General features: G+C 40.4%; 2 protein-coding genes across 5 annotated transcripts in view; one reads left to right on the top strand and one right to left on the bottom strand.

The window, feature by feature from the left end:
- Positions 1 to 5,747: 5,747 nt before the first annotated feature.
- LOC137884435 (vasoactive intestinal polypeptide receptor 2-like) lies at positions 5,748 to 36,865 on the bottom strand. The gene is made up of 13 exons (XM_068726237.1): positions 36,650 to 36,865; positions 25,055 to 25,184; positions 21,686 to 21,799; positions 19,453 to 19,544; positions 14,884 to 14,981; positions 13,061 to 13,193; positions 11,425 to 11,575; positions 11,002 to 11,062; positions 9,204 to 9,273; positions 7,910 to 8,001; positions 6,888 to 7,017; positions 6,518 to 6,559; positions 5,748 to 6,033 (listed from the first exon to the last, which is right to left on the bottom strand). The coding sequence occupies exons 1-13, from the start codon at positions 36,698 to 36,700 to the stop codon at positions 5,860 to 5,862; spliced, it is 1,338 nt and encodes a 445-aa protein (XP_068582338.1). The 5' UTR covers positions 36,701 to 36,865; the 3' UTR covers positions 5,748 to 5,859.
- Positions 36,866 to 41,943: 5,078 nt separating this feature from the next.
- LOC137884320 (extended synaptotagmin-2-like) overlaps positions 41,944 to 60,948 on the top strand; it is a 37,137-nt gene continuing 18,132 nt past the window's right edge. For all 4 annotated transcript variants that reach the window (XM_068726068.1, XM_068726067.1, XM_068726065.1 and 1 more), the window contains exons 1-7: positions 41,944 to 42,121; positions 43,199 to 43,556; positions 52,042 to 52,083; positions 54,809 to 54,943; positions 55,188 to 55,264; positions 55,725 to 55,797; positions 57,954 to 58,043. In XM_068726068.1, coding sequence (XP_068582169.1) covers positions 43,206 to 43,556; positions 52,042 to 52,083; positions 54,809 to 54,943; positions 55,188 to 55,264; positions 55,725 to 55,797; positions 57,954 to 58,043 — 768 coding nt within the window. In that variant the 5' untranslated portion in view covers positions 41,944 to 42,121; positions 43,199 to 43,205. The remainder of the gene's footprint in view (positions 42,122 to 43,198; positions 43,557 to 52,041; positions 52,084 to 54,808; positions 54,944 to 55,187; positions 55,265 to 55,724; positions 55,798 to 57,953; positions 58,044 to 60,948) is intronic.

Genomic DNA, 60,948 nt, shown 5'->3' with positions numbered 1-60,948 from the left:
TTTGCAAGAACCATTTCAAGTGTTGATTGTAAAAAAAAAGATAGTTATTTCTGAGTCAAACATTTTGAATTTGGCATCTTTTTCTTACTTTACCTTCTTTTTTACTTGTTGCTCGTGTTAAATAACTACAATGTTCTTCTGTTCACTTCAAACCAATTAGAAAAACTTTTTTAGTGACCAAAAAGTGAGAATGAAAAGATGAGAGGAATGTGTAGTCAGTAGTGGGTGTGTGAAAATGTGATGCATGAATGAAGGAAACTAAACGACAGAGACACGGTAGGAGCAGAGGTCTGTCTGCTGCTCAGCCCTTCATGCATGTGGCCCACCGGGCCCAGGTGTGTCCAAAGCTGCCGATTGAAACTCAATCAAGTCTGCAGAGATAGAGAGCACAGAAGCAACGAGTGTTCTGCAGCCGTAATGGTGCACTGCCTGGCTCAAGGGCCTAGCTCATTCCGAAAGCCATCTTTATTAATAAGTAACCCATCATGTGCAGAACATCGTTCAAGAGCAGCAGGATGTAAACTGGGAAGAGAAGCAGCTGGCTGACCGGGAGTCCATCTGACCTTGTTTTTTTTTTGTTTTATCAACTCTAGCAAACATTAGACCCACAAGACACACAAACTCATTGCTTGTCTCCCCTTTGCCTATTGACAGAGATTACATGAGGAGAAACAGTCTCCATACCTACACAGGTGTTTTCACTTACGTCTGATTAGACCTCACCTAAACGTGAACAGGTGCAACGGAAGAGTCTGGCAGTCCTGAAAACTGAGGAGGTCCAAAGTGTGTTGCGTGTTCGTTGCTGTATTCACATCATTTGGGAGTAATGGGAGCCTTAATAACCAGTTTCTGACTGTTCCCCGAAATATTGTTCACATCAACATCCAGTTTGTAGTTAAGATTGAGAAACTTCAAAAATTTTAAAAGCTCCAATATGTCCGACGTGGCCCTAAATAATAGACCCTTTTGTGGTTTGTAAACAATGATGACGTACGTAAGTGTGCGCACGCAGTTTGGCAAAAGAAAAATAACTAAGAGTGTAATGACTGAAAAAGGATTTTACTATAATCAGTTAAAAATGTACCAAAATTATCGAAGAGTCCACGGATTGCTTGGGGCTTTCTTGGTCTGTTACAATGATTAAAATGCATGACTAACAAAATCTTTGTCGGCTTTGGTTGATACAAATTAAAATGAGTATTCTTAGAAGCCAACCCAAAGATAAAGAAAACATGCCCTCCTATTTAAAGATGTGCAAACAAGATTTAATTTGAATTGTGAGGGACTTTGTAACGCAGAAATCATTTCCTATAATTAAGTACGATTCTCCCGAAAGCACTAACGGTATCAAAATGCGAAGTTTTAAAGAGTAACGTTCACACCGTGCAATGCTTACAAAGATAGCCTTTATCAATCATCTTTTGCATGACATTCATGGTGTCTCTATACAAATACATGTGTTGAATAACAACATGATGCTCAGCATCATGGCCGTCAACATTAAATATGAAATCACTCGACAAACCAACACTGTTTGTGTTGTACATGGTCTACAGCGTTTGTATACTCTCAACCACTCACAGTCACATGACATCTTATGATACACCGAGTAGCATGGTGACTTCCTGTTTGATATATATTTGGTAACACTTTTCTTAAGGCATACATCTGTATTGGACTATAATGTTTGATTGATTGTGTGCACAGTAGCTACCAGAACCTTTTTTATTTCTCATAGATTAAAGTATTTCTTTGTTTGCCTTGACAGGGTCTTTTAAAATGTATAGCTGAAACAAACAAATTAGAATTATTAAAAAAATACCACAGATATAACTGCAATCAAAACTGTCAAGGAAAACAAATGACTGAAAGAGAATATCTTAGACTAGATGAAGCTTTTCCAATGTAGTTTTTTTATGCCTTAGCTTTACTTCCTCCTGAATAACTTATATTATGTAAAAAAAAAACGGTATTGGGAAACCGTTTTCTCAGCTCATTGTGCTGCTTTTTTGTAACACCTCTTATCCACAAACATGCATTGAACATGAAACTTAAGGGTGTATTTAAAACGCATTCTCTTAGAGATTCTGCTGCAGTTTCTCTGGGAAGTGGTGTTCCACAAGGTTCAATCCTAGGCCCTCTATTATTCTCAATCTACATGCATGGAAACATCATACCTGAGACTAATGAAAAGATATGCAGATGATACTCAGGTGTTTTTATAAAACTAGGAGATTCCAGGACCCTAAACATGCGCCCTAAAATTACCTAATTTTGCAAAAAACATGTAGGATTTCCTTATTTTGCTTCCAAGATTTATCATTTACCAGATTATGGACAACAACTAAGAATGCATCTTATTGTGTATTTGGTCCAGACCTGAGTTAAATAATATGTTTAAGGCACAGTGGGGTCTGGCTCTTAATTAATGCGTGTAAGAGTACAAGTTTGATTTGGACTGCTGTTCAATGAAAATGTATCTCAATGAAATTTAAAGTTAATTTAAGAAGTAACCACATTTTGCCACTAATCGAGGACAGTAAGTGGTTTTAGTATTTTGTTCACCAAAGATCTGAACAGGACAGAGAACTGTTTAACAGATAGTGAATAAGAACATTTGATTACTCAGAAGAAACCCTTACTCTGTATGCCTTAATCCAAGTGTCACCTGATTTTTTTGACTTTTGGCAACAATTAAATACAACATGTAGACAAATATAACACGCTACACAAAGCAAGCGTTTTCTTTTTTTTCTTGTCATCTCTTGACAAAAAGTTACATTAGATTCAAAAAGAATTTGTCACATTGACAGCTTTGACTTACAGCAATGAAAAAAGGCAAACACTGAAAATATTATGCAACTGCTGCGTAACGTAAAAGCAACAATATTCCCACTCATAAGCAAATAATGATTATTTTCTTTTAGGTTCCTGTATCCACCTGGCACTTCTGCTTTAACTGGTGACTGTTGGGAGATGATCCTGATTCTGCTGAAGAAAATTAAAATAAGTTTGAAGCAGATTGTTGCCTATTAACTTGTTTTAAATGTGCTCCGTTGCATCTGTAACCACACCCATCATTGATGTCACTGTGTACTGACACACCCTGGGGTACACATGTGCATCACTACAGGAAGGTAAGAAGTTAAACCACTGGAGGTCGGCAGAAACAAGATTTTCATTGATGTTAAACTGATCTTTAGATTTAAATCAGTGATATAAGTTCTATAATCACATTGTACTTGTTAACCATTAAACTAAGCTGTTTAGCTGACCACATAGTGGCTGTATTTGCACCAAAAATAAATCATTTCTTGAAGTTCATAGCCATTAATTGGGCAGTTTTTATATATTATATATATATATATATTTTGCAGACAAACAAACTGACAATCAAGGCTGAAAATATTGAACCTCCTTGGTGATGGAAAAAAAGTTTCAGTTTGTTGCAACATACTGACTCACTTTATTTTCATTTGCAACCTGTTGGCTATTTAAATTTAAATTTAATTTTAAACATTTTTAACATTGTGACATTCCCAAATGTAACTAAACCAAATCTTGAGTATTTGAATTTCTTCAGATTAAATAATATTCCTCTAAGGCTATATTGGTCTTATTTTTCCGGTGGGATGGGGCAAAGGTTTTAGGTTTTTTCAAGAGAAAACAGTGTTGTGACTTGTCACTTGAATTGGTGTAAAATTACAGCGTAGATCAACACACGTCATTCTGGGACGAGATCCCTCACTAGCTTCCCCTGAAACCTCAGTCCTGCTAAAATTGTACATTACAAATCTGTGAAATACATCCTAAGCCTAAGACTCCCAGGATGGGCAAACTATTGTTTGAATACAACAAATTGTGGCGGTTGTATTGAGGTCGTCAACAAATCAAGTGACTAGTGGTTACTCCCCCAATCTCAACAGAAGTTCCCAGTGGACACACAAGTTCCCCTTTTAATTACATGGCATCTTCAGTCTGAGCACCAGCATTGCTTCATTACAGCAGATTAGCACAGAATCAAAACCATCATAGCACAGATAAAGAGTATGGAGCATGCACAGCACTTCTCAATAACAGCGTATCATTAAATGTACATAACCCTGTTTACCGGTGTTTTTACCAGTAGCCCAGACAAACCAGGGCTCATTTGTGCATTTGTGAATAGTTTTTAGCAGCGATTTTAACAAGCTTAAAGTATCAGATGGGTGGGTGTGGCCATTATGAACCCCAAATACATCACTAAAGTGACAAGTTGTCACCTTTTCCTGCATACTCGTGGGATAAAAATTGCTGCTGTCTTTCAACTGGAATGAAAACTTTGACCTGCACATAACGTGCTCTGAAAATCATTAATTAAATTTGCTAAACATGTAGGTTGACTATAGAAACTTCTTGGGTAGTAGACCTGCTTTTCTGATGCTCGGTTGAGTGAAGCCTTGAAAGACAAACTCTTAAAAGTATAAGATATGTTATCTGATCATATTGCCCCAACAATTCCTTCAAATTATACAACAAAATACGTTGCTTGTCCATTAAGCATTTTGTTACCATCAGCAAGACATTATTTGTCAGTGTCTTCCAGAACTGCCGCAACTCAACGTTTAAAAAATAAAATCATAATGTTTCTGATCCGACAACTCGATAGTTATGGTTTGGTCAAGTACAGGCCCAAAAACGACTTGGCTAGGGTTACTGTGGTCATGGTTAAAATAAACCACCATTGATTCACGGTAGAAAATGGGACATTTTGTTGGCGACAACGTCACACTGTTTCCTCTTTTGCTCCCGATGGACAACAGTCATTATTCCCTACTACCACTAGAAGTCTGGTTGTATAGAAGTCTAGTCTAAAATGACTCTACTTCTCTCTTGATTTATTCCCTCAGTAAACATTGTAAACATGAGTTTATGGTCTCAGTCTCTAGTTTACAGTCTTCTTCAATACAGCATGATGTTCATTTAGTACATTATGGTCCATTGAGAGTCAAACAGACCATAAAGCAGGGGACGCTTTAGGGGAGGGGCTTACTGTGATTGACAGGTGAATACCAGAGACGTATACGGCGTCTCTCCGTCACTGCTCCGCATTCCGAATATGGTCACTTCCGTTGATCGGTTGCGAAATCACTGAACTCGAGGCTTCATAACGTCAGTCCACAAACCAATGGGTGACGTCACAATGACCACGTCCACTTCTTATATACAGTCTATAATTCCATGTAAGTTATAGTGACTCACGAACACAACCGTATTTCAAGATTTCCCTTCGTCGCTAATGTGCTAGGCTTCACAGAAATACTTATTTTCACTCACAAATGTTTTACGTACATCGACCACATGCATTGTCACAATATGATGTCCCCTACACGGCAGTGCAACGACTGCAACGCGGTTGCAACTCGATCCTTCAATCTAAAGTCTTCAGCTCTGCTCCCCATGACGAGAAGAAAGGAACTGTTTCTCTTACAGATATTTCTTCATAGATATTTAACCGATGCCTTTAACACAGATTAAAGTACGTACATTTCTTACCTCACAGGTAAAGGAAAAACTGACAAAGTATGAGGTTGCTGGAGATCCGTTCTTTCTTGGCTTGCACATTTAACACAGCGTAAAAAAAACTCTTGACACCAAACACAAGCACGCCCTCAAAGGATGAATCGGAACGGCTTCAGGTCCACTTAAGGTACATTTTGAAGGCTCGCAGAGATTTGTAAAGCTAAAACCAAAATCTGCTCTGGGACGATGTGCAGGTCCCGCCCATGTGGTACTTCACCTCAACTTTGTGTTAAAATCATTTTGTAAAAACTATTTGACCTGGAGACTGTTTGTTTGAAAGGGTATCCCCTCAGGTCCTCACAGCACCATGGTCTCTGACTGCAGGATGGACTGGGTGCGGGAGTTGCGGTGAAACTGCACCATGTGATCTGAACCGTTCCTGGAGGCTAGGGTGCTGTTGAAGTGGTGGTCTCTGCTCAGACGGCAGTTCAGACATATACTCCGCCACTTTCTCTTTAGCTCGCCCTGAACCTGCAAAAAATAGATAAACAAATGTCTTTTTTTTAACTAAATAAATGTAAGTGTTACTGACAGAAAAGTGATTAAACCTCCACCAGCTTTCCAAACCACTCGTTTACCCCCATGCTCTTGATGAATAATATAATTAAAAATGATTTTAAAAGGACAAAATGCTGGAATTTCGACACGCTAAAAAATGTTGCTCCGACCAAACAAAAATAGAATTTACTGCTTATCATATGTTTCCACTGCAGACCACATTAAAATTAAGCTGTGTATTTTTAAGTAATGTTATCAGCTGAATGCAGACACTTTAATGGGAATCTTTTAAAAGGAAATCATTTTTTCCCTCAGTTAAAAATCAAATGCTGAAAAGGAAATTATGATGTATGCAAATTGGTGTTGGCTCAAAGTGCCACGCTCAGTGTTTGCTTCTCGTTAATATTACTAAACACTACTGCGCTGCAAAATTTCATAATTTCAAAGTAAAGCTTACCTCACTGTTTAGGAAACAGTACAGAATGGCCACCACCAGACCCTGAAGAAACAACACCGCAATGTTAAATTGCGGCCGTCACTCTGATGAACAATTAATCAGACATACTGCACTACTACCTCTGTTTGCACTATTACCACCATTTGCACTATCACCTCAATTCCATTGCCATTGTTGTTTATAGGTTTATGTTCATATATATATATATATTTTTTTTTTTTTTGGATATATATTTATACTTATATTGTACATAGTTGTTAAATGTTTATACCTATATCACAAGTGATTCAACATTTAAATATTCAATTTATAACATTAAGACATTTTAATGACAATAACATTGTGGGTGAAGGGACAAATAAAACAGCACCTGAAAGGATCCGAGGGCCAGGTCAAAGAATATTTTATAAGCTTCTGCGATGGATTCACTGAGAAAAACGAAGACCACGTAGTGGATCCCGAACAGAGGGATCAGCAGGAGAGTAGATTTGGCTAACCTCCTGAGAGAAAAACAGCAATGAATCGTTATTTGTAGCACCATTAAGCTGTAAAAGATTTTTACTTTTGTTCCTACTCAAGCCAATCTCCTGGGAATGCGTATAAATAGCACAACATTTCCAATATTGCCATGTGTCATATTTTACGCATTTAGGGCTTTTTCGCGCATCGACATTTTACATCACGTCGGCAGACAACAAAGCCACCAAGTTAAGGTTTAGGGAAAACATCATGGTTGGGCATGAAACAAGTAAGTAAACTAAGTAAAATACATACGGAAGCAACAGGAAAACACGCCACAAAAACGTCCCTTTAAAAGAAAAACCTACTTTGGGACACCGGTCTACTGGTTGAAAGTCCTGGTTTGACCCATCCACCTCCTCTCCTGTCCACCACAGGTGGTCTGAATCCTATACACTGAGCTACACTGCACTGACACTGAATCATCACCTGCAGTAACAGGAGATTCTGCAGTGGCTTATACAGGCTTTTCATCACGTCTCGACCTCCCGACTCGACCCGAGAATACCTTGAAAGCTCAGCACGGATCTGATTTCCCTGCAGGGTAAAATCGCCTGAAGATTAAACACATCGCCTCTGACTCAAAGAGACATTGAATCTTGCAAGAATGTGTCGTTCCATAGATGCATAGAGGGTTTCACCCCCAACTCCCCACTTCACGAAGGCTGCATCATCAAACGCTGTCTTGTGGAATGAGCGTTAGCGTCACTCTTATCTCTGCAGACCGCGAACACAGAACGGATGAAAATGTTCTGGGTGTCTCAGATTATCTGCTGTTGTTGTTTGGGTTTTTTTAGGGGCATTTTGCTGACTATTACCTACACAAGCTTACACCGACAAGCAGGTTTAGCATCTGTGCCCCTTGTGAGATACCTGTATTGTGATTGGTCGTTGCCGCCCACGTCAGGACACCTCAGCTTCTGAACCAAGATCCGAATGATGCTGATGAACAGGATAAAGTTCACCTTGGAGACAGGGAGGAAAAACAACAGAGTTATCAGATTGACTGAAGAGAGTCAGAAAAACACACGAGGGAGGATTTTATTTTTCCTGTGTTGCACAGTTTTCCACCCACAGAAAGCAATGAATGAAAAGTTTAGACAGAAAGACAGCAAAACAGCAAATGGGAGACGAATGAGGGACTTTAAATATTTTTCTCTGGCGCATTTTTGGGGCATTTGCTCGTGAATTTGTTAGCTAAAAGAGTGTTACCTAAAAAACTCTTAGCTTAAAGACTATTAGTTTAAAGACTATTAGCTTAAAGACTATTAGTTTAAAGACTATTAGTTTAAAGACTATTAGCTTAAAGACTATTAGTTTAAAGACTATTAGCTTAAAGACTATTAGCTTAAAGACTATTAGCTTAAAGACTATTAGTTTAAAGACTATTAGCTTAAAGACTATTAGCTTAAAGACTATTAGTTTAAAGACTATTAGCTTAAAGACTATTAGTTTAAAGACTATTAGCTTAAAGACTATTAGTTTAAAGACTAATAGCTTAAAGACTATTAGTTTAAAGACTATTAGCTTAAAAACTATTAGCTTACAAACTATTAGTTTAAAGACTATTAGTTTAAAGACTATTAGCTTAAAAACTATTAGCTTAAAGACTATTAGTTTAAAGACTATTAGTTTAAAGACTATTAGCTTAAAGACTATTAGAAGACTTTGCCAATCACCTCAGTTTGTCCTCATCTTTCAAGAGTTTATTTATCAACTTAAAAGTAGAGCATATTATTTAAAAGATGAAGAAGTTAGCTAAGAACGAAGCAAAAGAATCGCACAACAATTACTTGTTCATGTAAGTTGTCATTTATTACAAAATGTAACCACTAAAACAGCACATTACTTTGCTTCTATCTCTTCTACAAGAATTATCAACTTCATTTCAATGGTTTCAAATTGTTTACGTCGGTCTGAAATCCAGTAGTAATTGTTTCAGAAATTTGCTCAGATTTTGGGTGGTTACACTGCCACCGTTATTGATCGAACGCACTGCTTTTTTGGAAAGCTTGACAGGCGTAGGAACAGTTATCCAAGGAGGGGAGGGGTTAGCATATCTATCCTTTACATCATCATCCATTTCTTTCCATGTGGAAGTGCTTTTATAACTGACAAGCATGTGAAACACCTGCAAACAAACAGCAGGTAATGAACCTCAACCTACCATGATGCAGAATCCGATTGGTCCGTTGATCACCCAGTTGGGTATGGGGTTGTCATTTCTCTCCCAGCACCTGAAGGCATCATAAATAACCATAATGTAACTTTCATAGCATATATATATATATAATAATATATATGTGTGGATGGTTGCTAGCAGAAGGAGAACCAGGCTGCTGAAAAACTAGTTTGCAAGGTTGAGTCATTCAGGTCTTAAAGTAAGTCCCATATCTTTTGGGGCAAATCTAAGTCACTAATCTATCCCCTGGCCACTTATAAAGGTCCAAGCAAGGCATCCTTCTCCTCATCCGTGTCCTCCAGCTCTTCCCTGAGGATCCCAAGATATATCCAAGTCAGGTGGAGTATCTAATCCCTCCTGCTGGTTCTCCTCCCAGTTGGACATGCCCAGAAAACTGGAGGCATTGTTATCAGTGGGCCGATACCATTTTTAATTGGCTTCTTTTAACCATGAAGGAGCAGCGTTTCTACTCCGTTCTCTGAGGATGAGCCCCAGACACCCTGTTACGGAAACTAATTTCCGCCGCTTGTATCCACAACCACAACCCGATACAGCAGATAATGACTGATGCACCAATCGGCCTGTCTTCAGATCCATTTTTACCCACGGTGCTTGGGATCTTTTACTTGGGACAGCAACTCCCCGACCTGGTTGAGAACAAGCTCTTTATCCTTGCAAGAATGCTGAATGGACACAGGTCTTAATAGGAAAATTGCATATCAAGATGCTTTCAGGTCTCTGAATGCTGACCAGTAACATTACATAATTTATAGGCCTAAAGGTCTTTACACACTAGGGGGAAATGCAAAACTATTCATACCTGCAGCGATGCAAATTTGAGACAGTGTCAACACCATTTCAATTTAAATAGATTAACACAGGCAGAGGACAAACTACTAGGATCCTATTGACCAAGAGCACCGTCTGTCTGTCTGTCTGTCTGTCTGTCTGTCTGTCTGTCTGTCTGTCTGTCTGTCTGAGGTAAACTGTTGTATAGTCTACTGTTAGATATTTTATTGACTTTCCTTTCAGCAAAATGCTCTGAGACAAGTTGAGTTCCCTCTGGTAACCAGTGACAAAGTGAATATGTCTCGGGCTTTCATTGTGAAAGGTAAGAAGGGAAGGAGTGAATCTGGTCTGCGCTGCATTTGTCAAGGTTGAAAGGAGTAATAAAGTTGGCGGTCTTGCTTCGGTACTACAGAGCCTCCGTGTTGTCGTTGCCGGATCTTTCAACTGCATCTCACCCCCTTTATCGAGTGCTTGAAAGCTGTTTTCAAACTGATTTTGTCATTCGCTTCTATTCCCAAGGTAAAGGGTGAACTTCATCATTCTCCACAAAGTCTCCTCACGCTATGGAGCTGCAGCCTTGCTGTGCTTTCCTGTCAGACCGCTGCTCTGTAATTGTTGTAACAGAGTTGTTTCACAAAGTCTTTTTTTAAGAATACACCCACTCAGTGTTGAGCTGCAATAATGTGCAGCAGAAGCCGGGCAGATCCGTGGCACCAAAGCTCATAATATTAACAACTGAGTGCAAATCCATCCAAATTAATTATCCAATAAAGTGCTCTTTGATTGGGAATATCTGTCTTAATATTTCCGTAAACCGAAATGGCTTAATCTAACCGATGAAATGCTAATCAACAGTTAATCAGACAACACATGACATGCACATTCCTGTGATACAATTTTTTTTTATCTATGTGGAAGGATATTCAGATGTGCACATGAGACCAAATCTGAATCACATTTCCATGCTGATGAGTGATTGGTTGGGGACACTCACCCCGTGTCCTCCAGGTAAATCCTCGTCATCACCCACGCAAAGACGAAGACCGTGGGGATTCCTGCAAAACGCCACGAGGAAAACAATGATATAATGTAGCTAAAACGTTACCTATCTGTGTGTTTGATTGTTTAAATGTCATACTTAGATATGAAAGAATAACATTTATTCACATCACATCCTTATTTTATATCATAAATAATAATAACAATGTGTTTATTCGTAGATGATGTGAATGCTATATAAAGATATAAAGATTTGAAGTTATTGACACAAATATACGCAAATACTGTATATTAGTTAGCACACTTTGAAACCTCATAACATGACTTGAACATAAATCATGTTTAATGATGCTCTAAACATCCAAGTTAATTCCTCTTAATCCAATAATGCTGAACCTCAAATGAAATACAAGCTCACCCCAGCCGATGAACATGTAGACGATGAAGTGTCTGTTCTCGGAGAAGATGACGACAAGCAGCGTGTGGAGGTACAGACCCTCCACCAGCAGCCAGAAGAAGTTGGCCATGATGAAGTACTGGAAGAACACCAGGCTGGCTTTACATCCCACCTGAAAAACACACAGGTCAAACACCTTAACTATTTATAACTTTGGCTCTCACCGACAAATGGAAAATGTCGTATTACTGCCGACACGAAATGAACCTTCAAGTCCTTCTGTCACATCAACACGTAGTGCGCATCCTACTGGTTCTCTTTGACGGGCTGAATGTGACCCCAGTGTTGGTACTTCCACAGAGACATTGTGGGCTTATCAGGCAATAACGCTAATTATTCTGATATGTGGGTTGTACGTTCTCCGTTTCCACTGGGCCAATAAGTGAGTTCACCGGCAGGATGAGCTTTAGTCTGGTAGATCACGGCGGTACAAGCAGCGAGTAGATGAGAGTATAAAGGTCAGAGCGCCCTGACAGTATTCCTTCAATTATCAAAAGCAAATGAAGGCGAGTAGAGGAGGGACGTTGAGGGGGAAGAGTCGGCTTAAGGATCAAACCTCCATGCTTTACAGCAGGGGTGTCAAACTCATTTTCACCCCGGGCCACATCAGCATCATGGCTGCTCTTAAAGGGCCGGTTGTAACTGTAAGACTGTATAACTGTAACATATCGTTAAATAACGGTCTCTGCATTTGATTATTGTTCATTCAAGTGTAACAATATTGTACATGCAGTTATTTAAATGTAACAATATATTTAAGCACATTTCTGTTATTATAACATAAATACTTTTTTTTCCACATTACTCTATCAAAGATGCAACTTTTAAAGAATATAACAAAGACAAATATCATCAAACACAAGTTGCTACATTCACTTTGTTCAAAGCTATTTTTGTCCTCTCTCTGCATCACTACTATCCTCCCCGCCGTCGTCCCGTTCATGCAGCTACATCCAAGAGCTTCTCACTGACGGTCAGGTCAGCCTTCAGCCTCTTATAAACACTGATAGATGATGTATGATGTATGTTGTATGATGTATGATGTATGATGTGTCCGTGTTGTCTGTGCTTTCATCAACAGCTGATGAAGAAGACGAGTACCTGCTCGTCTCTTCAGCTATAGCTGTGTTGTCAGATTGTCTGCTAGTTCCTGAACTCGGTCTGCGATGGTGTTTCTTCACAAACTGACATTTTTAAAAGTCTGTATCTAGTCCAAACGAGGAAGTTGCGGTTGATTGTCGGCATGTTAACCCCTAAACCACAGGGACGCTCCATGTTGAGTGTATTTCCTGATTTAAATAATCATTTGGTTACTTTTATACAGTTATTTTATTTAGGTAAAAAAAGACAACGTTCAGTATAAAGTCATGCCAACTAAATTAAACCCTGGTATCAGTAAATTCACTGTCACATTTTATAATGTTATAAAGATATGAGCTGTAAAATATTTCCATTTATTAGGAAAATATGAAGTCTCATTTCTGTAAAAACCTTTTTTACATTCACGTTTCATTTCACAAAGTGACGCTGGAGGCAACGCGCCGAGGCCGTTTCCCTTTAGGACACGACTCGCGCCTCGGTTGGCGGCGGACCTCACCAGTGACGGCTGGTTGGAGCACTGCGAGGTTCGGTTGAAGAGGATGTCGTCTTTCACCAGCACAGCCACGGCTCTCAGGACGAAGGAGAAGAAGAGGTTGAGGTGGATGTAGTTCCTGGTGCAGTGGAGCTTCCTGTAGAGACACGCATACAACAACGTACAGATTATAGACATAGGCTGTGTTACATTATGACGCATGAACGTTTGATGATCTCCTTCTTTATCATTCAGCTGCTTTAAAGCATGAATTGCTCTCTAAATAAGTATTTGGTATTATTAGTGCGAAAACCAAAAACTGTAAAACAACCATGACAGGTTTGGTTTCTTCCATCATGGAGAGGGTTTAGAGCAGTAAAACATGTTCTGTTGATAACGACTGAATATGTAGAATGTTGATACCAATGGTGCAGAGCAGCTTTAGCCTAAATATAAGAAATACATTCTTATTTCTAAAGTGTAAAACTCATTTCCATATGTTTTTATTGTACTATATTTTCACAGATATGTGGCTTAAATACTCCGTTTAGTTCAAAAGGTTTTATTGCTCATTTGAAACCATCAGCCGCTTTGTAAAACCAATCCAAGCAGCAGAGTAAAAGAAGAAGCTCCAATTAACATAATTTAAATGAACAAACTGAATAAAGCTAAATCCAATTAAGCCGTAAACTGAGAGGCTGTCACACACACACACACACACACACACACACACACACACACACACACACACAAAACAAACACACACACACACAACTGTTGACAATTAAATATAAATCAGTGAAATGAAAATGTGGCTAATTGCCAATTCCTCTTCATTTAAAAACAAATTAAACGGACAGCTTTTCCTCAGACTCAGCTAAAATGTCAATCAGTACATGAAGAAACAAAACACGATAAACAACGAGCTAAAAGATGAGCTTGAAATCAACACCGGCCGGTCTCTTCAGTAATTAATCAAGTTGTTTTTTTCATGCTGGTATTCTTTTCATCTTGTTGAGTGGGAGCACAGTGGGAGCATGTTTTTTTTTTTGTTGCACAAAAGAGAGACATTTTCTTCCGGAAAAAGGTTGATTTTTTTGGAGCTCTCGCACCGCGAATAAACCAATCACATTGTGCGGAACCAAATGTTATTCAAAATGTACACTATAATGTACAACACGGAGACTCTGTAGTCTCAACCAACATGGCAAACTTTATTACTCCTTTCAATCTTGACAAAAGCAGCTCAGACCAGATCCACTCCTTCTATTCTCTCTAGTGTCCACTAGGGGGCGACTCCTCTGGTTGTATAGAAGTCTAGTCTAAAATGACTCTACTTCTCTCTTGATTTATTCCCTCAGTAAACATTGTAAACATGAGTTTATGGTCTCAATCTCTAGTTTACAGTCTTCTTCAATACAGCATGATGTTCATTTAGTACATTATGCTCCATTTAGAGTCAAACACACCATAAAGCAGGGGATGCTTTAGGGGCGGGGCTACACAGTGATTGACAGGTCTCTACCAGAGACGTATACGGCGTCTCTACGTCACTCCTCCTCAGTCCAGATGTGGTCACTTCAGTTCATTGGTTGAGAAAAGAAACAACATAGGGACGGTCATATTCCAAGATGGCGACGCCGAAATCGCCTAACTCAAGGCTTCAAAGCAACAGTTCATAAACCAACGGGTGACGTCACGATGACCACGTCCACTTCTTACATACAGTCTTCGGTGTGATCCCATCCTAAGATGGTCTCTAGTTGTTTTACAGTTTTGTATTTTGAAGACCCAGCTTTCACATTATTCACATTATCATGTGGTAATATTGTAACATTTGGTCTTACCGGAACAGACAGAGGATGGCGCTCCCTGTGGTGAGGGCGATCAAAGACAGACTGTGACCCAGAGTGTACAATGTCTTCACCACCACGTAGAAGACCAGCTGCAGAGACGGAGAGAGTGGAGGAACAGGGTCAGGCATTATGGTTCAGAAACGTGTGCTCAGTCCTGAGCTCCGTATAAACTACTGGTCTCATATGATGAACAATAATAATTTTGGTGAACCCTTTTCTATTCATATTGCGCCACTATTGGTCAAATGTTCCTCGTCCACATGAGGACAAACAACATCTAAAGGTAAATTGAGCACATTCTTGCTCCCCAGAGGATGAACCCTTTACATTTTATTGTGCTTTATGAGGTCAGGTGAGCATGTTTCATTAAACTCCTTCAAATTTAATTTTAAACCTTTGCAGCTTCAATATAGTTGTTGTTCAGACAATATTAACGACAGCACTTGAAAACAAACTAAACAGACGGACACACAGACAGACAGAGGGACAGATCAAAAGTAAGGAAGCTAGTGTTATGAAAATATAAGATCTTAAAGGATTGTTGGATCAAAATTTCCAGCAATGTATCATGATTAAAATGATGCTGGTCTGGCAATATTTACAGAATACACTGCCAGTGAAGCTCAGTGATTTGGGCTGAGCTGAATTGAGAGGGGGAGGTAGTAACACAGGGAGGGAGAGAGAGAGAGAGAGAGAGAGAGAGAGAGAGAGAGAGAGAGAGAGAGAGAGAGAGAGAGAGAGAGAGAGAGAGAGAGAGAGAGAGAGAGAGAGAGAGAGAGGGAGGGAGGGAGGGAGAGAGAGCGAGCGAGAGAGAGAGAGAGAGAGAGAGAGAGAGAGAGAGAGAGAGAGAGAGAGAGGACAGCACAATGGGCAATTCAGCGAAGCCATTCGTGACACAAAACGAGCCAAACAAGCGGAGTGAACAGGAGGAAGCTGCTGACAGGAAGTTTAATTTCACAACTGAGATGTCTTCCATGTGAAGACAAAGACACAACAATGCTGAAGCACTCTTTCCAGAGCAACAGACGAATCGGGACACGAAGACACAAACATATTTGATCATTTTCAGAACACAAATCATGTTTTTTTCCCCCCCTATCATACTTTCTTCTACAAGAGTAATCATTTTAAAAATATCTGCAAAATTGGTTGATGCTGCTCACAAAGCAAAGAGGGATCATTTTGAAGGGAAAGCCAAAGAGATATCAGCAATAAATGCACATATTCAGAGTTCTGTTGTCACTCCACCCTTGCGTGTCACTTCTGGTTCCCTAAAAAAATAATCAAGATGGCGAAAACTACAAATCTGTTGTCTTCACTCTCTGCAACCTGCTCTCCTGCTTACAAGTCTTACAAAGTCTTACAAAATTTGACAAAAAGAACAAATTCCGACCAGAAAATAAGTCGGCAAAATACAGTTCAAAACGTAAAGATGCACCAAGAAAAACTACAAAAATAGAAGGACAGAAAACTTAAAGTTTGGCATTCTGCAAAATGTCTTTTTAGTGACATTTCTGATCAGATGAATGTACAGATAAACGACCTTAATGAGCAGACGAATTGTTTTGTGTTTAACAGGAAAAAAATACAAAAGATTTATAAGAAGAAATATTAGCTAAATTCCTAAAATATTTCACCCAAAAGACACAATCTTATTTCATATAATTAACCAGAAAGCAACGTGTTTCCATCCTGATTTCCTTCATCATTCTGATGCAAATGTTCCAAACTCTGGCAGTCAACGTGTCACCGACTGATTCGTTTTACTCGTTTCATTTGGAGTCTTCGGAGGTTTGGAACTGAAGCAGGGTTCAGATCTTGTTCTTGTTTTTGGAACGTTCCTTTTAGACTTCGCCGGGACATGAAATATGTATCGCTTAGTGTTTCAACATAGTTGTGATGCAATATCGCTTTGCAGCAGATCAGAACACGCTCATGATTCAGAGGATGAAGAGAGAAAACGTGTTTTGCTATTGAGAAAAATTCCTGGCATGAAAAACTGAAGAACGTATAATTTCCTGTTTGAAACGGAAAGGGAGATTGAAATCTGCCAACAAATGCCCTCTGTGTGTGTCTGTCTGTGTGTGTGTGTGTGTGTGTGTGTGTGTGTGTGTGTGTGTGTGTGTGTGTGTGTGTGTGTGTGTGTGTGTGTGTGTGTGTGTGTCTGTGTGTGTGTCCTGTTATCTTGCTTCCTCAGAAGGTGTTTTGTGTTTGAGTTCCTCTTTTTCATGAGAAAATCAAAGCGTGTTGGTTTGATGAGAAGCAAAAACAAGTCTGACATCAAATACACAAATAGTTTAGTTAGACAGATCCAATATTGTGTGTGTGTGTGTGTGTGTGTGTGTGTGTGTGTGTGTGTGTGTGTGTGTGTGAGAGAGATAGGGGGAAATGCCCCATCCTATTATTCACCATCCCTCCTGAGCTGACACACTTCACTTTGTCTGAGCACATCAAAATGTGTATTTATTGGACATGTATTGGAAATATGGCATGTTGCTCTCGCGTCTGAATAAGTTCACTCTTGTATCAAAGTCGTGACAGCGATCTGACTACAGCGAGTCGCACCTGTAACGTTTCTGTAACACAAGATGGAGCACGAGGTTAGTTAGTAGGCAGAGAGAAAGAGACATCAAATGCACATCATGTCCATGCCTTCTAAGCCCACTGTGATAAGTGGATCACTGAACAGAAAGGTGCACTCAGTAGAGTCCAGATCTCCGCCAGGTGTGTCTGCAACAATCACCGCTGTATTGTGTGATTGAATGATTACAACCCGCAACTGCTTAACCCCCCATCTAGACACTAATGGGTTGCAAGTCATCGTATAAACTTAAGTCAAACTCAAAAACAAGTCGTGACGTGTGCGTCGGCTCAAAGTCTTTGTATAAACTTAAGTCAAACTCAAAAACAAGCCGTGACGTGTGCGTCGGCTCAAAGTCTTCGTATAAGACATGTTCGTACAATCTTGCCAACATTTTTTTGTGCGTTTCAGCAACACGTGTCAACCTCTCCGCTAGTTAATAAATGCATACGGCTGTTTCAAAATAAACCTCTGTTTTTTGCAGGAAAACAAAGCAGCGATGCACTCAGCTGTGTGATCACTATAGCCGGGGGGGGGGGGGGGGGTTAGGAGTAGTGAGTGAAGAGTCAGCAGGCAGTCAATGGCAGCATCAAACAGCCAAGGAAAAAGGATATTTTGAGAAAGTGTGAGTCACCGCAGCCGCGAGAGGTCCTTGAGCATGCAGCCAGTATTGTTATTGTTGTTATTATATATCACATCTTGTTAAAATCTTATGTATATTGATTGTGTGTTCTCTATAATATTGTGCCATATACTGTAGGTGGAGGCTTCAAACTTCACACTTTGATCTGACGGACGTGGATTACTGTTCAGGATTTTGTGGGTGAATTGCATAGAGAGCCTAGAGAGCATAGGGAGCAGGTGAGGATGTGAAAGAGTGAGAAATGAGGAGACATGAGGAGACAGTCAGTTTAACAAGCACAATGGGGGATTCAGAATAAGAGCAGTCGTGACCCAAACTGACCCTGGGCAATGAAAGAGGAGCGGAGCGGCAATTATCACCGTCCAGGACAAACGAGGCCAAACATTCTCCTGACCGAAATACTTTCTCCTGCTTCTCCCCGAAACTGGAGGAGGAATCACAGCACACCCGACAAACTGGACAAAAGTTCTCGTTTCATACTTTTCCTGAGCACGGTGACGTTTTTTTGGTTAGCGTTGATGTGATGTTCTCTAGAAGAACTGTTGTTTAAAAGCTGCCGTTGGTAACTTCACTATATCTTGACAGAAGTAGGGGAGAGCGCGGTCGGTTGTCTTTTGTGTCTTTTTAGCAAGTTAGAAAGCAACGGTGCCATTCACCATGCTCACCCTCAGCCACACCACAGTTTAATCACAGTTTTTAAAAACATATCTATTGCGTGTAAGTCAATGTGAGTCAAAACATCAGTCCACAAACCAATGGGTGACGTCACGACGACTACGTCCACTTCTTACATACGGTCTATGAATAAAACACACTGTGAAGTCACTGAACCAAGCTGCAGCCGGTCAGAAACCATTTGTCAAATTTCATATCTCAGTAATTTAGGAAAAATATAGCAATTATATAAATGATCTCAATTAAATCTATGATTAAGTGACATTGTAAATATAAGGTGTTCAAATTTAGACTGCAGACTTTATTCAATTTAAACTATCATTTTCAAATCTAAATGCGTGCTATTATGAACACATCCTGGGACTCACAAAAGTACACTTTTGTAAAACCAAATTGCTCCCAATGACGACAAAACCCAGTCGGGGGGATCTGCTCACATTTAAACATGCATCACACTGCTGTTGACCTTTTAAAGATCCCCGTGTTAATTAACACCTGCAGGATTCATCAATTACAGGCCACTAATGGGCCACGTTATCTTGCAGCTGTTCCCGCTGCGCAATCGCTCGCAGACTGTTAGTGTTCAAGTGACATTTACAGCAAAGGACAGACGGAGAAGAATAAGAAGAAGAAGAAGACAACGTGAAGACGGTGACGGCACCTTGTCCTGGATGGTGTCCGAGCCGCAAGCGCTGGTGATGTTCGGGAAAACGTCCGACCATCCCGCCGACGTGCAGTTCCTGCTGATGTTACCTGCGAGAGACGAAGCGAGACGGTGGCAAATTATCTTCACACAAACGAGTGTTTTCAACCTTTTTATTTTTCACATTTGGTAATGTGAAAAATAAATGTTATAGATCTACTGTGTATCCTGAAGTGGACATAGTCATCGTGAGTCATTGAGTTTGCCGATTTCACCGTCGCCTTATGGGCGTCGGAGGTTACCATATTTAGAATGCGGAGGAGTGACGTAGAGACGCCGTATACGTCTCTGGTAGAGACCTGTCAATCAGCGTGTAGCCCCGCCCCTAAAGCATCCCCTGCTTTATGGTCTGTTTGACTCTAAATGGACCATAATGTACTAAATGAACATCATGCTGTATTGAAGAAGACTGTAAACTAGAGATTGAGACCATAAACTCATGTTTACAATGTTTACTGAGGGAATAAATCAAGAGAGAAGTAGAGTCATTTTAGACTAGACTTCCATACAACCAGAGGAGTCGCCCCCTGGTGGACACTAGAGAGAATGCAAGTGTTATTTCTGCATCGGCTTCACTCGGCAGAACCGGAGGTTGCCGCATGATTCTGTTAACAAAGCAGCGTGATGTGTAACTGAAAACACTTCATGGTGAAGTGAAGTGAAGCGTCACTCTGTGTGTGTTTCAAATGAGCTCAACGTCCAGTCTGCATTGAGCTCCTGAGGGACGTCCTCCGGGTGTCCCGATGCCAAAAATCGGTGCACTGGAAGTTCATCTCTCTTGGAAATTTCCAGAATGCACTGTAACAAAAAAAACAAAAAACAGAGCATCCTCTTGCTCACTGACCTGAAATAACGTCACCACACTTCTGCCTCGCTACACACTTAACAAACCCTCCTCACAGCAGGGTGAACGCAGACGAAGCTACGAGAGTTTTTTAATGGATTGACTTTGTTTATGAATCTACGTGTTGTTGCAGCTTCATTTTGTACTTCAGTGGTTTGTGTAATACTTTTATTCTACAGCACAAAGAGGGGAAACTGTGCCAGATGTGGATTCTGGAAGCATTACAAGACTGTAAATTCATATTTTTCTTTTAATGATGAAAGGACATAAATGAGAATTACCGCCAACCAGTCAAGTTGCAGTTTTACATCCATGTCATTGCTTCATCATTTTATCTGATAAGACATGGGTGTGAAATTGTCATAACTAGAATATGAATTTGACAAAAAAGTGTTTTGTGCGGTCACAGTGACCTTTTACCACAGAAATCTAATAATAATAATAATAATCTAGATATCGTGACGGACAGACAGACGACCCAAGAACGTAATTCCTCCGGTCACAGCTGAAGGTATAATAACATACGAAAAACTTTTAAAATACAACACACTGTTTAATAATAAACCACGGTTGATGCCTCTGGACTATAACTGGATAAAATGACTAAGACAATATATCAACCACAGGGTCCGGTTCCACAGTGATAGGTATTAATAGAACAGGATCAGGAGTGTGTGCGGCTCCATGAATCAGTTAACGAGAATGTGTTCCTGTCTTTTTTTTTATCGTGATTGTAAACGGATTCCAGCCAATGTTCATCTTACGTAAACTTTTTTTGTAGATTTCATTGTAGACACTTTCTGGGTTTTGGATCCGTCTCTGCCAGGCGAGCGTCTGAGTGAGCGTTTGGCTCTGAACAAGACGCTGGGCTCTTACATAATGTTTAGTCATCATCAATCAAGAGCACGGCCTCGGAGTGGAGATCCAAGCTGCCATCTGGTCACTGGCTGGGTAAAGAAACCGAAAGGAGGACGGAGAGCCTCCTCAGTGTAGACACTCAACCCGCACCAAACCACGTTCTTTGAGTTTGGAAACAGCTGAATTAATGAGGACCATGTGATGTGATCCAAAGCTCACCGCGAAATGGACTTTATGAGGCGGAATGAACTTTATTTTCTTCTGTGAAGCAACACTGTAGTTCTTATTCATACCTGGTGTTACAGACGTCCCATAATCCCAGGTGTTGGATGAGCCGTTTAAAAGGCAAACGCATCAATCAACGGCTTGACACACGATCGACCAGTTTAAATCTACAGTTCAGTTCAGTTCAGCATCTGCTCCCAAATCAACTCCCTGTTTTTAAAATAAATCCATAAATAAATGTAAATAAGTGAATAAGTGACCCACCGTTTCTGCCGAATACAGTGGTGAGGACTCGAGGACAGGCGATGGTGACGGTCTCTCCAATCTCGGTTCGCTCCCAGCATGCAATGCTGTCCCACTTTCCTTTGCATCCTAGCTCTGTCAAAAAAAACAACCCGGAAAACCGGCTCAATGAGAGTTGAAATGACTAAAACACAGTGATATACACGAATCATTTTGCCGAGCGTGCTCTTTGTTTTACTGAACATCCAACATGTAGCTGCTGGTTGAAGAGAAACACGTTTTATTGCGTACAGACGTGCATGTTTGTGCAAACAGGAGGCTGATCTTGGGGTCCAAAGGGTCCGTGTATATTGGCGGAAATTTTTCATTTTTGTTGGTAAATTCAATTTGCAAATAAGTTGAACCTACAGGACGTTTCTGGGAGACTTCTACGGTTGGACGTGTGTTCAGAAATCTTTAAATATTACAGCACAAAGTCAGCTGCTATTCACATCTGTTCAAACCCAAATAACGTATTTGTATTCAGTGTCATGCCTTTGAGAGACCTGGACAAAAACTGCAGCTTAAAACAGCTCATTACAACAATTAAATACAGCGCATTAAAAGAAGACGTTACATCCTATTTGAAACGATTACTCTCCTCATGAAGCATTTTGGATTTGTCACATCCTTTCCTTAAATCGCACAGAGACGTATGTAGAGGATGTAGACGCTGTCGGTGCAGAATACAAGGGAGGAGTGGCCCCGGATGAATAAAAAAAAAAAAAAAAACCCTCACCCGCCCTCCGGTGACAAAAACAAACGAACCCAAAATAGATCTTCCAGCTCTTAATGGGTGCAAAAGTGCTGATGGCAAACTGAACAGTCAACAGGGCATTTTAGCGATAGATGAGTGGAGACAGTGAAACGTCGACCCTCGTCTCCAACGTCATCAGCATCTCCTCTCGTGGTTTTCTGTTCAGGTTTTTGCAGAAATCTTCATCCACACATTTACATTGTTTATATTCTCCAAAAGGTTTGTAACGCTCGACACATGTCGTGTAGAAATGGACAGAAACACGTGTTCCAGGATGAAGAGAAAATACTGAAAGCCTCAATGGCTAAAATCAAACAATTATTTGTCACTAAATTGTCTTTTAAAAGCGTACTAATGGACAGCAGCTTTCACAATTCAAACATTTCAAATATCTGACTTCATCAGTTTTATGATTTATGGACGCTGGTACCTCGACAGTATTTGTGTGTTCAGATCTAAAAGATGAGAAATTTTGCAAATAGATTACAATATTTCCACGTAGGAGTTTTTTTTTTTAAGGCTATACTTTTTGGGTGTGAAAATGGCAACCCCGTCTCCAGAAACACATGTTTGCATTATGCGTTGTACGTTTCTGCAAACGGGATACGTTGAATGACGACATTTCGTGAACACACTTCATATCAGCCTCGTATCACGCTTTGCAGAAACGTAGAATGCCACGTGGTTAACAACGCAACTAGCATAAATAAATATATATATATATATATATAACAAGCACCACGCAGACTTTAATGCAACACAAACAGCGGTCTCCTGGGTGAAAGTCCTGTGTTTGTTAAACCCGTCCACCACCACTCCTGCCTTTAATGGACTTTATGGCTCTTTATACTACTGCTATTAAACATGTCACTTTCGATAGTTGCAGCTCTATTTACTACGTCACTTCCTCTGTGTGAAGGCAAACCTATTCGTGGTTTGCAGGAACGTACAATGCAACATTTGTTTCCTGGAATAATTTCATTATTTTTCTTACTTTCCTCTTGATTCCATCATTTCCATTTCTGTCTTTGTCCATCTATTGTTTCTCTCTCCTTGCTTCCTTACTTTCCTTATTCCCTTCCATTAATCCTTGTCCTTTCCTTTCTTCTTCCCTTCCTTCTTTTTCTACTTTGCTACCTTTCTTCTTATTTTCCTGCATCATTTCCTTCTTTCTTTCCTTTTTTCCTTCATTACTTGATGTCTGTATTACGTCTTTGTCTTCCTTCCTTTCTTCTTTCGTACCTCAATGTCAGAAATGCAAGAGGCAAAGGACAGAAGCTGTCTGGTTGGAATCGCTCTGATCTTTGACCTCCTTCAAATTCTCTGCTCTTGTGTTTGTAATGTGGGATGCTGAAGCTTATCCTTGTCTTGACTTGCCTGTAAATGGCCTGAACCGACGCTGACTAGAAAAGTGAGTAAAAGAGCAAAAGAAAGAGCGCTGAGAGGACAAAAAAAAAAAGAGCAAGAGGGGACGGATGTCTTTGGGGTAAAACATCCAAACTCATCAGTGCATGAAGAAAAAGCCCGTCTACCCGCCGAGCGATTCAATCCTCTCTCTGTTCGCTTTCACAGAAACCAAATGCACAACAGCAGCCCACATCTGGAGGGAAATCCTCCTCCTCTGGTTTCTCTTTTTATTTATTCGGCACAAAGCGAAGGCTGACTCCTTTGACTACTTTGAGTTAATCCAGTCTTAAACGTGCTGCATGACAGAATCACCGTTATCCGTCTTTAACATCGTCATATTATCATTTAACCTGCAGGGTCAGCGTCATAATTACAGTTTGATAATTACTTGACAATAAACCAAAGTAAAGGTAATAAAGGTTTCATTTTATTTTAACTCCACTTGAGTCCTGACTCACATCAAAACACTTTAAACAACTTATTTCAACCACGAATGAATAAAACTGAGTCCAGACCTGATCCCTCTGTCTCTGTGAATGAGGTTGTGGGTTTGATTCCCACTGTTAAACTACTGTTTGCAACCAAATGGATGAAACAACTGCAGCTTTTCACCCGCAGACGATTAGAACCACGTTGTTATTTTTTTGGCGAGCCGAGATTTCCGCTCACAGAAACGTAACCTCGCCGATGTCTTCACTCCGTAACACCGAGCCGGCTGCAGCCTCTTAAAGACGGCGCCTTAGTGTGTCTCTTCCATTTCAAAATTGTTTATACATTATTGTTTATACTTCATCGTGTTTGCACTGGGAGCACTGTAGCTCATCTAAATATACATTTTTGAAGACCAAAAAATAAAGAGCCCATCCAGGGCTGCGACCATATCTGACTACATGTGGAACAAGGAGTGCATGTTTTAGTGCTTGGACTCAACAGGCTGTGTGTAATATATGAGCTTATGTTCACTTAAACAAATGCTGACACAATGTATTTTTCACCACATAAATAATTATCTCCCAACCAGAGTTTAACCTTTAACGGATGACAATAAATAAGTGAAATAATACGGTGAAAGATGCACATCACAGTCCATTTCTACAATACAGGAAGTAACTAATAAATCCGGTTCAGCTCCACAAAGTTCCTCAAGTTCTGGCCTTGTTGGTAGAGGAGGCTGCGTTTAGTTTAACCGTAGTTTGGTGGGTGATTGTGACCTTTATGGCTGCCGGCAGCGTCCTCCTCCCTCAGCCTCCTCACGCACTCCGCCTGGTCTCTCTCCACCTCCAACAGGAAGTTACAGGTCGGATGTCGCCCGTCAACCTGCGGAGGAAGAAGTCAAATATTAATATTATTATTATTATATTTAAGGGGGGACGATCTCCTGACAGACACATTATTAGCGAGTATTTGCCGTCCATTTCAATCAGTTAAAGAACTCACACAGCCTTTAAGATGAGGAAAAACATATTCAACCTATTTCAAAATGTAGTTATCATTAATATTAATACTGCTATGACCACCATATGACCTGGAACACAGATGCTTTCACTAAAGCTCATTAATGCTACCATGCAAAGTGAGCACACTTAAAAAAGGTTTAAGGGGAATTCTCGAGACTTTTGCTGGAGCTTAGAGCAAATCCAACAAGTTTTATAAAATTATACAGGACAAAGGTCTTCTGATCAGAGGGCAGAACATCAACCAAACAACAGAGAGCAATACTCAGACCACCGGGACAATGTGCCAAAAAACAGCTGCAATCAACCACGTTCACTCAGCTAAGTTAATACTTAATGTCTGTTTTAAAATGCGCTCATTGTATAGATGTACATGTGTGTATGTATTTTGTATGTCTTATTGTTAAAGGTAACCACTGGAAAGAAGTATTTCAAGCTGATACACAGGAAGGGAAATCAAGGTTATGAGACTACGCGGTCAAGATAAGCTGCTTAAACTAACCAGCCAACGCTCAGGTTCTCTCTTTTTATTCATGTGTGTGTGTGTGTGTGTGTGTGTGTGTGTGTGTGTGTGTGTGTGTGTGTGTGTGTGTGTGTGTGTGTGTGTGTTTAAAACCAGCAGAAGCAGATGAGCTCATGGTGTGTGAGCGACTTAAATCCTGCAGTGGATAAACAGAGACTCTGCAAAAACAACACTGGAGAGACAGTAAACCATCCTCCACATATTTGAATATTACTATCAGCATATCTCTGTGTGTGTGTGTGTGTGTGTGTGTGTTACTATGAGTCTGCATGAGTGTAACGCCACTTCTGTATTTATTTTAACCCAAACATTGCTGTTTTTTGGCCTCTTTACAAATTGCCGATCGTCAGTGAGGCATATTGGCCCGATACCGAACGCTGTTTTTGTTGTTTTCTTATAACAGCTGGTATTCAAGGCTCCACATTAACCTTTTTGTAGAACTGCCTGAAGGATAATTTAAATGTTAGCATTTTTACTTTGTTATACTCGTTTATAGTTTATATCGTTAGTATAAAAAAATGCAAATGATAAGGAAATAGAGGATTGTTATGTTATCTAAATATTTGCTTTGATTAAAGTTGAGCAACCGAACAGACACAGCTCCAGTGGTGGGACCACACTATTTTACACTGAGAAACATATGTGACAAATATCCAAAACATATGTGAAAAATGTCAAAAATAATATGTGACATATGTCAAAAAATTTGGCAAATGACTGACGAATGTGACAATGTAGTAAAATATGTAAAATATGTGATAAATATTCAAAAAAATTGTGAAAATATGACAAATATGTGAAAATAGCGACACAAAAAGTCTCGTGAAAAATCTCCCAAAAATATGTGAAAAATGTGACGAATGTGTAAAAGAGTTGACATATGTCAAAAGAAATTTTAACAAATGTGACAAATGTCAGAAAAAAGCGGTGAAAAGAAAAGCTTCTCCAGATCCCCAATAATTGGATCACCAGACTTTGAAAGAGCTCCTAGTGGACAGACTCCCACACAGACTGTCCTTTTATCTCCTGGCAGCAGGCCAAGCTGGCTGCCATCGAGGCGACGTGCAAATTACACAGACGTGCCACAAACCACGAGCCAGAAGCGGCAGCTGAACAGCGTTTGGGTGAAATCAAAACACCAAAATCAAAGAATCCTGAACGTGAGGAACGGGCTCAAGATTTCCTGTCGAACCAAAATCAAATGAGCCGAACGCTGAATCTGAGAGTGTTCTGTAACACGCAGCAGAATACTGTGAAGTTCACCAGGCAAGATGACTAAAAACCAACACTCCTATTTACTGCAGCGGCCTGGAGGGAGATACGAACACACACACACACACACGCACACACACGCACACACACGCACACACACGCACACGCACACACACACACACACACACACACACACGCACATCAACAGGTTTTCAGAGGTTAAACAGAAAGAGCATTCGACTATATTTCAATGTGAAGCTGTTCTTTACGTGTTTAAATTAAATGCTGTTGAAATAAAGGTTACATGTAACCAAAACACAATACAAAACAATACAGGCAACATGAAAAGCAGACAGGCAGTAATAAAATAATAAATACAAATACATAGACAGGTCTCGTTACACAATTAAAACACAATGTCTGTGGCTTAGATCTACTATTTTAAGACTATTTATGGCACTTGGGCTGTCCAAAGAAACTTAAGCTTAATTTAAAGTTCCAACATAGGTTTGGCTTAGTCTTTAGGTTTGCTTACGCAACAAAAGTACTTGAAGTTACTTTAAATTAATGTTTTTTTAACGGACGCGTGACACGTACAGCGGTCTCCTGGGTGACAGTCCTGTGTTTGTTTGACGCGTCCAACCTCCATGCATTTAGTTCTTCATACGACTTCAGTTGCTCCGAGAGTTCAGCAATGACGCAGTCGCGTGTTTACGTTGGATTAAGTTGAAAGTCTCAAACGGACGCTAACGGGTTCCTCAATGTGTCCGATGGGTTGGGAGTGAGAACGGGTTGGCAGGTCGTAAAGGGTCAGTTTGCCCAAATAACACGCAGGAAAATTGCTCTTTCCAGAAAACAACGTCCAACATTTGTTTGCACAATTAACCTAATAAAGTTTTAAATATCTTACGAAAAGTTACTTACATTTTTGGTGCGTTTTCCTACGGATTTCCAGACAACACGCGTCAATTTCCACTCGACATGCATTACGGTCTTTTCAAAGTAAACTTCAGAACAAAGAGGACACGCGTTCTCTCTTCAATCACCTCTGTTGTGGTTCGTTGGGTCCAGACGTCTTCGTCGGTGCACTTTAAAAAGACGATCCCAAACCTTTAAGTCTTTCTTTTTTTTTTGTTGCGTTTTCTGGGCTGCCCTTCCCCCGAAAGGTCTCCTGTCAATCAAACAGGGGAGGCAGTGCTCTAATGAAGTCTGAGTTCCTCAGTCGTCTCTTTCTGCTCATCCTCAGTTCTTCTTCTATTTATTCTCCAGACGAACCAGAAACCGCATCGCTTCCTGTCCACCCGAGCTTTCTTCTGGACGCTCACCAGGCTGAATCACTGGTGTTTTACAGCAGCCAGCAAAAGCTGACATTTATTTACATGTGAATGTGGACGAAGATTTATTTGGCAGCTGGATGGAAACACTGTGTTTGTCTCTTTCTCTTTTCTCACGCATGAGGGAATCAATCTGGGCCAGATGCTGCTCTTAGTGGCTTCTACCAGCTCTAATTTATTTTCCATTCCACTAATCTCATATCTTTTTGGACTCAGAGCTTTGGTGTTTGAAGTTTTCCATACCTGTCTGAGAGCAGGAGCGACGTATTTATCACAGTGCTGGATGGCTGCTGCAGCCGATTCCGGTGTTTCATGTTCCAGAAGTTCCGTGTCAGAAATATTATTCAGGTTTTAGGAGCATTCTTTGGACATGTGTACAGCACATTATGAATATGCATCTCAATAGAGGTTTTTACGGCACTTAACGGCCTCTTTCATGTTTACGACTACTACTGTGGGTTGAACACAAACCAACTGGCCAATAGTTTGCAACGCTGGAGAGGAGATGCCCAAAAAACCAAAGACTGTTCATAAGAAGTGGACGTAGTCGTCGAGACGTCACTCATTGGTTTGTGGACTTCCTACGCCGACCTTCTCCAGAAGGCGGTTGCAGTAGCTGTGGGTCATGGCTGTTAGCTCTTTATTTACTACAGAGGACTGAAATACTTGGAAGTCTTTCCAAAGTCCCAACACACAAGCACGTTGTGCAGTGTTCCCATAAAGGCTCTGTATAAATGAATAAATAGATAACAGCGGGAGTATATTTATTCGTAAAAGTCATCCCATGAGTTCATGTCTGAGCTGTAGAAAGGCTAATGAATCCGTCTTATCTGCTTCTTTGCCCGCGTGTTTTCCCGCTGCGGCGTCGCTCAGCACTGATGCGCACCGGTGGCTGCTGGACGCCATCACAATGAGCTTCAGGGGAGGACTGCGTCGCCCCGCTTCGAGTACTGCTCACTGGATTAGATATCACAGCAGAAGCTGACCGGGGAAACAACGCCGGTCCGGGCGATTAGGCCTGCCAAGCCTCCGCGGTCACATCTAACGGATAAACATCAAAGTGTCAGATCTGCAGTCCGGACAAAAACCAAATGAGGTACGACGGAGTTCAAGAAGCGGCGGCAGACACTCACCAGATACCCGCCGCATTCCAGCAATGTTTGACGCTGGAACTCCCAGCTTCTCACTTCTAAAACTGTAATGCGTTTTACTGCTGATACCCGTTTTAAATCACTTCTTAATAGACATTTTTTACAGACTTTCTTTTTTGTGATTTACAGCTTTATTATATTATTGTTATTAGTATTTTATTCTTTAGATTAGATTGTTCTTATGCTATCGATTGGTTTTATAGTTTTGTCTACTGTACTGTTTTATAAGGGTTTAAATCACAGACTGTATAAGAAGTGGACGTGGTCATCGTGACGTTTGTGGACTGATGTTTTGAAGCCTTGAGTTCAGTGATTTTGCCGTCGCCATCTTGGATTACGGCCTTCACCATGTTGTTTTTCTCGCAACCAATAAACTGAAGTTACCATATTTTCTCTGGTAGAGACCTGTCAATCACCGTGTAGCCCCGCCCCTAAAGCATCCCCTGCTTTATGGTCTGTTTGACTCTAAATGGAGCATAATGTACTAAATGAACATCATGCTGTATTGAAGAAGACTGTAAACTAGAGATTGAGACCATAAACTCATGTTTACAATGTTTACTGAGGGAATAAATCAAGAGAGAAGTAGAGTCATTTTAGACTAGACTTCTATACAACCAGAGAGTCGCCCCCTGGTGGACACTAGAGAGAATGCAGCTTTAACACACTTCGACATCGGCTTCACTTTTCAAAACCGGAAGTTGACGGCTGTTCTCCTACACGCCTGGACGACGGGAGAAGTTTCAGTCGGTTTGCAATCTTCAACCTCACCACTAGATGCCGCCACATCCTACGAACTGGACCTTTAAATGTTGCTTCGGTGCATTTCTATACCTCGTGTAAAACATCATATGTCAAATCATCTAAAAATAAATCCTCTGTGTTGTTTGTCGAGGAAATGAATCACGTTCTTCACTGTGGGTGAAACCCTGAACCGCCTCCAGTGTAAATGTGGTATCAGACCAGCAGCTTAATTTGTGTAACGGATCCCCAAAGCAAAGACTTTCTGTAAGAGTGTTCACAGTGCAGTGTGTGTGTGTGAGTGTGTGTGTGTGTGTGTGTGTGTGTGTGTGTGTGTGTGTGTGTGTGTGTGTGTGTGGGCAGCAAAGCCTATTAAGAGACAAAGCTTCTATCATATTGCACAAAATGTGGTTTCCTGATTTTCTTTTAGCACAACAACCACACTGCTTACAGATTATGAGGCTCACTTCTTCCAACGAGCTCAAAACAAGTGTTTCACTTCAAAAACCCACTGTTGAGCTCTGACGTTGTGACAAATCATCTTTATATTACACAGCGATTTAGACCGTGCTTGTTCAAGCTTCAGTGCCTTGCTCAAAGGCCTCTGCTCGGTCACTTCTCCAGCTGGTCCATTGGGTAACGAAGCCCCAAATCTAAGTCATGTAACTAAAAGGAGACTCTGCAAGGATCCAGGGAATCGGGACTGTTGACCATCTGCTCACAGGTTCCACAGTCACTGAGGGACTTCAGTCCTGGAGGTCCATCAGAGCAGAGTCACTCAACTTCAAGCCCAATTCTGATATTCTTGAATATTACTTAAGCAGGATCAGACGTTGGTTCATCGTCAAGTTGGTTTTCACATACGAGGTTTCGTATTTTTATTTTATTGAGCGTGTCTTAAAGTGTCTAAAAGCTGCATTCTCTCTAGTGTCCATCAGGGGGCGACTCCTCTGGTTGTATAGAAGTCTAGTCTAAAATGACTCTACTTCTCTCTTGATTCATTACCTCGTTGATTACCTGAGCATGACCAGAGGTACTGTACAAATGCCAATCGTGAAGCAACAGAAGAGAAGCAAAGGAAACAATAAATAGCCCAATTACCCATAATAATAATAATTACAACATGTGGTGAGAGCAATGTGCATAAGGAAACATACAAACAAATCTTCGTTTTCAGAGCCATTTTCTGAAAACTGAAACTAAATATCTGTGCTCTAGTGAGAACGATTGGGCTCAGGGCTGGTTTTGGTGTTTTGATGGGATTTGTTGAACAAAAGAACGACGGTTTGGGACAACGTGCAGCGTCAGTCCCATTGAGGTCTACTTAGCTGATGCTTTTATTTATATGTGAGCTAAACTGGAATAAACCTTCATTCAAACTGACACCAACAGAGAGAGCTGTTAATATTTTTAGTGCCTCTATTATACTCCGCCGTGTTGTGTGCGTATAATGGAAGCGAGTGTTTCGTCTCTTTGTGTTCACGTTCGTGCTCACGGCACAAAAGCAACTGTTTGGTGAGAGAGAGAGAGAGACCGCGCGTGAGGAACGGCAGCGCTGTGCTTAATCATAACGGGTTATGCCTCGCTGCTCTCTGTGGCCTAAATGCAACAAGACAGCAGACAGCTTTCCTTGGAAAAGATATCACCACGAAACTCGCAAACATTCAGTTATAAACAGTGCGGGCAACTTAAGAGGTCTGTTGACCAAAGGGTGAGTTTTGTTTCTGGATCTTTGAGATACTCAGAGGTGAAATGTTCAGATGTGGAATCAAGAAGATCATCACTCTTATGGATTTATTCTGACTGACACTTTTGTCAAAGCAGGTTTATTTAATACATAATAAAAGTAGTTATATAAAATGAATAAAGTTCTATCAATCTAAACCCATTAGTGTCAGTGCATCCTGTAATATAGATGTGTTTATGCGGATTCTTCCAGTTGGTGGTCAAAGTCAGACAACCAGCTTTGGTTTCACTGCTGGATGGATGAATGCACACTGAATTATTCATGTTACAGACGCTGTGAGTGCACTCAGACCCGGTGGGTTTCATTTACTCCTCTTATGTCAGAAGATCCTCTGACTCCAACAACAGATACTTTCAAACACCCATTATGTGAAGTCAAACGTCTATGTTTATATTTTCATTATCATTATCTAAACTGAAATAAATAATAATTGTCTGGTACAATTGCCAATCTGCGATAATGATAATGTGAAATGGGTTCATTCTTTTGCCTCATTTGGTTTGAATCTACTGTTTTATATTTATACTGTATATCGCTGTGAAAGCAATGCATTTTGGGAGTCATAACACTTGATGATGCCAAAGGTGAAGTTTTTCTTTTCACTGCTTAAAGTTGACAAATAAAAGTACATTTTGGTTGTTAAAGTCTTTGTCTGATACGGTACTGTACTGTAATTTGTGCAAATTCTTGCTGGTTAAACTGCTGGCAGTATGATACTTTAATAAATGTTGATTACAGTCAGATGCTGTATTCTTTTGATACGGTAGAGATACTGTAAATTGTACAGTGTCTTGCTGCAAGTAATTTACTGTAATTTTACAGTAAAAAGTTGTAGAGTTAACGATTAAAGCTATTCATAATCGGCTTCAAAAAAAGTATTTGCTACCGTCATAAATACCACATCCTCTAGAGGTCTTTGTCACTTGAACATAGATTTTAGGGGTGGGACAAAAAAATCGATACAGCATAGTATCACGATATGTTCTGTGGCAATATTGTATCATTACACAGATGACAAGTATCAATCTTTTGTTACATAAACTAATAATATCGCAAATCCAAATGAAAACTCAGGACCACGACACTTGTTCTTTGGACCTCGCCTCTACGAGTATCTAATGAATGAGTGTGTCTGGACCACGATGCAGATTAAGAGTCAGTCATCAGCCCTCTGCTGCTCCGATATGAAGGTTTTGACCTCTCGGTAACTGCTCAACCTCTGGAATCAGAAGTGTTCAATCTGACCGTTTCCTCTAATCACAGCGTTTAAAATCACCTCTCTGACAGAAACTAAATCTCACAAGCTTAGTCGCAGCATTTTAATTGGGAAAAAAACATCCCAATTAAAAAAGACTGAGGCTGAAAAAGTCCGGGCCAATCGGCAAAATATAAAACCAAGAACAGCAGGCTGCGAAACCCGGGTCTACATTAGTGTGGCATCGATTTACGGCGTCCAGATCCATTATGCTCCAGCACAATTAACGGTAATTTTCTAAACACAGCTTTTAATCACCTTAATTTACGGTTTCTAGAACCATATTAAAACAATACATCTGACTTGAAATGGAAACACGCAGACTGACTGGCTTTGATGTCTTCATGCGTGGGTTTTCTGATGGATTGACAGAACTGCGTCCTGTTGCTGTTCAGTCAGGAGTACCGCTCAGAGTCAAGCAGGATTTCCTGTGAATTTGGTATTTTTTTTTTTGCCTCCTAGCCCCTCTTACGTAGTCGATGGAAGGGGACACGACAAACGCATCGAGCTGTCAAACGTTCCTCAAACTTGCCGTCATTATTTACTCATATTGTACTTCACTTTGCTCTTATTGTCTAATGAGAGATGAGGATAAAAGCCAGACCTCAAGGATTTCCTTTTTTTTTTTTAATTCAAACAAAAACATGCAACAGAATGTGCAATAATCAATGATCAACATGTACAATAAAAGACATGCTTAAATGAGTGTTTGTCTATCGATCTCCTCGCTGTGTTTCAGTACACATCTCTACAGTGATTCCATACTTCAAAAATGTACAAATGATTGAAGGATTTCTTTTCTTCTTCTCCGAAAACATTTTTGAACAGACGCGTGGTTTCACCGTTATCTGCCGCTGATTTTCCAGACATCCGGTACTTTTTTTATCAGATCAAATCCACACAGAGGACCTGGAGTCAGAGCGTTGAGAGTCTCTACGGCGTACTCGTGTTCAGACGGACGAACTTAATATACCGCAGCGGCTCGGGAGCCTCGTTCACACCTGAGTCCGTCCTCTGGTGCACCGAAGGCTGCGCAAAAACGGGCACAGACTGCAACGTAAACGGGGGGGTGAATTTAGGACTCAGCCAGTGCAGAAGCAACCATTGGCTTCACCTTTTCAACTCTTAATTATCACATCGTAATTATGTTTTAGATAAACGTGTCCTCATTCAACAGGTTCGTACGATATCTACGGTATTTTGCCGTTTTCCTGCGCAGCAACACGCGCTACCTGTGCGCCTGCTAAAGCCCCTGTGGCGTTAAGTCAACGAAGACTTAACACGAACGATAAGCAACAGTGTGTCCCAAGTTATGGCAAAACCGAATCCAATGAGTTTGACAACGGCACCCATCCTACATTCCTAAGTGCCCTTGAGCAAGAGACACACTTCATCCCTCCAAGAACAGAAGTGCGGAAGAGAGAGGAGGGATGGGTGGACGAGTGTGTGTGAAAAGGGGGGGTTTGTGTACTTTAGGTGTCAGTGTTCCTCCGTTAGTTAATTAAACCCTCACATTTGTTTTGGGTGATGAGAACATTTTGACAGCCCAGTCTGCTTTTAGTCAGAGGAGGATTATGGGAAGAGAGCTGTGTTTATCCTGTGAGGTGGATCAACACTGCAGAAAAAAAAGAAAGAAAGAAAGTGAGATAATAGCTGCAGGACGGCTCGGCGAGAGCGACCAGCAGATTACCTCCACAAACGATCTGAATGAAAAGAGAAATGCTGGGAGGCAACTTCAGCTGATGTTTATTCTCGTTAAATTCCTAACTGATTTGTGGATTCATTTTGTTCAGCTTCAGAAGGATTTTGATACAAATAGAAACAGGTTTGTGACTGATTGCACCTTCATAGTAATGAGCAATGAGCTCACAAATCAACTGATTAGAGAAGAAGCAATTTGATGACGCAATGAAGCAACCAGCAGAAATCAGTTGGCAACACTTATAATCAAACAATTTTTTTTTTCAACAAACATGCCCAATTATTATATATATATATATTATATATACATATATTAGATATATTTATTATAGATATTTTGAAAGGAAGCTGCAGACTGATGCTGACTTGACAAACTCCGATTCAAAGTTCATCCCAATGCATTTCCTGGCAAGACCCAGGTGAACAGGAAGTGACCATATTTGGACTGAGGAGGAGTGACGTAGAGACGCCGTATACGTCTCTGGTAGAGACCCGTCAATCACTGTGTAGCCTCGCCCCCTAAATCATCCCCTGCTTTATGGTCTGTGTGACTCTAAATGGAGCATAATGTACTAAATGAACATCATGCTGTATTGAAGAAGACTGTAAACTAGAGATTGAGACCATAAACTCATGTTTACAATGTTTACTGAGGGAATAAATCAAGAGAGAAATAGAGTCATTTTAGACTAGACTTCTATACAACCAGAGGAGTCGCCCCCTGGTGGACACTAGAGAGAATGCAGCTCCCCGGCTTCACTCTGCACAACCGGAGGTTGACGTCTGGTATGAACATAGCGTAAGCCTGCAGCTAATAATGTATCGATCCATAAAATGTCAGACGGTAGTAAAAAACAGTCCAAGCTGACATATTAACAATTGAAATGTTTTGTATCAACAATTCCAAAAGTTAAAGTTATATCTCTGTTTTCTTTGGCGCTACCTGTGGTGATAATTAGTAATTGCAGGTGTGCTTTTTTTTCTCTTTCTAAATGTTGAATTTGTTTATTTTTTCTTTGGATTTGTAGTTCTTTTAGAAGTTTCATCGTCTGTAGTCATCATTACTTTCTCCGTTCGTTCGGCCATAATAACCGTTTCCTCACAAGCAGAGATTGAAAAAAAACCACACAGTATAACAGTACAAGCTTGTGATTCACTAAAAAACACCCAGTTCGTAATACTGCAAATACAATTCTTGGCATAAGTGAGCCATGGGCTCAGTCACTATTGTGTCACCTCATTCAATAGACAACGACTGAGCAGACATTTATGTAAATTAAAATCCTTGAGATTATTACTTTAATATCAGACCGAGAAGAACAGCAAATATTCAAGTAGAAAACAGGATTTAGGGCATTTTTTGCTTTAAAATAAGTGAATTATTGCCGATTTAAGAGAAGATAATGAGCAGATCAATTGATGATGAAAAAAATAAGTTGCAGCACTGTAACTATATAATCACAATCAAAGAGCTTCTCGTGCTCTCGCTGTAGGAATATTTAAATCAGAAGATAATTACAATACTATGAGCAATATAACTCTGTATAACCTAGTATATGTGTCTTTACTTGTCAATGTAAATATGAATCTGATCTTTATTCCTGCTAGAAAACAACATAAATATTCAGCATGGTGTTGTGAGAGGAGTAGAAAAAGTGACTCACCGTGAGCGGACACGTCGAGAAACACACGGTGAGGAAGAGCAAACTTCTCATCCTCACTGCTCAGGTAGAAGTCGGTCTCGCAGGTGAAGAATCAAAGAAACACGAGACTTCATTTAAACTCCACTCCTGACTTCTTTCACCCCGTCCAAAGGGTCTGGATGTGGGTTTAACTCCATTAATGTGGATGAAGGAGAAGCTGCTGGTGTTCTGTATCCACACCGGTCACCTCCACGGAGCGGAGTGAGCGGAGAGATCAGTGACCCGCTGCTGCATTCTGCTGTCAACGCACAATGATAGGCACGGAGGCTTCCGGTAGTGGTTTTCAAAATAAAGCCTTTATCGAGGATTACGATAAAATACAGTCGAACTCAATCTAGTATCCGATATATTACTGTAAATATGAAATAGCATATATAATGACATAATATATATTTGTTTGTGTATATATATATATATAATATATTTGTGTGTATACAGTATGTACTGTATATATTATATATATTTGTTTGTGTGTATATATATATGATATATATATTTGTGTGTGTATACAGTACTGTATATGATATTATATATTTGTGTGTGTATATATATATTATATATATATTTGTGTGTATATACTGTATATGATATTACATATATTTGTGTGTATGTCTAGATAGAGAGATATATATAGATATAAAGCTACATAGATATAGATAGATAGATAAATATAAACACAAATATATGTGTATATGTATAAATATATCTATGCATGTTTTTGTTTAAAATGTATAGAAATAGTTTGTACACATGTTACTGTTCCAGTTCAACATATACACCTATTCATTCACCTCTATTTCTATGTACAGAGTACTGTGTTGAAGTGTCACGAGATCACTTATGTGTTTGTTTATTTAGGGCTATATAGATATATAGGTATATATAAATACAATTTCAGCTGTCACCAGATACTTGCATGCTGGACACTTTCACTTCTTCAGAATCCTTTAAATGAAACAATTTGTCTTTCAGCTCGTATCCACACTAAGACCATAACCTGTTTTGAGGGGTCACAGGTAGAAATTAATTCATCTTAATGGGCCAAAAAAGGTTGGGAACCATTGGCTCAGGCACAGAGCACTGCAGCATTACATGTTTATTTAGCGGTCTTCAGTGTCCAATGCTTTGTACGTCCAACCATCCACCCTGTTTGTGTGACTTAAACTGTGGAGTCTGAGTCCAAAGCCTTCAACACCTGGGGTAAACTTAGAAAGTCTTTTTTACTTTTAGGCAAGGAAATTAAAAAAAATGCTGTAAACTTCTGTCCATTAAGGAGGATAAAAGCAGTTTTAAGCCTCTGGGTGAAGTGAACGTTTGAGAAATAAAATCAACCAGGATTTGGACATTTATTGTAATTCATTAACATACAAAACATACAATAAATATGCTCTCCTCAAGTCACAGGTCTCCATTGACAGAAACAGTAATTTCACATCGCCGATCATCGAAACACACTTTATTCAAACTCGACAGAAACTAAATAAAAATCATAAAAAACATGTTGGTTAGTCTTCCCATTGTTCCAACGATCACCAACTCTAGTTTGGTCAAACTAAACCCATAATTCACAGAGTTAAATGAGAGAGAGAACAGCTGTTGCATGCGCTCGTCAAAGCCACCGGACTACATTGACAGAAACATTCATTTTAACTCGCCGAAAACATACTTCATTCAATCTCGACAGAAACAAAATAATACTCATCAAAACCATCTTGGTTTGTCTTTCCACAGTTCCAACAATCACTAAAACAAAAGTTTTCACTCTTTACTAACGCTGTTTTCCAGCGCAGAGAAAAAACAGAAATGCGTCCTCTGGCAAGGAGTCTATCACCTATTTTTAGCGGGTTGTCCTGTGTTTAAAAAAAACTGCATATACGCACTAATGATGGTGGAAAAAGGGTATAAGTGTGGTTCCATCCACTGTGTAAAAGAATTTGAATGGAAATACAGAAAGAGGTGGAAAAGTTAGTAAACGTAAGATGCGACTAAACAAGCAGAACAAAGCTGGAATCCACTTCCAGACTTTCAACTACAGTTCAAAAACAACGGTGTCTTTGACTCTGAAGTAAGGGTTATCGACATAAATGTCACTTTGAACGCCGAGCGTCGGAAACTTCTTGACTCAGTGTGGAACAGCAGAACAGAAATACACGCACCCGTCTCTCCTTTATTAATGCACACGTCTCTCGGATGTGAGCATGGTTTCTGTCTTGGTTCCAGTGAACTGGTGAGAGCGGAGCGAGGATGAAGTGGCACATATTTACACAAAGCCAGAGACTGTCAGCTGCCCCCGCCGTGGGCCAAAGTATCAACACCGCATTAAAACGTGCAGACAGAAAACGTAAAGCATGTCGCTCTCCGTCCAACCGCTTCAAGTGCTTTATGGCTTGTGTATAAAACTGAATTTAAACAGTGCGACGGTGTTAAAGAAATACTCACCCATTCCTGATCCAGGCGAGGGAAAAACAGTATTATGCAGTCTTTTAAACATTTCTCATTTCTTATTTGTGTTATATAGGATTTGTTTTTCCATTTCACGAAACCATTAAGTTGTATTTTAATCGCCTCTTCTCTGCAGGAAGGAAACCTGAGACTGAGGTGTGGTGGAATACATGAAATGATACCAGTTAATTGAACGTTTGATTGAGTTGATAAGCTTTAAAAAGCTTACCTTGTATTTTAGAGACATGAAAGATTTGATTAATACAAATGTGTATCTGATATGGACACAAAACAGAGTATAATGTGTTATTCACAGCAGCACAGAAGGTTGTAATCTGGAATCAGACAGCAGTGTTACATTTTAAATGTGACGTAGAGGCGTGAAGAGAAGGCTGGAAACACGTCACTGCTAAACACACCGCTGGTCCTTTCTCTTATCAAAGTTCACGGAGTAGATGCTGTAGAATGCTGCTGTTGGTTTTAGAGCAACTTTTGTCAAGAAAAGGTTAAAAACACTTTATTCACTGAGCTAGATGTGAAAGAGAACAGCCGTTATGTGTGCTCATCAAAGCCACCGGACTCCATTGACAGAAACAATCATTTTAACTCACCGAAACAAACTCGACAGAAACAAAATAAAACTCACCAAAACCGTCTTTGATAACCTTGAAAATAGCCGTTCTATGCGGCTATTTTATAATCCCTTTTTAATTATTAAATGAATTAAAAAGGGATTATATAAATACACATTATTTTCTCCTTAATCCAGTGTACTCAATTATTACAGTGTGTTTATGAGTTTTATGACTCTTTGTCCATGAAGCCTGTAAAACGCTCGCTGTCCATTTTCAACACACGAACATCAATATGCTTAATGCTACTTTTCCTTTTTATAATTGTGTTCATGTTCATTAGAAAATCTGCATGTTTATCATTCTTACTCCTCATATCTTATTAAATCTGATTAAAGTCTTCTATTCAGTTTGATTAAATCTACGATGATGTCTAATCCCTGCTAAATATTCATAACCGTAGAGATTAATAATGACATTATCAACCTGTTGAAAGAGGCTTTTTTTAAAATTAACAATAGCGACTAAATGTGTGAAGAGTCAATTACTTTTGCAGACTTTTCCAACACTAGTTTGTTTAATGAATGCAGCAAAATTTAGTTTTTTTCTATGTTCTTCAGAAAAAGATTTGGGTGAACCCTGAAATGAAAGTTTCTCACATCTATAATGTAAATTAGGTAAATAGAAAATCCTTTGTCTTTTCAGTAATTCTTCAGATAGAAAAGTCAATTCAAGTCGATTCAGATGTGATGATTCATCAATAACTTCCTTAAAAAAACTAAACAATGGTTGATTTAAAAAGAGCACCAAGTTTAAATTGATCCACTTGTCTGAGATGTGGCCACATAAAGAATAAAGAGTGAAATCCCACAATAGACCGTTTAACAGGAACTACATGTCAGACATGAACACGTATAAACTCTACATATATCAGCAGATAGCTGGTAAACAGCCCCATGCCTAAGGAAATTTAAAGTATATAGGTTTTACGTTCTTTTGTCATGGTTTTTATTACTTTGTTTTTACAAATTAATTGTTTTGGTGTTTGATTTTAATGTATAGTTTTTATAGGCGTGCCTTCACAAGATTTGACTTCACTGTCGCTGATGTGGATTTATACTCACTTTACAAACACTACCATGACATCTAGTGGGGAAATGCCATCTGTGCAAACTCTGCTGTCCAAGTCTGTATCCACACTATGCTATACATTACATTTGATTCCACTTCATTCTGTTCTTTTTAGATTTTACACACTGAAATATCTTCCTTTAAACACCTTACTTATGGACTCTAACTTACAATCAGGTCAACAGTAGATTAAGCTCCAACACAACAAGGCAACCAATAGGATGAAAAGGTCAAATGTCAAAGGCTTGTAAGGAATTGGCCAAGTTTGTGGAAGAGTGGAATCGACCAATCACCTGAGCAGATACAGTATGATGCCATTATGACATCTTACCAAATATTAAAGTTGTGCTTTAGGAAAAAATAGACATATATATATGCTACAAGAATGGAAAAAAATAGGAAATAAATATTTAAAATAAATACAAATTATGCTATGTATGCTTAGTCTACCATTAGGCCTATTTGTATGTATATATATATAAATTGAAATACATATATTTAAATTTGACTACTTTAGGACAAAACAATTAAAAATACAATGATTCAGTCGGGCCTACCATAATGTTATTTTTTGATATTGCGAAGAAGTTTTTACCAGCCAGTAAACATATTAAATGTACAAACAATGTAATTAAATAATTAACTTAATTAGTAGACGTCATAGTAGAGCCCCCAATGCAGTTTAAACCCTAATTTAATATTTGTAAAACTTTTATAATGGTCGGAAAAATAGAAAAGGATGCAATTGGACCAGGTCTTGATACCAAAAACTAAAGACTTCTAAAACTTGGTTTTGCTTAACATGGAGAATCATGCTAATAGGCTACTGTTTACAACAATGTTTGTATTGTTTAACGTTGTGTAGCTTATTTAAAGTTAATATACTATAAAAACAGAAAATCCAGACTACATTGGACCAATCCTTGACTGGACTAACGTTACATTTATTATAGAAACCCATAGGTGAAACACTGACAACTTCAATAACCGTTGTTGTTGTTGTTTTCCCGCCACAAGATGGCGCCCAGGTCCCACGCTGTGTTTTGTGTCGTGTGTGTTGTTTGAAGATCCCTCCCCGTCGGAGGCTGACCTCTTTCCAGCGATGACAGTTTCCTGCCGGCTCGGTTGAGGAGGACTCGGCTGCCCTCTCACAGCGGGATGTGCTGAAGGGGAAGACAGGGTTATCTGAGTTGAGCTGCTCGGCATGCCGTGGACCGGGCTGGTGGAGTGAATTTTTTTGTAGTTTCTTTTTTTTTCAGGGAACGGCGAATGTCGCAGGTGGATACCGGTGAGTGTGATGCGTAGTAGTATAAGTAGTTTTTTACACCGCTGGTGGTTTCGTTTACGCAGTGCTGCTGGTGAAGTCCTAACCTCCCCGATACGTGTCACTTTGTGGAGAGAACGTCACGACGGACTCCGTTCAGAAACCCCGTCAATTAAGCGTTGATGGGCCTAAAAGTCCAAATTTACGCACCGATTCCAAATATTTAAGTACATTTTGGATTAAGTAGGAGATGCTGTTCTATTCGGCATACATACAACCGAACCAAACAACACTTATGTTAGTGTAACTCCTACTTTCATAACCGCTTCACACTTGACGTTGCCGCTTGACGGTGTCGTTAAGGTGGCAGCAGATTGAGGGGAAAACGGATGAAGAACTACTACAAAAAAGTTGAAATTCTACAAAACAAATGTTGTGTAGGTGTATTGGATGTATGCCGAATTGAAGAGTACTTCTAAACGCTTCGTAATATATAGTTAATTCTAATTGGTCACGATCGTAATGTTTCCAGGGATGAAGGAAACTAAAATGTATGATTTTGGCAAAGGAGTTTCGTATGACGTCCTCAGGGCAGATACCAGAACAACTCAGCCTGTTTGAATGTGCTGGGTGAGCATTTTGAAGACTAATCGAATGTATTTTTCATGTATTTAAGTAATCTTTGGTCTAACGTGGATCAGTGTGGGTGGTTTAGTTATTTGCATGTTAACCAACTTTTTTTACTGCCTACTTGTTGAAGAGGAATTTCTGTAACATGGAGCCTCTGAAGGCCCTTTCATGGTATCCTCTTTTGATGTACCAACATTTATTAAATTAAAATGTTATTATTCTATATTTTTTAAGTATTTAATCTTGGAACAAAGACGGGTGGTTCTTTGGTTCACATGAAAGGAACTATTTTTTAAAATATTTTATATACAATGTTACATTCATGAGGCTCAATAGTTGGCTTGTTGATTCTTTGTCACGCTTAATGTCGTTATATTCCTCAGGGTATAACTACAAGCTAGATGCTGCAACTGTCTAAGTCGCCGCGTGTGACGAGACGCAAACACATTTTGCTGTAATTGTCCTTTCCAGGTGAGAAATGACTAACAGGATGGAGGGTTCAGTGGGACCCATCGCGGCCCCCAGCAGCCCCGTGAGCTCCACCGTAGGCCCGCCTCTGGCCCCGCAGGAAGAGCCCCAGTCGTCTCTGACGGACGTCACCCAAATGTGGATGAAATTCGGCAAGACCTTCGCCATCATCCTCCCGATCTACATCTTGGGATACTTTGAGTTTAGCTTCAGCTGGGTCCTGATTGGACTCGCCGCGCTGTTCTATTGGAGGAGGAACTACGGCGGGAAGGACTACAGGATAAACCGAGCCTTGGCGTTCCTGGAGCACGAGGAGAAAGCAGTGAGGCAAAGCGTGCCCATGTCCGAGCTGCCTCCGTGGGTGAGTCCTCCGGCGTTCTCGTCGTTGTGGGTTTGTGTTTGGACTCTTGTCTCGGGCTTCGATGCCTCCCTTTGGTGTTCTTCCAGCCTCCATCTAGTCCAGGACGGCAGCGTTGACTGTTCGCCTGTCCTACGCCCTTTTTGAGTCATTCAAATCAAAGGATCAGCCCACAATTGAAAGGTTTTGCTCCACTTAAAACATGTCACAACTATGACTAAACACTCAGCTTCTCATAAGAGAGGATGTTGGACTTATTGTATTGGGGGAGGAGCTATTTTTAGGCAACAAATAGAGAAAATTGAGCTGTTAGATTCTCCAAAATGTCCAGCAATGTGAGACCATATTCCTTGTGAGTTAATAATCTCTGGAGGACTTTCTCAGACGGTCCAGAGGCGTTTATAACGATGCACACAAGTTACTATGAGGAACCTCTAACTGGTTCTGAAGCAGTTTAATGCCGATGCCTCTCTCTGACTTAGAGAAGCAAACAAGACCACCAGCAAGACCACCAGGCCTTTTCTAGATCTTCACTCTTAATGCCAGTGATCCGTAAAATAAGTCAGCTCAGAGTCCAGCAGAGACCTGGTCCACCGTGGACAGACACAGATTCTCAGCTCCTGGCAGCAGCATCTTCTCCTCCTCCTCCTCCTCCTCCTCCTCCAGGAGCAGAGCTTCTCCTCTCTGCTGGAGACCCAGGACATATTGCTGGACCCGCTGGAGGGAAGGGAGGCAACGGGAGAACCAGAACCAGGACTGAGAGGGGCAGACTGTCAGACCCTGCTGCAGTAGAATGAGAGGTTTTCTAAAGGGACTCTGGTGCTCAGAGACACTACAGCTTTAGTCCACAGGGACCAACAGAACCAACACTAAATGAAAGTTCCTCATAGTAACTTTAATGTGTTTTATTTTTAAAATAGCCGTCAAATAGCCGTCATCCTGATGGCTGACACCGTTAAAGCAGCAGAGCCATCAAACCTGCTCTACTTTTCACTTTCACACGTTCATCCTCCTGGTGTGGTGGTGTCTCTTCCTGTAGACTAAGGTCCCAGAGACACAATAACAAACCACTGTGAGCACGCCTTCAACATAGCTGCCATTCTCTCTCTCTCTCTCTCTCTCTCTCTCTCTCTCTCTCTCTCTCTCTCTCTCTCTCTCTCTCTCTCTCTCTCTCTCTCTCTCTCTCTCCCCCTCTCTCCGTCTACTCATTCTCCGGTCTCGACATGTGGCGAGCTCATCCTGCCAAGATGACTCGTTCCCACCATGCGAGGAATGGAGATCACTTACGGGACGAATGTTTACCATCAAATCCAGTAACATTTGCTCGTAGCATCTGTAAAAGATCCATAAGAGCGATGGGTTCCCAGAAGCTTTTGGGGCGGGGCTTAGTGAAGGGTCAATTTGGAATTGCTGAGTTCAGTTCAGGCCCGTTATTTCAACATTATTCTGAAGACGAATGGCTTGAAGGTTATTACTCGCCTGGATCTAAAGGCGTCATACGTAAAGATGTCTTCATGTAATTATGAAGCATTAAACTACACTTTAGTCCCAGACTTACCCAGAGAGAGGTTCCCACTCTGCAGTAGTATATTGTGTTTTTATTCGCTGATGATGCCAGAAAACTGGGAGAAGCTGAGCGGATGGCAGGATGCCAGCCCCCGCCCCGCCCCCCCCCCATCACAGGGCGTCCCATCAACACGTCCATTATCACACACACACCTTGAGAACCACAACGCTCAGCAGCGTCGTGAGTCAGCAAGCTCGTCTTTTCTCTTTTATTAAAGGGGAAACCAAGAAAAACAAGCGAAAGTATGTCAAAGGATGACAGCGAGTCCTTCCTGATAAACAATCAGCTGTGAACTTTGAACTCCGGGAGACTCTCGGGACGTTGTCAGTCAGACGTTTATCTAGCTCACCTCTTGCCACACTGACCTCAAAACCCAACGATTAGAAGCTCAAAGAAAGTCATCCCGAGACGCAACCAACGAACGCTTTTCTGTTGATTGATAAATCAATTAAGAAGTAATATTGTTTCAGCCCTACTTAAGAGATGCTAATCACCGTCTTCGATTCGACAACGTCCGCTCACGTCTCCGCCCCTTAAGAGTCTGATGAGCTTTTATTGGGTGCTTTTATTTTGTTAAGTGTAGGTGTTTGTGCTATTTAGCCCAAGGTGACGCCTTCATAATCTCTTTATGTACAATCAACAGCTTTAAAACCCAAATGTATTCCATTTATTTTTTATATGAAAACCAAAGAAAAGGCATCTCTTGTTTGGTACATGTTATATATTTTTTTTTGCTTGATGAATTTATATCAATTGTCCGTTCATTGACGAACTAATTAATTGACTTTAATTGCATCATTTCTATAGTTTTGGCTTTTTGTGCTGATCAACATGACTTGATTTTGATTTTCACTTCAGGTGCACAGCGTCCAGAATACCATATTCTGATATATAGAACACACACACACACACACACACACACACACACACACACACACACACACACACAGTCTCAGCCTGTAAAGTCAACAAAATAAAACACAGTATATTCTCCAGCCAGTGAACCAGCCGGGATCGTCGGTGAAACATGGGTTTGGGTGGAGAGCCGGTCGTCTCGGCTCGCTCTCTGAACCAACATGTCCGAAGCGAGGCTCGGTCGGGCGGCGGCTCGTACTTAACGGGCCGAGAACGCCCGAGGTGACGGTTCAGGTTCATCGCCCGCGTCAGACACGAGAGGACGCATCGAGAAAGGACCGTTTTGTTGTTTTGTTGTCTCGCTGAACTTCAGGACGTCTTTAAAGTTATATTGTAGAGTCTAAGCATGAAAAGCAGCGGAGACACATAACGATGACAGGAAACCCGTTGAAACACGTCTTTTAACACTTTTATTCAACAGAATTCCATATTTGTAGACTTGAGGCAGCAGTGTAGAGGATCACACAGGTGTTGTGATTTATTCCTTATTAATTAGCAAAGTAAACGAGTATTTCTGGTCAGTAAATGTTATATATATATATATATATATATATATATATATATATATATATATATATATATATATATATATATATATATATATATATATATATATATATATATATATATATATATATATATATATATACACACACACACACAGTAGATAATACAATAATCCAACAAATACTCTCAAGGTAGTACAATACAATTTATGTGAGAGTTAAAACAAAAGTAGAAGGCACCAACTAACAATTATTTTCTTTTATGAGTAAGTAATCATTTGTTTTTTTGGTCCGTAAAATGGTGAAAAAGCTCAAGATGAAGTCCTCAAATGTGTCGTTTCGTCCTTCACTCAACGACATTCACTTAAATATCAAATATCAAATATTCACATTTAAGAAGCTGGAATCAGAGAACTTTGACTTTTTCTTTCTTAAAAAAATAACTCAACCTGATTTATCGATTATCAAATTAGTTGGTGATTAATTTATTAGTTTAATTTAACTGTCGCAGCTCCACGTCCAACACGTATTTCCATTGTTGATTATTAGAATTCATAGTTACAGCCCTACTTTCAACAGATAATAATAATAATAATAATAATAATAATAATAATAATAATCAGTTGTTAAAAGCTCAGGAGAAGCTGGTAAGTGGACTTTGAGTTATGATGTATGTAATATAATGTTTTGTCAAAAATGAAAGTACATTATAAATGGCTTCAAAATGTGAAATATGATTAAAATAAAAAATAAATTATTATTTCTAGTAATGTAATTAATCTGCAAGAAAAAGGGCCTTTGCATTTCCCACACAAACGAATATGAATACTACAATTTCTTAGTCTAATGTCATACATTTACTTTCCATCTTCGGCCTCATGCGACACTACCGTCTCAGCTACATGTGCTGTTGGAAGAAGCACGCCGTAACCGTCCGTCCATCATTACTCCATTCTCCTGTAATCCTTTGATCCACATGAGCCGGAAAATCATAAAGTTTGTGACGAAGCGAGTGAGCGAGCGAAAAGAGATAAGCAGAAGCCAGACTCCCTTAAAGCTCTTGATGTGATTAGCGTGACGTAGGATACGGGGCTGCTGGATGTAGGCCACAGGTTTATAGAGTGAAACCACATTCCTGCAGAACAACTCGCAACGCAGCAGCTGCTGTTTGAGCTCCTGTGTTCTGACCGGCTGTCTTTCTGCCGCAGTAACAGAGGACGACTGCAGTGTGACGGGGCTTTCGCTTTTTGGGAGTTTCGAGGTTTTTTCCCCTGGCTAAAGACGGGGCTCAATCGGCTGATACCGATACCGGGTCTATGTACATAAACATCAGAAAGACAAGTGTCCATCATGAAGATAACGAGATGTTTGGTTTCTCTGACAATCTATAGCATCTCGTTTCTTTTAGTCTCAAACAAATCAAAGAAGCTGTGGTGTGTTTAGCATGTTCTACTTGATATTTTGTCAGTGATATCTTCACCATACTGAGGTCCACACACCTCTCACTAGACCTCAGAACAGAACCCTGTCAGGTCTGTGTTATCCAGGTGCTTCGTGCAGCTTTCAACCCTTCGGATGGTTGCGTTTGAGTCCGAGTGCTGCAGCTCTGAACACAAAGCAGGGGGCGGTGCAGAAAAAGAAAGAAGTCCGACTTTCTCACAAGTCTTTTTAAAGACGTGGAAAGTTACTCCGACCGCGGTGTAACTGCCCCCCCCCCCCTGTACTGGTATGACGTGGCTCACTCGGGTGGGTCCTCCCGGATCCTTCTGATGGTGCCAAAGGGCAGGGCTGCTGCTGGAAACAATGTGGAGGAACAGAAAGCTCTTGTGTGAACGATTCCACTGCTACATGAAACCGTGGGTGGAGGGGGGGGGGGTTAAACCCACACTAGTTGAATTGTTTGTTGACGATTCTCCTTATAGTCCCAAACACACAAACAGAGCTGCAAGGCAAACTGAATTTGGGATCTTTTAAACTCTCTTGGGCACTTTGTTGCGCAATTTTTGCAACTTCATTCTAGTTTGTGTGCGTTGTGCGTTGGGTTCGCTTCTTTTGTTTTTAGGTTTTCTGTCTGAAACTTTGTGTTTCGCTGCCCGTCTTGACCAGAATCAACAACTTAAGGAGGATTAGAAGGCGTACCCTTCCTACAACCCCACCCTGATATGGATGTAAACACCCTCCAACACTGCTCCTTGTTTCATATGTTAAATATGAAATGAAAAGCTAGTTTTTATGTTTTGCAACCCTGGTAGAAAATGAAACGATCACTGGAAGCTTCCTCCGAATGTTGTGATCTTGAGGATCTTGACTTATAGAGTCTTAAAACTGTCAGGTCAGCACTAAATATTCAGCTTCCATTCAAATGTATTCAAACTGAGTTGTCCCGTGAGGGGGAAGGTGGCTTTGTCCCAGGGTTCAGAGCGAAGACGCACAACAGTAGTGAATGACAATGGAGCTGAAAAAGAAAAGACCTTTAGACGATGACGATGACGATGATGATGATGATGATGACGATGACGATGATGAGCAGTCGATGGACGAGATGCTTTGCTTGCCAAGACTTCTTGGAAAGAAGACAAATATGTGCAAACGTTATGCTGATGATCCACATGTATGAACCGAAGCCCGGTCACATCTAGACCCGTGTTAACACACTGCTGTGTGTGTGTGTGTGTGTGTGTGTGTGTGTGTGTGTGTGTGTGTGTGTGTGTGTGTGTGTGTGTGTGTTATGTATGCGTTTAAAGAAATCTGTTGAACGTGGAAATAGAGTCTGCTTCTGCACAATAGAGCTCAGGTTTCCTCCACTGATCTCTGTCCTGCTGCAGTCTGTCCTCCTCACGTCCCTGACAACCTGTCTGTCTCTCTGTCTGCCTCTGTCTCTCTCTCTTTCTGTCTCTCTCTCTCTGTCTCTCTCTCTCTGTCTCTGTCTCTCTCTCTCTGTCTCTCTCTCAGTCTCTGTCTCTCTCTCTGTCTCTGTCTCTCTCTCTCTGTCTCTCTCTCAGTCTCTCTCTCTCTCTCTGTCTCTCTCTCTCTCGGTCTCTGTCTCTCTCTCTGTCTCTGTCTCTCTCTCTCTCTTTCTGTCTCTCTCTCTGTCTCTCTCTCTGTCTGTCTCTCTCTCTCTCTCTCTCTCTCTCTCTCTCTCTCTCTCTCTCTCTCTCTGAGCCTAAATATAGACGTCAACATGGAGTGGCTCTCGTCACGTACGTCTCCGGTTTCTGCGCGTTTTTTACTCTGATTGAGCATACTCCAGCTGTACTCTACAGAAACGTTCATCCTCTCCACACCCGTCTCTGTCTCTCTCTCACACACACACACACACACACACACACACACACACACACACACACACACACACACACACACACACACACGCACACTTATGCATTGTAAAGGGAGGTGTGGCTGGAAAGGGAGGTTTCCAAACAGCTGTAACATAGTTGGACTGTGAGTCCCACCCACTGGACCGGCTTTGACTCACACACACCTACACACACACACACACACACACCTACACACACACACACACACACACACACACACACACACACACACACACACACACACACACACACACACACACACGTGTGGCTGTAACCACAAAGGAAGCTCCAATCCTAAACACTGGGAAGAGTTTTTCCTCCGTTTTCTGTCATAGAATACAATTGACCCTTCGCTAAGCCCCTCCCCCTCTTTGGTTGGTGTTAATTGATACGCCGGATATCATAAATGAATGATGATTCATATTCAACCGTCTTTGTCTCCTACCGTGTGAAGGGGAGGGGCTTAGCGACAGGGTCGATTGGGATGATAGGTGTGGAATGTGGCCTTCAGTAATGAGCACTAGTCTCCAGCACCGGAGCCGTTAAATGTTCTGCTCCTCCTGAGGCTGACCTTCAGAAGCCTTTGTTCTTCTCCACTCTTCACACAAAGTGCTGAGCCATTGTTGCTGGAAGAAGACAGAAACGTTCCCGTTTTATTTTGAGGAAATGAATCCGTTTCCTTGCTTTGTCATTCAGGCGTCACAGCGCTCTGCATCATGGGATGAGTCGTAACGGAACATGAGTTTATTTTCTGTGTGTTTTCTGTCGTTTCCTCTTCTGCTCTCATGGTTAGTCTCTCATCACCAGTTTGCTCTCTTGAAGCGAGTCATGTTGGCTGTTTATTTCCTGCTGACATCATGTGAATGACTGTCATTCATTTGACTTTAACTGCACTTCCTCACCTTTGTGTTTTGCATCCACACGTCTCTGTTCTAATGGAGGGATGAGTCGGTGTTTCCTGCTTCTCCTCTGTGTTTCCTCTGCTTTGTTTGCAGCTTGCAGCAGATGCAGCTGGAGTAAATGTGATTAGTGCAGATATCAGCCGAAGAAAAGTGTCAAGTTTCCTCTTTTACATCTAAAGACTCGCTTTTACCGCACGGCTTGAGATAAAATGACTTAAAACTTCATTCTGGTGCCAGAGTTTCATTAAAGATTATAACAGAAGAATAGCAGAAAACCAATAGAATAATACTTATTAAGTGTAAAATAAAAAATAGAACACAATAGCAGTAAGGTAAATAAATAAAGTAAATTCAACTTTAATAGAAAAAGTAAAATATAACAACAAATATAAATAAGAAGTGCAAATTATTATTATTATTATTATTATCAATATTAATAATAATTATATTATTCCTAAATGGAAAATAATAATATAATAATGCAATTATAATTATATATATATATATATATATATATATATATATATATATATATATATATAAAAATAATAATATTTATAATAATAAATCATTTTGTTTGGTACAGTTTTGCTCCATCTTGTTTTACCTCTTGGTTTTTTTTTGCTCATGTTTCTATTGTGAAGCACTTTGTAACAGTGCTCTATAAATAGTTATTATTATTGTTGTTATTATCTGGCGCCGCTTCGCTTTATTCAACCTTAAATAATCTTGCGGCGATGACGAACACTTTGCGTCCCAAACGTGTTTGACTACATTCCAGTGACTTTGAGTCCAGACTCAAGGTGTTCATAGTGATAACAGACGACGTGACTTCATGCCTTTGTTTTGTTGCTGTTCACGGTGCGAGTGATGTCTTCATGTTAGAGAGATGTTGGTATTCAGACAGTATCAGACTGTGTGTGTGTGTGTGTGTGTGTGTGTGTGTGTGTGTGTGTGTGTGTGTGTGTGTGTGTGTGTCCGTGTGTCCGTGTCCGCTGTAGTTTCAGCAGTGAGATGTGCTTTGTGAATAGTTCCCAGAGATGATCGAACAGGAATTTAGCTTGAAAACCCCCCCCCCCCCCCCCCCCCCACACACACACACAGACACACACACACACACACACACACACACACACACACACACTGCAGATTAGAGTTACGGTAGAAAAGCGTAGCGCCTCAAAAGACCATGAAGATGAAATGAAAGCAACTGAAATGTGAACTCAGTGTGAATTGAAACCATGATTCTAACTCTTGTCTTTCTATCTCTTATTCCAGGTCCATTATCCAGATGTGGAGAGAGTGGAGTGGCTGAATAAGGTACACACACACACACACACACACACACACACACACACACACACACACACACACACACACACACACACTAACACACTCATCTCTCTCTCCTCTCGCCCACTGGTTTGCTCTACGTTAGCCTGTTAGCTACCAGAGGCACTCGGGTATATAAATAGGATTTGAATCTGGAGCTCTGCTAGACCTCGACCCAGCGCTGCTACCGCCTCCCTGGAGAGACTGATGGAGAGAGAGAGAAGTAGAGGAGCATCACTTTCTGTAAATGTTCATGTGTGATGTTCAGGTGGACTTCCAGGAAGAAGTTAATGGATGTAGATGGACAGGAAAATAGCGTTTTAATATCCAAACCATAGACATCTTGTTTTTTCCGCTATCAATAAACAGGAAGCGATCATATCTGGACTGAGGAGGCGTGATGTAGAGACGCCGTATACGTCTCTGGTAGAGACCTGTCAATCAGTGTGTAGCCCCGCCCCTAAAGCATCCCCTGCTTTATGGTCTGTTTGACTCTAAATGTTCCATAATGTACTAAATGAACATCATGCTGTATTGAAGAAGACTGTAAACAAGAGATTGAGACCATAAACTCATGTTTACAATGTTTACTGAGGGAATAAATCAAGAGAGAAGTAGAGTCATTTTAGACTAGACTTCTATACAACCAGAGGAGTCGCCCCCTGGTGGACACTAGAGAGAATGCAGGTTTAACACATGAAGCATCGACTTCATTCGGCAGAACCAGAGGTTGCCGCCTGATCCAAACATGACAATTTTAATGTTGTGTTTATCTTTTAATGGTTGTTTACAGACACAGCTGCTTGGTTTACTAGATGTAGTTATAAGATGATGAAACTGTATTCTTCTTGAGGGACATTGTTGTGCTTCAGTGGAATGTACACAAAGCCAGAAATGGAAGCGATAATTAAGAGTAAGCTGCAGGAATCGGATGCCCCTCTTGAGTTTATATAAATTCATCTTCACTTTGTATAAGAGATATATGTCTGAGTAAAAGAACTCATTTACTATAAACTGCTGTCATCAGCGATAACAAGAAACTTTAAAAAGTGTAAATAGTTGTTGAAACAATAACGGATAGTTGGGGCAAATATCAAAACTTTAAAGTGAACAAAACAAAGCAGTCACTACCAACTTACTAATAACAATATGTCAGCCAGTAGTTTCCCTAAAAGAACCACAACAAAGTGTTCAACAAGGCCTAACTATGCTCATGTTAATGAGTCCGTCTGTCACTTTCCATTCACATCTTCAGTCCCTATTTTCCCCCAAACAGCTGAGAGACCACGCCCCCAAAAAACAAACACAGAGCATGTCAGGTGACGACAAGCTCCGTCTACATTCCTGATTCCTCAAAGGTTTCTCTGGGTCACTGAGCACCAGACGACGAGAGAAGCTCTCTAGACTAGAAGTAGGTGTGGTCATAGTAACAGATACATGAATCCTTCCCTTTATTGTTTTTCACATTGTATTACTGTAAAATGCTCCATGAGAAAGATATGTTTTTTTTACAGTGGTTATTATTGCAGAAATCTGCCCACATGCACTGTTAATACACAACACTGGTCTCTGTTTCTCATCTGAACCACATTAATATATTGCAACATAAATCTCCAGTGTGTCCAAACAATAAGAATCCAGCTCATCCTCCGTCTCTTCCCACAAACAGAAAGAGAACATCGTTTGAGAACATCCTGGACGGGATGGAGCGTATTAAAAGTCCACCAAGCACGCAGGTTGCAGCTGTATATCGACAACTAACAATGGGCCTCATGTAACAAATAGTTTGACGCATTAAATCTGTGGTTGAACCGCGAAAATCACAGAATTCTCCATATTGTCTTCCATGAGTTTGTTGTTAGAACTCACCCGGAACAAATTAAATCAATGTAAACACACATTTTAAACTAAAAGCATCTCATATTAATAAAAACACATTCATTTAAAAAAACAAAAACAATATTTCAAACAGTTAATTTACTAAAGAATTGTCCAAATGTGTCACATAACTATGAAACTATGACATCCTTTCATCCTCATCAGTTAATGTCGTAGTTTAAATATATTACATATTTATTCTATTACGGTTTTTGAATGAAGCTTCCACTGTCTGGCGTCATATTTTATGACGTCATCGCCTTAAAAAAAAGTCACAAATTAGTGACTGAGGCCCCGATGTCACCAAGAGTGTGTCATCTGAAACTATAGAACAGGTCTATAGAACGGGTCTATAGAATGGGTCTATAGAACGGGTCTAGAACGGTCCTATAGAACAGATCTAGAACGGGTCTATTGAACGGGTCTATAGGATGGGTTTATAGAACAGGTCTATAGAACAGGTCTATAGAACGGATCTATAGAACGGGTCTATAGAACATGTCTATAGGACGGGTCTATAGACGGGGTCTAGAACGGGTCTTTAGAATATGTCTATAGGACGGGTCTATAGAACAGGTCTATAGAACAGGTCTAGAACAGGTCTATAGAATGGGTCTATAGAACTTGTCTATAGGACGTGTCTATAGGACGTGTCTATAGAACAGGTCTATAGCACAGGTCTATAGAACAGGTCTAGAACGGGTCTATAGAACAGGTCTATTGAACGGGTCTATTGAACGGGTCTATAGAACGGGTCTATAGGAGGGGTCTATAGAACGGGTCTAGAACCATCTGAGATTTGGACGTATGAATCTATTCTCTCTTTCTCCGTCAGACGGTGAAGCAGATGTGGCCGTTCATCTGCCAGTTCGTGGACAAGCTGTTCAGAGAGACCATCGAGCCGGCGGTGAAGGCCGCCAACCCTCATCTCAGCTCCTTCTGCTTCACCAAGATCGACATGGGCGACAAGGTGACGAGTAGCTGTTTCATTTAATATGCTTGTGTTTTTTAGCTCCTTGTTAAATCCATACGCCCGGGATATTACAGAAATATTTCTGTCAAAGTGTAGATATTTTGTTGGTGTGTTTCTATTTTTCCGAGCTGTTTCGCCGTCTTCCGTCCATCTTTTCCTTGTCCGTCATGTCGGTGACAAACGGCAGGTGTGAGATCTGAGAGATTTACTCCCCGTTTGTGACGTTCTGTGTTTCCCACAGCCGCTGAGGGTGAACGGGGTGAAAGTTTACACGGAGAACGTGGACAAGAGGCAGGTCATCATGGACCTGCAGATCAGGTACACAGATCCTCACACAGCTTGTGGTTTCTGAAGCGCAAGGCTGGTGATATTCCACATTTGTCTTATTGTCAACAATCAGATGATCCACAAGCAGAAAAAGTAGGTCAAATGGTCTAAAAAGCACTTTTTACATCTGTTTTTGTAACATTTGTTAAAAACACAGCTGTTTTTGGACTTTTATGGGCCTGTAATAAAAGAAAAACCTTATATTTGCATCTTGGTTTGGGCCTTTGCGTAGGATTTCTTCACACTGAAGTTATAGATTTCAAAGTCAAGGAGAAAAACATTTCACAGAGTCGTGCATGTTTCAGCACGTCATCCTCATCAGATCTGTTTTCTGCCGTTTGCTTGACAAAAGAAAAACATAAATGTACATTTTAGGTATTTATTTTTTCCGTCTCTCTTTCACATCCTGACGTTTTATCATCTTATTGCATTTTATTTTCTTCCCTTTCAGTTTTGTCGGGAACACGGAGATTGACGTGGACATCAAGAAATATTATTGCAGAGCTGGAATCAAAAGCATACAGGTCAGTTTTATGAAAAATAATAACAGTTTCAGTCGTAGTTTGATTTCTTCACACACTCCATACTTCCATCTTTTCAAAGGTGCATAATAGAACAGATAAAGCTCAAATTAAGCTATAAAGATCGTACTAAATTATAGGGTTGCAACTATTGATTGTGTTAATTATCGATAATTTGTCAAATTCTTTCATTATAATTTAATTTATTCATTAATTAATAGATTAAATGTTACGTTTTTAGTTAAATTACTTGATTTCTCCGACCAACAGTCCAAAACTTAAAGATATTAAATCAACAATGATCAGCAGCAAATCCTTTAGATGCTGGAACCAGTGAACTCTTCTCTGATAAATTATTTAAATTAATCAATTATCAAAATAGTTAATTTTCTGGAAATTGGCTGATACTTTTTATGAACTGACAGATTGTTCCAGCAGCAGGAAATACTAAAATAAAACAAAAAAACACACTAAAAAGAATAAATAAAACGATCAAACTAATTAGTAGACATAGTAAGCAATTCAAACCAAACAACATCAACAAGCATATTAATATGAATTTCACGAAGCTGTAGAGAATAAAAAAGAGACTTTCAGTGACAGCGATGATGACATCAGTGACATCTGTCTTCGACCATGACCTCCGTATTAACCCGGGACCTGCCCTGAGACACTTTTACGTAATGTGTTGACTCTGGACTGATAACGGAGACGTTATCCACTCGGCTGTTGGCACAGCATCGGACCATGTTTGCTGTTCAGAGATCAGAGAAAGTGAGTGAAGATTTACGGAGAGAGAGAGAGACGTCTGCGTGTTCGAGGCACAGTCAATATTTGCCTCTCGCTCGTTGGCTTAGATATTTATTCATTTTTACGGCCGTCCGTGTCGGCTTTTCGTCGGCTGCTGAAGGAATAAGACGTTAAACTCGAGAGCTTATTCGGGAATGATGAGTCACGTTCTGGGAAGAGTTCTCAACTCAGTTTCTGAAGAGAGAGCTGCTTCTTCTTCTCTGCCGCACACGATTCAGAAAGCATCCTCCTCTCTGTTTTCTGTTTTCAGATAAGTGGGCGGTGGGGATAAACAAAACGTTATCTATTTAAAATCTTTCCGCTGCACCCTTTCTGATGAGCAGAATGTTGGTGTTTGATTCCTCACAGTGAGCCAGGACCAAATTTGGTGGTGCAGACGTGTGGTCTGCATATCTGAGGTTTGAGTCACCGAGAGAGAAAACGCTCTCGGGGGGAAACGTTCACTTGCTTTTTTCAGAATCAGCCATCATGTCAGTAATTTCAGTTAAACATGAAAAAAGGCCAGATCTTCTTTCCTCGTGACAAATGTTTTCTAATGTCAACCTTTCAGTCTGTGATCAGAGCAGAAAACCAAATGTCAAATGAACTGTTTGGCTTATTTTTTTTATTTTTAAAGGGACAGTGTGTAAGATTTAGTGGCATCTAGTGGTGTTTTGCTGATTGCAACCGACTAAATACTCCTCAGCTTCAAGCGGGATAGGAATCTTTAGGATTTTAGTACAACTAGGAGCTACTGTTATCAATACTCTGCTCTTCTACACGACTAAATCATTTAAAAAACAATGAAAATATATGCAGAACAGAATTAGAAGTTATTTATAATTTAGATATTGCTAAATATTGATTCTAGAGCAGCAACCGTTATGATTACAGCAGCAAAGTCACAATATAAAGTCATTAATATCTCACTGGAAACAAATGTAAAATGACAGTTAAATACATAACACTTCTGAGTGAAATTATGAAGAGTGAAGAACACAAACATCCGTCAGTTTCAGTCGTTTCCAAAAAACAGGCTGTATATAAAAGGCTTTTTCTAAGTAAAGGAAAACATAACGATTCTTATTTTCGGGTGATTATACACTGAATAAAACATAGTTATGAACATTATATTCAATAGCAGCCAATAGACCCCCCTAAATGTTCCACACTGTCCCTTTGTAAAAGCACAAAGCCGATGTTTCCCAAACTAACTTATAAAAAGAAGGTGAAGCTCAACGAGGATAAAGCATCAGATTAAAGAGAAGACGATACCGCTCCATTAATGTGTTCACAACAAACCCCAGTGTAATGACAAAAAGAAAAGACAATAATCATAAATATGCTTCATCACTGTTTCATCTGTGCAGCTTCATGGAACGGTGAGAGTGGTGATGGAGCCACTGCTGGGCGACATGCCTCTGATTGGAGCGCTGTCCGTCTTTTTCCTCAAGAAACCGGTGAGTCCTCATGAGTGTCAACTGTTACAAACTGTTACCACAACTGTTACCGACTGTTACCGACTGTAACCAACTGTTACCACAACTGTTACCGACTGTTACCGACTGTAACCAACTGTTACCACGTTTACCGACTGTTATCGACTGTTACCAACTGTTACCACAACTGTTACCACAACTGTTACCACAACTGTTACCACAACTGTTACCAACTGTTACCAACTGTTACCAACTGTTTACCAACTGTTACCGACTGTTACCGACTGTTACCAACTGTTACCAACTGTTTACCAACTGTTACCAACTGTTACCGACTGTTACCAACGGTTACCAACGGTTACCACAACTGTTACCACAACTGTTACCACAACTGTTACCACAACTGTTACCAACTGTTACCACAACTGTTTACCAACTGTTTACCAACTGTTACCAACTGTTACCAACTGTTACCAACTGTTTACCAACTGTTTACCAACTGTTACCAACTGTTACCACAACTGTTACCAACTGTTACCAACTGTTACCGACTGTTACCACAACTGTTACAGACTGTTACAGACTGTTACCACAACTGTTACCAACTGTTACCAACTGTTACCACAACTGTTTACCAACTGTTTACCAACTGTTACCACAACTGTTACCACAACTGTTACCAACTGTTACCAACTGTTACCAACTGTTACCAACTGTTACCAACTGTTACCGACTGTTACCACAACTGTTACCAACTGTTACCAACTGTTACCGACTGTTACCGACTGTTACCAACGGTTACCACAACTGTTACCACAACTGTTACCACAACTGTTACCACAACTGTTACCAACTGTTACCACAACTGTTTACCAACTGTTTACCAACTGTTTACCAACTGTTACCAACTGTTACCAACTGTTTACCAACTGTTTACCAACTGTTACCACAACTGTTACCACAACTGTTACCACAACTGTTACCACAACTGTTACCAACTGTTACCGACTGTTACCACAACTGTTACAGACTGTTACCGACTGTTACCACAACTGTTACCACAACTGTTACCAACTGTTACCAACTGTTACCACAACTGTTTACCAACTGTTACCAACTGTTACCAACTGTTACCAACTGTTACCAACTGTTACCACAACTGTTACCACAACTGTTACCAACTGTTACCGACTGTTACCACAACTGTTACCAACTGTTACCGACTGTTACCGACTGTTACCGACTGTTACCACAACTGTTACCAACTGTTACCAACTGTTACCAACTGTTACCACAACTGTTACCAACTGTTTACCAACTGTTACCAACTGTTACCGACTGTTACCAACTGTTACGGGAACATTTCACTCTGCACTGATGTCTCAAGTTTTAAAACTACAGAATATTTACATTCAATCAATCAATCAAAGAAAAGATTTACTGACTATGAAAATAATTATAGTCGCAGCCGTAGTTTCTTCACAAACCCGTCCATTTTTTTTTCTGGACCACCCGCCATGTTTGAAGTTTTAAAAGACTTTGCAAACTGTGAAAAAAAAAACATGCCGTGTGATGCACTCAAATTATTGTAAAAAAATAATGTTGCTGCGGCACACAAGAAGATTTTTTTAATAGAGTTTGTTCTGATAATGTTGTTGATAAAGTCCTACAATCACTTGCCCACCCATCACTTGAACATTGACATCATACTGCTTGTATGAAGCTGATTATGAGTCTGCTGGTTCTATACAGTTCTACCAAACCACCGGCCCGGTCCTCCTCTATCAGTGCATTCCTTCTCTCTGACAGCTGGCTTCCTTCCTCTTGCCTCTTCCAGATTCAGGCTTTGATTCTGGTGCCCACTCAAAAAAAAAGCCTCAAACCGAGATAGAGTAATTGTTTCCTCTCCTCCAGAAATCATATTTTCAGTCTGAATAAGAAGTTCTAGGAGACAGAGGCGTCAGTTACAACAGCAGCAACGCTCAAACTTGTGTTTTTTTAACATGAGGTACTCTAGTACTAGCTCACTGTATGTCGACTATGTCTCAGTTTCTCTGCACTGAAACCAATATTTTGCCATTTTCTGCCTGTTTGTTGCATCTTAATATTTGTCAGATTTACATCGGACGTTGGCGTTTTGCATCGTAATCTTTTAAGTTAGGCCAAGAACAGAAAGGTATTTGGCCATTTCTGCCTGTTAATAACTTGACTTATTTACACATACCATCATACAATTTAAGTGGGCACTTCAGCCTTGCATGTTAAATGTTAAGCTGTTATATAATTAATCCTCTATAGTACACAGGCTTTTCTTGTATAGAGACAGTGCTTTTCTTGCAGTCGGTTTAATATATAATGTAAATAACCTCTTTTGTTTGGCCCACCCCTGAACTGAAGCGTTAGTTATGTCATCAGATCGCACACACATGGTTGTCTGTACAGTGTAAAGCCCAAGGAGGCCAGCTGGCATTCTACATACCACGCTCAGGAATGTCACTCGTGAATTCGACTTCAACCGGCGACGCTCTGGTTCCCCAAGCCAAGTCCGAATATTTGAGCTGACTGTTATGCAGCCCAACGGTATGCTGGGTACGGCTCGCTCTCCCAAACTCCCATCAGTACATTCAATCACAGATAACAGACCGGAGGTCTACGGGACAAATTCACTCGCCATTTTCTCCGCAACCGTTCGTCCGATCGACTTCCCGGTTGGTGGGTGTATCGCCGAGGACCCCGCTAAGCACGTCGTCGAGCGTGGAGTTGTTTGAGTCAGCTGTTCTCCATAAAGCAGCAATACTAGTGGACTAAAAAGTCGGCCAAATCTGAACAGGCTTTTGAAGTGCACGAGTAAGAAGAAACAGATATTCAGTTGTTTAGAATGTTGCATTAGACTCAGACAGCTGGTAGCGTGGTTAGCTTTGTTAGT

Source organism: Cebidichthys violaceus, unplaced genomic scaffold (assembly GCF_023349555.1).
Source record: "Cebidichthys violaceus isolate CVI_PGR_0920_01 unplaced genomic scaffold, fCebVio1.0.p SCAF_38, whole genome shotgun sequence".
NCBI classification, from domain to species: Eukaryota; Metazoa; Chordata; class Actinopteri; order Perciformes; family Stichaeidae; genus Cebidichthys; species Cebidichthys violaceus.
Note: the sequence above shows the minus strand (reverse complement) of the source record. Positions and strands in the feature narration are given on the sequence as shown.

Coding starts and splice junctions, on each gene's coding strand:
- LOC137884435 (XM_068726237.1), bottom strand. CDS start 36,700: ATGAGAAGTTTGCTCTTCCTCACCGTGTGTTTCTCGACGTGTCCGCTC. Junction 19,545..21,685: donor CACTGTATTCGGCAGAAACG/GTGGGTCACTTA, acceptor CGTCTCTCGCAG/GTAACATCAGCAGGAACTGC. Junction 6,034..6,517: donor ACTGTTTCCTAAACAGTGAG/GTAAGCTTTACT, acceptor TATTTTTTGCAG/GTTCAGGGCGAGCTAAAGAG.